The following is a 72,089-nucleotide window of genomic DNA, read 5'->3' as shown; positions in this document are numbered from 1 at the left end:
TAATTTTAAAACCAACCTGTGCAGCTAATATGAAAACATGTCCATCATTCTTAAACACTTCCCAATCTGGAGTAACGCTCTGAGGAGTCAAAGAGTTACGTTTCCCAGTCTCCTACTTCAAAAGGTGGTAACATACACAGAGATGGGATGGCTTGACATTTGAAAGTGACCTTAAAAACAGCTTTATCTCATGGCAGGCTAAGGTGAAAGAAATAAAAGTGCTTATTTGCTACACACAAAGCAGAAAACACCATTTGCAAAATACAAAGCTACAGAAATTAAAATAAACGAGCACTTATTTGTAAGTTATCCCATACCTGAGTAAGGAATTTAGCAAGTTATCTAATGATGATGTTTTCCACGACAACAGCTCTTCACACTGTGCTGTGAATAGCTCAAACTTCAGGCAAAAATGAACTAATACATTATATATTATATTTAAATAAAAAGTGCATCAACTATCATACTATATATATTTGTGTGCATGTGTGCGTGTGCGTGTGCCTGCACATGTATTTTTTACATGTGATCTGCCGCTTTGGATGGAGAGCAGATAGGACAGTAACCAACCACTTTGGAACAACATTTGGGGTGAGCTGTCCCTGATCTCTGTCTTTGAGTGACAAGGGGACAGTCCCCAGTTCTCTTCCCTTTCCCTCCCTTCTGCTTCATTCTTTTCTCAGTATCACTATCTTCAGAGAAATCCACCATCCATCTCACTTCATCAAGTAGGCTGCCTGTTGCCAGCTGCCTCTCATCCTCAGGGAGTAGCTGATGGTACCATTCCCAGAAGGAAGGAAAAAGCTCTAGAATTAAAAACTCTCCAGTTAAGTGTAGAAAACACATCTTCTGTGATATACTTAGTATCTCACAACATTCAAAAAGGCTAACATCCTGCACTATAAATGGAAAGCCAGGAACTCTATTCTAAGAAGCTGGGATCTCTTTTCAGATTCAGTAGAGAGGAGATGATTGGGAAAGACTGTAAGAAGGAAGATGGAAGTAGACAAAGGTGATCACATCATTTCTCAGCAGAGATTTGTGTACAATGTGGCAGGACAGAAGTGACGGTTTGATCCATGTTTTCCTCAAGTGGATCTCTTTACTCTTTGTAACATCACAGCAGAATTGAGTCTTGTGGATAATGTAAAGCCGATGTCCTGTTTTCATTAAAAGCAGTAGGAATCTTCCTGATGATCTCCATAGACTTGGGCTGAAGTTTAATCATTCTGGCTCTGTCTCACCATTTCCGTTAGGTTTAAACCTGGCAGGCAGAGGCTAGCCAAGGAGGAAGTAAAACAGTTCACTGATGTCTCAGTAACCTCACATCCTGGTATATTAACTTAAATTGCCACCCATTTCTGTTGAAGGCAACACCGAGGCTATGATCTGCAGCGGCTGTAGTTCAGGGCTGCCGCCCATCCTACCACCTGTGCTGCAAGGAGATCAACTCTTGCAGAGCAGTGGCATGAAGAGATGGGCAAAAGAGCTTCCTCAGCTGCAACAGCTCAACTGCCATAAAAAAAAAAAAATCAGTGGGCATCGAGAATGAGAGGCCAGGAAGGTGTAGCCCTGTGTGAGCCTGGCATACAGAAGCGGCATCGGAGGAAGGGCAGACAGTGGTAAGTGAAGCAGACAAATGAGCATCATTACGGAACTGTACATAAAAAGAAGCCAGATGAAAGGGATGAGGGAAACAGTGACATAAATCTTCACCCCCTTTGTGTATCATATTAATTTGCATGGTTGTTATTTTCATGAGGAGATATTTTTTTCCTCGAGGAGCAATCTGTCAGCTTCCATTAGCCCCTGGACCAGCAAACCTCAGCCAGCAATGATGACCTTCAGTTCTCCTCTCCAAAAGGTGCCATTCCCACACTTCAGGTTTTACGCAGCATGTTTTGTTGTTTACACTGTCTCATAGACCAGATTGGCTGCACTTAACACAAAATAAGGGACTTGAGCCTCAAGCAGTATACCTATGACTCTGGTGACTTCAAGTGGTGTTTCACTGATTTATAACAACTTGGCATCAGGCATTGTATTGCATTAAAAACTAATGGCAAAGATTTTACTGTGCTCATTAAAAATCCTCTGTTAAAGGCTTAAAGTACAATTAAATGTAATTAAAACTATCCACTACATCAATGCATTTTGTTCTGTACAGTGTGTAAATACCTCTTGTTGTTCCCTCATCTTTCATCTCTTGTTTTAAAGACATTGATTTATTAGTTTACAGCTTCAGTAAACTGAGAAAGCCTGATGCTCAGACATCTTACATGTGACTTCTAAGCCTCATTTCTCAAATGTACTGCATGGTTATTTTGACAGTTTTGCTAGATTTAATCAGGAATCACTGTTTCCAACAGTTCAAATAATGCAACACTATTTTGTTAGTGTTTCCCGTTTCTATGCTGAGTTCAACATAGACTGAACTACAGCTTTGAACTTTGTTTTGGTACATGTAAGGCAGTGTGACAGCTTTGACTTTATTCTCAATAAAAAACAATTAATACACATTAGTAAGAAAATTCTTAGAAAAACAAAGTCTTTTTGAATTATAATCCTTCCCCCCAATAAAGTCTTCCTTGTTCCCTAATTCATTTAATTTTCCTTTTTTACAGAGACCTGTAAAGCTACTTGTAAAATATTTCATGATGATCATATAAACATAAAGGCAAAAAAAGCTGTAATGACCTTACTATAATTGGATTTCAAACAAATAACACAAAAGGAAGTTTTTTAGAAACAAAATTGCAAATGTGTGTAGAATTAACTGCTAATCTCTTTAGTAGTATCTTTAAAATGTGAGTCATAAATGTATTCCATGCTCTTTGTCCATTCCTGTACTTCCAAAACAAAATGCTTTCATAAACAATGGTTGGTTCTAGCACTATAGATCTTTCTGAGTAGTCTTTGTTATATGTTGCTTTTTGGAAGCATTAAAGTATCAGTTCTACCTGCACTTACAGGCCATTCAGCTCTGATTTTTATGTAAGTGATGAAAATGAAGCATGTAATAGTGTTTTGTCAAATGCATGAAAAATGGCTTTAGGACCTTCTAGTTATAGGAGAAATGAGAATGAATAGAATCTAAGTTAAAGGAGGTTAAGAACATGTTCAGTGATTTCATTCTTCCAGTGCACAAAAAAAATTATGCCTTGTCTACCTCCAAGCCTGAATGGATATGCTAACCTTAACTTCTTGCAGATAAGATTACTTCCTAGATTACCCCCAAAATAAACATATTAACAACTATATGGACGATATCTAGAATAGGTCATGTGCATTTGCTGATAGTTGTGGGCAAAACACAAAGCACTTAAACATCACTATATTAACCAAAATGTATCCCCAAACACAGAGGTTTTATGTTATATCCATTCCTTTTTCATGCAGCACATTTACAAAAGATGCAGCTACTAAACCCTAAGGTTGAAACTCATAATTCATAAGGTTTCAGAAGTTCAATACAGGTTGGACCATAAACACTGAGAAAAACTCAGAGTGCAAGGAAGACTGTGTATAGTCAAAGAAGTAGGACCTGAGGTAATAAAAAGGTTAAAAGGCTCACTGCCTGGAATATCTGGCTTCCTTACAAGCAAAACTAACAAAATCAAACTCTTAGGTCCTGGAAATAGAAGACAGTCCTCCCGAGTAGTTCATGATAAAACCGTATTTTCTTCCATTTAATTTCATTTCATGTCAGACTTGCTTTACAGTGCCAGTAATCCAGCTTTCTCAAAGATGATTCAGTTTTGTATGACAAGTAAAATTTACTTTTTGACCAAGCCATTTCTCCACTCTTCAGGAGGTCCTCCAGCAAACTGGTGGTGTTTTCTGTCTAGCACAAGGGAGTAAACTGGCTGAAAAACAGGTGCATGACAAAACTGTTTTCCTTCACTTAGTATGGAAACCAAGGTTGTAGAAACATGAAAGGTGTCTGAATGTGGCAGTCTTCAGACTAACAGTCAGATCCAGGATTCTCAAGGCATCTTCCATCTGCTGCATACCAATCACCAAGTAAATGGGCAGAGTGATGGTTTGGGAGCTGAGCTTTAGAGAACCAAGGAATGGTCTGTTGATCCAAGACAGCACATACTGAAAGCTATCAGATGTGGAGTAGTATTACAGGCTCTTAATTAATTTGATCTGCAAGATGAATTTTGTAGCACAATGAATAATGAATATTGAAATGTACCTGGACCATCTTGACAGGTTCTCTGTGGATCTCTTGCAGACCCCATACATCATGAGTACAGCAAAAATTCTTAGAGTTAATCTGCATTAAGCTACAGAGGACAGAATATGCTGGGTTCTTTCTTCCTTCTGGCTGATGACCTTTTCATTAATTATTCAAATAGGCAGTTAGCCAACTGGCCATCTGCATATATAACTACATGTAAATACACTTGTACATCCAATCGCTTAACTGGGTAAAAAACTGTCTGGATGGCCGGGCCCAAAGAGTTGTGGTGAACGGAGTTAAATCCAGTTGGCGGCCGGTCACGAGTGGTGTCCCCCAGGGCTCGGTTTTGGGGCCACTCCTGTTTAACATCTTTATTGATGATCTAGACGAGGGGATCGAGTGCATCCTCAGTCAGTTTGCAGATGACACCCAGTTGGGTGGGAGTGTTGATCTGCTCGAGGGTAGGGAGGCTCTGCAGAGAGACCTGGACAGGCTGGAGCCATGGGCTGAGGCCAACTGGGGGAGTTTCCATAAGGGCAAATGCCGGGGGCTGCCCTTGGGCCACAACAACCCCCAGCAGCGCTACAGGCTTGGGGAGGAGTGGCTGGAGAGCTGCCAGTCAGAGAGGGACCTGGGAGGGTGATTGACAGCAGGCTGAACAGGAGCCAGCAGTGTGCCCAGGTGGCCAAGAAGGCCAATGGCATCCTGGCTTGTGTCAGCAATAGCGTGGCCAGCAGGGACAGGGAAGGGACCTTGCCCCTGGACTCGGCACTGGTGAGGCCGCCCCTCGATTCCTGTGTTCAGTTTTGGGCCCCTCACTACAAAAAGGACATTGAATGACTCGAGCGTGTCCAGAGAAGGGCAACGAAGCTGGTGCAGGGTCTGGAGCACAGGTCGTACGAGGAGCGGCTGAGGGAACTGGGAGTGTTTAGTCTGGAGAAGAGGAGGCTGAGGGGAGACCTCATCGCCCTCTACAGCTACCTGAAAGGAGGGTGCAAAGAGCTGGGGATGAGTCTCTTTAACCAAGTAATAAGTGATAGGACAAGAGGTAATGGCCTCAACTTGTACCAGGGAAGGTTTAGACTGGATATTAGGAAGCATTTCTTTCCAGAAGGGGTTGTTAGGCGTTGGAATGGGCTGCCCAGGGAGGTGGTGGACTTCCCATCCCTGGAGGTGTTTAAGAGTCGGGTCGACATAGCGCTGAGGGATATGGTGTAGTTGGGAACTGTCAGTGCTAGGTTAACGTTTGGACTGGATGATCTTCAAGGTCCTTTCCAACCTAGATGATTCTGTGATTCTGTAAAAGTAGCTGCATAGGCATTTGGAGTGGTGCATGGATCAAGACCTAGTGTGTCAATTTGGGTTAAAGGTTTAAAAATAAAGGTAAAATATAAGTCTTCAAACCCCAATTTGCTTTTCTCTTGAGACTGAAAGTGAATTATTGTTTTCCTAAAGGTTTCATTTTAGCTATATTTTGAAGAATACACTTACATATTGACTAACAGATGTCAAGAAATCCTTTTTGCCTGTAACTGGTCTACATTCTGTCACATCATGCACCAATACATACCCTCCTGTGCTGTCTTCTGAAGAGGCATTGTATCACCTCTTCATTAGCCAGGAAAATGTGTTTCTGGGTACAGAAGCAGCCCTTTATGTGAAAATCTACTTACTCCTAGGATTTCTGTGTCCATGTGTAAGTAAAAAAGGGGAAGAAAAGCAAGCACACAGTATTTCTCCACTAGGCTTCACCATACCTGTCAAAACCAAAATGCAGCTACTTGACTGTTTTAAAACTTTCCATTCAAGTTCTACTGCCATAAACTTGAGGGAGAAGGCAGCAGCTGAAGGAAGGTACAAGATGCTGCATCAAGGCTTGACTGCCTTGGGATCGACTCCAGTCTTCTACAGATTGGAGGACAACCTCTCCATAGCATGTAACGGGAAGAACCTTGCTTAGAAATTAGTTGTAATGCTATCAGAATTAGGGTAGGCAGTCTGATTCAAAACATGGAAGCTCTTTTATTCTTGAATCTCTGTAACAAGGCACTTGGTCCAATATGGCTGTACTGTGAAGCCTCCAAATAAAGTGACATGCTGGAAATTTGCATTCCTTGTCCTTTAATTGATAAATAACTTTAAATATCGGCAGTGTATGTGCCTGCTTTTACAGTGAAGGATGGGTTAGGAAAATGTATTGACTTGTTTTCCACATCAGTAAAAACACTTTCCATGCAATCTGTAGATAACAGTGAGCAAAGAGTCTGGCAATGCTGCTTAACAAACCCACTTACTTTAAGTGCACTTATCTGTAAATACTTTATTCCTGTTAAAGTATACTGTCTACATAGATGTATCACTGTGCTTCAATTTTTGAAACTGGAAGGCAGATGAGCTACTCTCCTTAGGGACCATTTTGTAAAATTATGTGCAGTAGGTGCAATCTGGTCCACTCAGTCAAAAAACAAAAGCATTTTCTAAATGCCTGTCTGTGAGCCCCAGGGATGACTTGACTCTGGCAACAAGGATTAGGTATTCAGAGATGACAGAGAAATCACCTCTCTCTTCAACTCAAGAGTGTGGAGCTTTGACTCCATCACAGGATGTGCTGGACCCCGTGGCACAGCCCATGAAAAGCAGAATCATGCAGAGCAGCAGTTCTCAAATGAAGGCTTAGATGCCCAAAGAAATATTTTAATTGCTGCAAGGTCTCATACCCTGTCTATGCTATCATGGCCTTGGAGAGCCACTGAGAAAATCTATGTAGAGGCAGTTAACCCTTCTGATTTTTTCAATGCAAATTATAACGCTGACACAGCTGCGTCTGGAGGGGCAAGGGCACAGACCACAACCAACAGCAGCAAGGAAAAGCCTGTAACACTGGATGCCACAGGACTGTTTGTACACCCCTTTAAAATCAGTGGTTCTGCAAAATCTCTCAGACACAAGCAGTGGTCCCAGACCTTTCCTTCACCAGCTTGAGCATGCTCCCATGCCAGCAACAGGCACATGCAAGATTACTAAACCATGCTATGAAGAGCCTGGTACCCGTCTCATCCCAGGGGAGACTATCTATTAGGACAATAGCCTTATTCATCCTGCTTCCTCTTTCCCTCCCAAGTGAAGACCAGAGACCCACAGATGGCTGCCGTGAGCTCCGCATCTCCTGACCTTTTGCTTCTTCAACCCAGCAGGCCTGCAAGTCTCAGCAAGCCTTGAGCCTTGAAGGGCCAGCTGGCCCCAGTCCTCTTAGCTGCCATATGGCTGTGGTGCCCTCAGCCTCCTTCCCTTTCCCACTGACCAGCAGAGACCTGCTCATCAGCCACAACTGGAAAGTCAAGAGAGGCAGCATTTGCCAGAGCAAGTCAGCACAGAAGACACAATCACACAGGTGAAGAAAAGACTAAGAAAAGTGGTGGGTTTGGACACTGTATGCAGCACACAGGAGCTGCTATTGCCTGCTGCTTGGCTTTGCCCCAGCTCTCAGTCTGTTCTTCCCACCCTCCTCCCACTGTTCTCCTCCAGGCCAAAGTTGCTGACACGCTGGGCACTGGCTACGAAGACCATGACCATGAACAACCCCCAAGAAGTGCTTCATTTCCAGTCCAGTTTCAGACCACATCAGAAACAGAGGGCAGAACGGTTTAGGTCATCAGTGGATTGCTTTATGTCCCTTTTAGAGGAACTCAAGGGATGGGAACCAGCATAAGGCACCAAAAACATTCTGCCTGCTGCTTTGCACCTCCCTCCCACCTAGCTTATCCTCAGGCTGAGTTATGAGAGTCTTCCTCCACAGAAAGTCCACTTTCTAAGAAACATTTGGCTACTCAGCCTGAAAATGCTCATACTGCATGAATAGCTCTTAGAATGCATCTTCTTGTTCAACTGATCATGCTGACCAAGACAAAGGAGACAAAGAAATGCTCTGTATTCAGGCTGAGAGCATCTATAATCATCAGTTCATGCCATGGGTCAGCTGTGTTTCTCTTGCTTATCCATTCTGAGATTGATGTGACAAAATAGTGCTACTAAAACAGATCTGTCACTTGCCCAATCTTCACATTCTTCCATGGTAGATATATCTGCAAAATGCTCATGTAATGACCTTTCCAGCATAATGCTCACAATCTGGAAGAGAGCAAAATCGCTGCAAGCCACATCATGAAGTATATCACTAGTCTTCACAGAACTGAGGGCCTTAAAGAAGTGAGACATGACTTCTTTCAAGAAGACATTAGCACTGAGAAGACTCTGTGAACTATGCTTATTTTGCCAGGAAATAGTTATGTGCACAGAGAATGAGAACAACAGAACAGACTGTTCATTTTGTGCAAAATCTACACCAAAATAAGTCCAAGACCTTGCCAGACCTACCTTGGAATTGACTAAGTCTGAATCTGGCTCTCACACAAACCAAGCCATGTGAAATGTGCTAGATCCCGCTAGTGTTGCAAACAGCTCCTGAACAAGGCTTAAAGTCAGAATGGACAAGTATGAGGTCACTTGCCTGAGTTGCAAGAGAAGATGGCTGTCTTGGCAGGGGGCTAATCAAGCAAGGGAGAGCTCAGTATTTTTGAGGGTAACACCATTGCCAGTAGGTCACAAGTAATCTGGAAAGGCTTCTGTTGAAAGCTGAGCACAGGACAGCACCCAGTCTGTCCAGATTTGACACAGAGAAGCTCCATCTCTCATGGAGACTTTGTGTCTGTGCTGAGGAAGCAGTGCACAACTCCTCACAGATGTCCCCTTTCAGTGTCTTCCACAGTGGAGGAAGAAAGTTTTTATACCCTGTCCCATGACCTGATGGCTTTTAGATGACCAAAGCTTCCAAGAATCTGAAATACTGTTTTCTTCTTTACCAATGACAGTCAGTCTATGCATCTAGCCTGACTGCATGATGACGGGAATCATTTGATTTGGACCATAATGCAACACCACCTCTTGTCAGGGACAAAATTTGATCATATCGCATTTGATGACACATGATGTTGTTCTCATTCATTGCCTCACAGATCTTAAAACCATCCTTCCCCATTAGTAAGGAGGATGTAAAGACATCTCTCCTCATACTTCTTTACTTTCAACAGCCTGTCGTGCAACACTCCATGCCCATGACCTCTGGCTCTAGGCCAGGTTTGCAGGCACACCCTGTAAGAGAGTGTGTCAGTGTCTCAGGTCCCAAGCACAAAAATATAATGGAGAGATACCATGTCTTCTGTCAGTGCACCCCAGGATCTTTGAAGGGAAAAGTATAAATGTGTCCTGCTCTTTTGAAGGCATTAGACAAATTCAAAGGAAGAAGTGCTGCACAGATATACAGTATAGACTGACACGTATTTACTCCAAGGCATGGACTGGTCTGGAAACCATGATGCAGAAAACTAACAGCCAAAAGACAGCCCTTCACCTACATCCCGCTTCTCTTACATGCTTTTAATCCACTACTTTATGGCCTGAGCTAGGCAGAGTTTGTTAGGCAGGCCCTTGCAGGATCACAGTGTGCATGCTACAAAACAGACTGGGTCATCAAGAGGTAGATGAACCTTGCTGGAGATGCCAGCCAAAGGTACAGTCTGTTCTGTTTCACAAGCTTTAAAATTTTGGAGTCACTATACGCAATTCTTGTATATGTTCCATCAGTCTGCTCAAAAGTCCTGTGACAGATGGTATGTACACCCTGTCCTAAAGCACAGAACAGAGACATTCCATTTAGTATGCTGCACAGCTGACTGAAGTACCAGCATTTTACAAAATAGCTTATTCAGGAAAAAATTATGTATGTGTCACTGCTCTCTGCAATAAATGTAGAAAGTTTTATAGTGCATTTGATAAAAAACTTGACTTTGATTTGGGTTCTTTTATATCATTTAACTAAAATCTTATGTTCATGATTGCTTTCTACAATACACAATGCAAATGGAAAAAAAAATGGGGAAAATTAAATTGCTAGCAGAAAAAAAATTTAATAAATAAATTACGCTAGAAGTAAAACAGATGGTTGGCACCTGGTGGTTCTGTATAGCCTTGGGTGACAGCTAAGCTGTTCCTATGCTTGGAGAAGGAAAAAAGGGAAGGGAAACATACTTGTATCACTGTTGCACTCATGCTATTTTATGCCTCTTGATGTTGGAGGGTCTGGGGTAACAAGCTGTGCCTAAACTGAAGGTTAGTCCTAGAGTTTTAGTTCCTCAACTGTCCACGTGCCCCAACACTGCTGTCTTCCCGTAGCCTGGAGGATGTCGTGCATACAGGCCAGATTACCACCACCACAGGTCCCTAGGGATCAGGCGGCTGAGCACACCATGGCACTTGCCACCTCCCAGCAAAGCCAAAGCACAACAGCAGCCTTCGCTGCTCTGTCCTGCAGTCAGCTTCTCAGAGAAGAAAAAATCAATCACAGTGTGGTCACTCCACTTATCTCCATGCCCTCCCTGCTTCTGAAACACATCTAATGTGGATCCATGCAAGGCACTGCATTATATATTGCTTTCTGAGCAAGGGGATGGTCCCTGCACAAGAGGCTCCTCTGCAGATAAAATCTGTGTCCTCTCCAAATAACGCTGTCTCCAGAGGACGAGGCTTCTGTAACACTTATGGCCATATGGAGTCTCAGAATAGGATGTCGGAGTTGTCAGTCAGCTACAATTCATCTTTTCCACAAAGCTATTGAGTGTGACAGTAAACACTCATCTTCAGCTAAGTCTGTTTTGAAAAATTACTTGAAGGCAAGATGTTGAAAAACAGGCTGTTTCAAATGAGAACAGTGAGGCCAATGCCTGTGCTGATTTGCCTTAGGTTCGGATACAAGGTCACATAGTAGAAGAAATGAGGAGAAAAATCTGAATATGCTGTATAATGGAATAATTTTAATAACAAAATTTCTCATTCTCATCTCTTACATAGATTCTTTCAGCCAACCTAAAACCTAACCTCCTCCCTCCACAGGTTATCTTTAGCTTGCATTGGCAGTTGGTGGTGTGTATACTACATATATGAAGTTAACTTTTTTGGTTGTCTCCCAGTCAGCCTGCAAAGAGGCTGCATCCACTCCCACAAACTGCCTGCAGCAAAGGTGCAGGAGAGGTCCAGGTTAGGAGTGATGCAGTAAGATTTGATATGGAGCTCCTATGTCAGAAGCATGACCTTACATGCCATGATAGTAGGTTGGAAGGATGAGGCCCTACTGTCAAAAAGAACAACTGCAGGAAGGACATGGAGACCACTGGTACAGAAGTGGCTCCTCTCTTGTGTTGTATGCATAATGACTGCAATTCCAGTGCCTTTTACAATGGCTTTACTACTTCAGAAGTCCATGAGCAAGAACAGTGTTCAAAATTCGCCACCTCAGCCATCTAATGCTGTTTTTTCCGCATTAAAAAAATGTCACTAGATGGATTAAGTGTCAGAGTCTGGAAGAACATTTCCAACATTCCAATTCAGGAACATCCACTATTTACTTATTTACTGAGCACTCACCACTTAACACAGTCAAATTATTTTGATGTAACCACAGAAAAATTAGCCCCTCTAGCTTGACTTCTGTAGGTAATACTGGAAACATTTATGAATAAGTGCTATAACCTGAGACTATCTATCATCCCTGTAGTAGCATTCCTGTGACACTTGAGATAGATTTTATTGTGTCTGTTCAGCATGTTTTAAGCAGCTTACCAGAGCCACTAGCCGAAAAGCATCCTCAGACAGAGTTGACAAAAAATGTTATCTTTATAGTTCACATACTTAGTTGCTATAACTGCATAAACTATTTCTAACTTTCTTAATACTATAGCAATCAGTTCATTTACCATAGTTTTAGACCAGCATCCCAGAACATCTCCCTCCTGGATCTGCAAACATCCTTGAAACACCTGGCCACTAAGCATCTATTCTGTATAAGTTTTAAGTCTATCTACTACTTCTTGACATGACCTTTTGATATTTAATAGAATTTTCAAACTCACAGAAGAATTCCCATCAGAATGTTTCTAAGTAAAGTACTTAGAAGCAGCTATCTGTAAGATGTTAGCAATGCATCAAAATTTAAAAAGTGAATTGCTTCTTTAATCTGTTTCAAAAGAATTAATCCTACTTCAGAGTTCAGCTATCTTAGGCGGTACACTCAAAAATTCTGAAGGCTCAGGAACGGAAGTAGTCCAGAAGCACCATGAAAATTATTTCATTCACAAAAATACTTAGGAAATCCATGAATTTTGGAGGTAATAATGTCAGAAAGGATGCACATGCTCTCACCTGCTCTCTCTTTATTTCCCTCTGTTTAAGAGAGAAAAACATCCACTACAATTCCAGACTTTTTCCACTCCCAACAGAGAGGATAGGATTGTCTAGAATTTGTTTTATTTTTGAATTCCCAAAGAATATTCATATAAATCATTTACATAAGTGACTAGAAACACTAGGTAACTACAGATACGTGACTTTGGAAACAACTTCTCACCAATCAGAGTATTTGAAAGTGTTGTGGTAAACAGCATTTTGTTCAAGTAAGATGCTTTTATAATTATGGTTTTAATTGATTATTGATAATTAACTATTGGTGTTTACAGGGAAAACATTCTGTATGAAAAATTATGATCCATTAAAAAAAACCAGTCATATCTGTTTCCACTGTGCAGTTTATTCAATTTCAAATTAGAAAAAAAACCTACTAAGTAATTGACAATTCACATGCATAAACTCAAACATTTCAGCCCGAAAAAGTACTGATTTCTTTCAGTCTTGTATTAAGGCGTTCAGGAGTTCCACCTAGGCAGACAAGTATCTGGATTTTTAAAAAAAGAACCAAGATCAAGGGACAAGCTATAACTTAGTTTTACTTCTGTTAACAAACACAATCAAAGTGAGTCCTGGTAGTATGCTGCTGCATTCTTTATCTTTTCACTTGTGTATAGCTGATAGGAGTCAAAGTGATTGGGAAAGAGTTATCTTCAGAAAAAGTTTTCTTCAACAGTGTCTTGATTTGGAGTGCTGAATAAGCCATTGTAATGTTATGTCTGCCAGGATAGATAAAACAAAATTAAAAACTCAACACGCTATTTGCAGAGTGTAAAGGGACAACAGAACACCAGCAGGTTAATACAAATAAAAACCCTCAAACCAACACAACCCAGAAACTGCAGGTTCTCACACCTAATTAAAAATTCAGTACTTGAGACTCCAAGCGAGCTTTTTTTCCTGTTGTTTTTTGTTTGTTTTTAAATTATGTGCATTTTGTATTCTTGAAATATAATAACTGACATCAAATTCTCTAAGCCACAGATGAAGAACTGTTGGAAGATCAATGATTTAAGATGACCATAAAATGACCTATAAAATCCAGACTGGAATGAAATGCAGCAATGTGAGAATAAAGGCAGAAATACACAACCAGAAAGAAAAAGAATGACAAACATCTGACAAAGCATTAAGAAGCCGTTTAGTTAGGTTATAGAGAGTCCAAGGGCTCTGAAAGACATGCAACACTAGACTAAAATTTGGTAGCTGCAATTGGTACCCCTCCTGATACAATCTAATGCATTGGGCTGAAAACTGCAGCACTTCACAAACTGATTCATGAGCAGATTAAATGTTTTTGCCTCAAACCAGTAACATCTGTCAGGGAGGTAGGAAGTTTGTCAGGGGGCAGAAATAGCTCTAGCCCTCAAATTTAAGTTTGTTGTCACATCTATCCTAAATTCAAGACGGCACTTCGATGCGTATCTTGGCAGACCAGCTTTGGGCACTGAGACAAAACTATGATGCAGACAAAAGCATCCCACGGCATCTAAAACAAAGCTAATAACTATATGCTAATCTTCCACAGTTTCTCAAGACACAGAAACTGGCAGCCTTACACCACACCTCCTGGCAAGACCAGTTAGCTGGGCTGCAGTTTGCACTGAAAAATGACTATCATTTCATTCAACTGCATTGACATCAATCAAAAATGCAGAGGAAGAAGACAGCTCCCATTCTTCCCCTTAACAGCCTAGTAGTTTCATCACTTTAATAAGCTGAATATATTTTCATTATAGCTTTTTATTATAAATTATATTTTCCAGTCCTTTGATCTCCCTAGGTTCTTGCCCAATCTCTTTGTTTCTCAAGGTCCTCCTCAAAATATGACACACAGTGCTCTACTAATGCCCGCACAGTGTCAAACACGTGATATACACAGTCTGCTCCCATTTGTTATTTCTTTGGGCAAACATTCAGGAACCAGGTTACCCTTCCTAGGCACAATGTTACACTGGAAGATACTTGACTGATTCTCAAGTCAGGATTTGAGTATTTTTCATCACTACTCCCAGGACTTCTACGAGGCCAGTGATCTACATGGTTCTGCATTAGTGATCATTCTTTTCATTATTTTCCCATTTGCAAATTTTATCATGCTTTTTCTGCATGTTTTTTCCTTCAGGCCATCCATACAAATGAACCAGGATCAAAACCTACTTTCTACAGGATCCTTTCAGAAATTAAGCTGGTTTTGCCAGTTTCTAGCCATAACACCACTTTTGAGGTCCTCCACTGCCAATCTGATGAGGACCAAGCACTGCATTTCTAAAACCTCAATCACCTTCATTCCCCTTCACCTACACAGAATACTGACTATGTTGTCTTCCTCAGTCCTTATACCCCAGTCTGATCTTCCCCAGTATTTCCCTCACTCAGAAATAATTGCTGCACTCCAAGCTGCAGCAAACCTAGGTCTGGCCTCCTTCAAAGCAACATACCCAAATGCTGTACACCATTCTTAAGAGAAGCCCTCACTGCCTAACACATCCCTGCACACAGCTGACATCTCCTCCAGCCTCCTGAAACCCAGGTGTAATGGTATAGTCTCCTCACCACCTCCACTACCTGGTCCTCTGCCTGGGATGGAAATTTCCCCTGCTGCTCGGAGAAACTGGCTTTTTCCTCCCATCCCCTCACACTGTCTCTCATTCAGCTGAGCCCTACAGAGCTGTCTAGCTCTTCTAGTGAGTCTGGCTTCCTCAAGAAGCAGCTATAAATATCTAGCCAGGCTGTACCTCTCATAAATATCTAGCCAGGCTGTACCTCTCCTATCCAGCATCCCTTGTCTTAGCAGCCTGCAGGGAAGAAGGGTGGCACAGAGGCAGCATGCATGCCCCCAGGCAACTGCTGCTGCTGGCTCAGTCTGTGCATTACCCCTCTCTCCCCTGTGAAGGGAAGGGGAGAACATGTTAAGAGGAAAGGGACAGGAAAGTGAAAGAAAGAGGGGACAGAGAGGAAAGGGCAAAAAGCAAAGACAGATGGCAGACAATTCCACAGGTCCTCACTGACTTCAGGATACACTCTGTGTATCTCCAGCAAAACACTTAGCAAAATTTTTTAAGTATCACCTCATAATTGGAAGGCCTTCCTATTCAGTTCCTACTTTTTTCAGAAGTAACACAATTTTTGTGAGGGATTCATTTATTTGGGGTTTTAAATATGCTTTTCCAAGGCCCCATCAAATTAATTACTTCTCATTGAACTAAATAATTCTACAAGTGACTTTTAAATTACCTATAATTCTATATTAAAACAAATATTATTGCATGTAATATTTGCAACAAAAACTTTCAACGTAAACTGAGATTTCTATGTTAGAGTTAGATATTCAAATCTCATTGAAATTTTTAACATCTGATGTAAAGTATGAAGTATACATTGATGATGCTGTAAGAAAAAGCTTACCGATGTTATCCTTCTCTTTACAAGAAATAGAATAGCAACAGATTTCTCTGTCTTGAATAGCCGCAAGGTTTCTACAGAAAAAAACCAAACCAAAACAAAACAAAAAAGTAGTGTTACAAGTCCACAAAAACTGACAACAGAAATTTCCATTAAATTACATCTTTTCTGCTTTTTACTCGGTGGGTTCAATTCTATCCTCAGATATTGAATTTTTAAAATATGCTTACTACTGCACACACAAAAAGCCCTGATGTTTCTTAAACTATAAGGATTAAAAGGTTATAAAGCCATTTCACAAAAATTAAAATTTCTCATTAAGTCATAATAATGTGTAATAGTGAATAATAAGACCAAAGAAATCCATGAGCTGAAAACAACATTTTGTAGTGGCAAACAAGTAACATTACCATGTCTTAGCATTTGCCTTTTACTCTTTTCCACTTAGAATTCACTTGGAATTCTTATAATCAAATAACAGTATTCAAATGATCACACCATTAATCTTCAGGATTTTTATTATATCACACAAATATACCAGATCTTATTCCTACTGAAAGGACACCCCTACATTTAGGAAGAAACTGATTCTTAATTAACTTCTGTTTCTGGGTATTTCCCTATCCCCCTCAGAGATTCTAAGCACTTTGTTTTTTCATTTATTCATCCTCACACAAGTGACATGCTGAGACAGATTATGTTCCTGGAGCAGATGGGGAGTGGAAGGAAAGAGTCCTGAGGTCACACAAGAGACTCTCATATAAAGAAGGGAACTGCATAGTGACCTTCCTGGACTTGAGGAGAGCAGACTTGGCCCCTTCAGGGATCTGTTTGGGAGAGTACCATGGCATAAGGCTCTGTAGCGAAGAAGGGTCCAAGAAAGCTAGTTAACAATCGAAGATCATCTCCAAGCTCAAGAGCAGCCCATCCTAATGAATCTGGAAAAAAAGCCAGGAGGCATGAGTGGATGAATGACAAGCTCCTGGTAAAACCCAGTCAGAAAAAGGAAGCATACAGAAGATAGAAGCAGGGACAGGTAACCTGGGAGTAGTACAGAAACACTGTCCAAGCATGCAGAGACACAGGTAGGACAGCCAAAGCCCAAGTAAAATTGGATCTCTTGAGGGATGTCAAAGGCAACAAGAAGGGCTTCTATAAATACCTAAGTGACAAATGGAAGACAAGGGAAAATGGGAGCCCATTGTTCAATGAAATGGAGGACCTAGTCACAGAGGACATTTCCTTACACATGGAAGAGGCAGATGTACTGAATGCTGCCTTTGCCTCCATCCTCACTAGCAAGGTTAGCCTTCAGGAATCCCAGGCCCCAGAGACCACGGGGAAAGTCTCAAGCAAGGAAGTGGAACCTTTGATAGAAGAGGATCAGGTCAGGGATACATAAGCAAACTGGACATAAAGAATTTCATGGGTCCTGATGGGATGCACCTACAAGTGATGAGGGAGCTGGCTGATGTCATTGTGAGGCCACTCTCGATAATCTTTGAACGATCATGGCGACTGGGAGAACAATCATGGCCTGAAGAGTGCAGGAAAGCAAACATCACTCCTATCTTCAGAAAGAACAGGGATAAGAACCCAGGGAACTACACGATGGTCAGCCTCACCCTGGTCCCTGGGAAGGTGACAGAGCAACCAATCTGGAAACCATTTCTACGCATGTGATGGACAAGAAGGTGATCAGTAGTCACCATGGATTCACAAAGAGGAAATCACGCTTGACCAACTCAGTAACCTTCTACAATGAAATCTACAGCTTGGTAGATGAGAGGAGAGCAGTGGATATTGTGTACCTTGACTTCAGTAAGGTTTCTGACACTGTCTCCCATAATATCCTCATAGATAAGTTGAGGAAGTATGTGTTGGATGAGCAATGATGTGGATTGAAAACTGGTTGAACAGTCAGTCCCAGAAGGTGGCGATCAGTGGCACCAAGGTCAGTTGGAAGCCAGTAACTAGCAGTGTATCCCAGGGATCAATACTGGGCCCAATTCTGTTCAACATCTTCATGATGAATGAAGACCATTATAAAGGTATTTATAATGAATATATCAGTATCTTCATAATGATTGGCTGATGGGGCAAACCGTACCCTCAGCATGTTTGCTGATGACATAAAACTGGGAGGAGTGGCTGATAGACCACAGGCTGCGCTGCAATCCAGAGGGACCTCCACAGGCTGTAGAAATGGGTTGACAGGAACCTCATGCAGTTCAACACAGGGAAATCCAAAGGCCTGCCCCTGGGGTGGAACATCAGTACATGCTGGGGACTGACTGTTTGTGAAAGCAGCTTTGCAGAAAAGGACCTGGGGGTACTCGTGGACACCAAGTTGAACATGATCTAGCAGTGTGGCAAAAAAGGCTAATGGTATCCTGGGCTGCATTAGAAGGAGTGTTGCCAGCCAGCTGAGGGAGGTGATCCTTCCCCTCTACTCAGCCCTGCTGAGACCATACCTGGAGGGCTGTGTCCACTTCCAGGCTCCCAGTACAAGAGGTATGTGGAGCTACTGGAGAGAGTCCCACTAAAATGATTAGGGGACTGGAATATCTCACATATTAGGAAAGGCTGAGAGCACTGGGACTGTTTAGCCTAGAAAAGAAAAGGCTCAGGGGCGATGTGATTAACGTGTACAAGTATCTGAAGGGAGGCTGTAAAGAAGATGGGGCCCAGTGACAGGACAAGACTCACAAACTGAAACCCAGGAGGCCCCCTCTGAACATAAAGAAACACCTTTTACCCCTGAGGGTGACTGAGCACTAGCACAGGTTGCCCAGAGTGGTTGCAGAGTCTCCATCCTAGGAGATACTCAAAAGTCGTCTGGACATGGTCCAGGATAATCAGCTCTAGGTGGTTCTGCTTGAGCAGGTGGGTGACAAAATGACCTCCACAGGTCCCTTCCAACTTCAGCCATTCTGCATTTCTGTGTTTCCTAGGTCCCAGCTTAAATGCTTAGCCTTTGGAACATCCTTCTATACTGAAACCTCACTTTAATGAAACCTCACTTCACTTCACTTGCACCTCCTATGAGTAAAATTATGTGATTTGAGACAAAGAATCCTATTCTGCAAAATTATTGCTATACTGGCCATTTTTACAAAATTGTGTATTTTCTTTACAATCACCCTCACAATGCATCAACGTAAGTTAGTTTCAGTAACCTATAAATATATGCTTTGGATATATACCAAAAATATTTGAATTGCTTAAATTTACAGACAGTAGTTTGAAATGGTTCTGTTCTAATATCTTGTGAGCATTTAACTGCCACTACAATGTACTCTGAAATATGTAAGTGAGCCTACTGCTGTCTATAGTAGTTGGATCTTCATTGATGGGAAAACAGAATTATCTGAAACAACTTTATACAGCTGAAATAATAATCAAGAGAAATTCAAATCTACTGCAGTCAGTTATCAGCCTAGATTACTATTTCAACTGTCAGAGTAGCTCAAAGTGGAGTATCTGAGAATGTAAAACAGAATCTGTTACAGCTGGTTATTGCCATAGGCTACCAAAGATTTTCTCTTACATATCGATTTTCACAGTGTTTCAGCTTTTTACACAGGCCAGCTAACTTACAATTTCTCAATTAACTGCTTTTCATCCAGTGCACCTGGGAGGTCTCTTTTATTTCCAAGGACTAACACCTGAAAGAAATCATTCATATTCATGTTAAATCCAGGAGCAATATAAGTTTATTTTTGTCTTTAACCATTTGTTTGCATTATTTTGGATCTTGCAAACAAGTATTCAGAATGCAATAGCAGACATATTCAAAATGACCAATGAAGAAATTCCTCTCCTATCCAGGGTCAGACGCTTGATGCACACCCTCTGAAAACTGGATCAAATTATTTCTGAGTGTATCAGTACCAGAAGTCTCCTCTGGAAGTGAATCTCTCCATTCCAGATGGCATTATGGGATGGTGTCAAGACTGCACTAAATGAATTCATTTTCCATGCAACTAAACCTGGAGGACAGCATGCATCAGGTGCCCTAAAGCCACAACAGACATTCAATCCATAGGACCAGACTAATGTTAATCAAAAGTAGGCCCCAGAAGTAGAGGCTCAGTCCTCAAGATCCAGACATGCTTCTCTCTACAGTTTTGCTTCCCTGCTCCTTAACGTTGACATACTAAACAGCTAGGCATTCAAAACATATACCACCCAACCACCAGCCAAATGCTGATTCCTGTCCCTCGTCTTTGAGCATACATGGTAGAAATCAGAAGGGCAGCCATTAGGAATTAAGTCTGAGAAATGCAGAAAATTTAATGAATAGATGCTGGAACTTAAGAGCTCCTACACAATACTTAGGGCTTAAAGTGTAAATTAAGATCAGATGAATGGGTTGAGTGCATTCTAACATAAAGTAAGCAATGGAAAATTTTTCTAATTATGACTGCATTATTGTTTTCCAGATGCACTACAATTCCGAGTCAAGATTGTCCCATTATTTCCCATGGATCTGGAACACATTAAACTCATTACTTGCAGTATCAGATTAATAAAGCTACCTTAAAATCTACAATGCCAAAGCCTGAGTACAATAAATTGAAGGAAGATCAATAGTAGTTACTACCTATGAAATAAAAGTAAGTAAAAAATACATTACTGCATCTTGGAAATTACTCTGCTGGTCAAGCTGAGCAATTGGAATGTGATACTATAACATGGAAAGGAACTCAATTAAATACTTCTGAAGATATGAGCAACGTATCATTTCAGGAAGGAAAAGTGCAAAGTAAAACAGGATGTGAAAATAGTACAAAGGACAGACAATATCACTTGCCATGAACAGTGTGACTGTAGATTTCCATAGGTTTTATTCAACATGTACGTAACAAAAAAAATACAACAGTAACAGCAAACCTTATAAAAAGGAGAGTCACTTGAGAAATCTTTTCCTTCGAGAATGGATCTGTGAGAACTTTATTCTCACAATGATTTCATGTTGGCTGTCTGTCTACAAATCCTCAGATGACTTCGATCATTTCCACTGGCCAAATGTCCAAATATCTGCTTACAAAAAAGGGGCCAAGCAAAAGCCATCGTTGTAACTTCTTCCTAGTTTGTATGTATCATTGTTTTCTTTCTTATGATCAAAGATACACACTCTTGCTTGGTGATCTCAGAATCAAAGATCAATGCTAACCTGATTGATTCCTGCTAGCTCTAAATTGGCAGATTACATTTAGTTAAGCAACATTAGTCTCCTACTCCATAATTCTGCACTAGATTTTCAGCAGAATATACTGTTCTTTGACACTTCCTACTGGAGAACAGATGTGTATTTATGTTTTTTCCATAGTTTAGTTGGAAAAAACAAAAAAGTCAAGAAAAAGTCAGGACATAGAAAATGCAAGCTCCTCCCATAATCTCTGGAAGGAGAAGACACTACTTGATGTTAGTGTTCTTTCTGACAGCTTTCCGAAAGACAAATCTCACATGCCTTAAGATACTGACAGAAATATATCTAGGTCACTGGTTCAAACCCAGTCAACAAGGGGACTGACTGGAAGTAACTACTGTCCGATAATGCCACATGTGAAAATTATTTTTTTCCAAATCTATTCTGACATTTAGACTACAAAACATACAAAGACACTGAAGCACTAATAAGATGTTGAGTACCCTGAAAAAAAGTCACAATAATTTTTGCAAGAGAGCTCAATGTATCAAGGCTGCATCATATTTAAACTAGTATTTTGAAGAGCCCAGAGGAACAAATTCATGAGGATTTAGGCTACACTGTCTACATTCAGGTAAGAATAATAATCAGAATACTTACTGGAATTCCATGCAATTGTGGCTTATCTATCAAACTGTGTAGCTCATTCTTTGAAGCTTCAACTTTCTCTAAGTCTGCTGCATCCACCATGTAACTGCAATGGGAATATAGTTATTTATGGTATTGTCTATTACTTGCAGAAAGTTGCATTAAAACATCTGAAATGTGAAAAATGTGTTCAGATTGATAACAGCATTAAAACAGTCCTGAGTTGTATAAGCCCTGCATTTATTAATACAGGAAGATAAACAATTAAATACAGGCAGTGGGGAAAAAGTGGCCTGGAACATGCAATTACTTAGATACTGAGTTGCTGGATGTGTAAAACACACTACTTTTATTGTGTTGCATCTTCTTATGTGATGCAGATGGACAGAAAGAAAAGCATATCTATAATAATAATACATATTTTAAAATACATTTTCTGTGGGCATACATGAGAAAACTTACACAACTGCATTGACTCCTCTGCAATAACGCTCCCACATGCTTCGAAACCTTGGCTGCCCTCCAATGTCCCATACCTGGAAAAGGTAAGAACACCCCAACCCCAAAACATTTTTGAACTACACAGTACTAACAGAAGAGAAGAACTCTTACAAGCAGCATGCAGGTTGTGTTGACAATGCCTAAATGTAGGTAGCTTTTAAAGAGACCTTCCTCAAAAGACTGGTCTTCCCGGCCCCTTCCAGTCAATGAAGGTGGAAAGGCATGTTCACAGGGCAAGTCAGTCCTGTGACCTTAGCAGCTCCAAATGTCCATCTGGAGAACTACACCCTTTCCCACTCACTGCAAGAAAACCTCCTACTCAGATATCAAAGCGAATTCTGCAAAAACACAGTCTAAAACTCAGAAAGAATAGCATCATTGTATGAAAACAGTTATGAAGCTGCATTTTTTATAGGGCTAGGGAGACTTGAGTTAAGAATGCATCAAGGCCTTCAGCTGGATAAAGATGGCTATTAAGTAAACAAAGAGTTGGTCGGAGAGAAGACTGAGTCCACGTAAAGAACTATATACTCTAGGAAGCTCCAATACCTCCACAGCTCTCCTATCTGCTCATCAAATGTGCTTTAAAAGACACATGGATTAAATGATCAGAACCAGAAAGAAAACAGTAGTGTAGGGTAGGTCTGAAGTGATTAATCAGTGAATCTTAAGGAAAGGAAGCTCAAATTCTGCTTGGGATTTTATAAAGCTCCAATCCTGCAACTAATTATGCATGCTATTAGTGTCCGGCAATTTCACTGAACTCCTTATTAAAAGGCAGACACATTATTTCTCTGTAGAGGAGTTACTTGCTCTGCTTTGCTTGCAAAAATTCAGTATTTTTGGTGGATGACAATAATCTTGTTTCAAAACTGTTTCCAAGATCAAAATACCAAGGAAAGGATCTAAAATATGCAGGCAAGGGCCATGTGATGATGTAGCTGTTGCAGCTACATCCCAAGACAGTTGTGTTACAAGTTACACACCTATTAAAATAGTGATGAACATGGAAAATAGAAGGAATTGATTTGTTCTTATGTCAAAGACAAAGAGAAGTAATTATTTCTTATTTTAATCACATTTAGTTGTCAAAACAATAGGTACTGTATACCAAGATCTAGGAGGTATATCCATTACAGCACAAACTAAATTTGGAATTAACATATATAGAAGCAAAATTTTCTTGTTTTCATTTTTGTAAATCCAAATATAATAAACCAGCTGTGGCAACAAAGACTTGCACAAAAGAGCAAGACTCACAGACCCTTGGGATAAGGCCTTTTTCAACTAATGTGGACTATATTTTTAATTCCACAATCCATAAATCATACATACGTATCAATTTCTCTATCATTTTCAACACCTTTTGTTAATATTGTAGAAATAAATATTTCCCAACTCAACATTAAAATCATGTTCTGATTAATATCTTACTGTTCCTTCTAGCATAAAATTAGTATATCATCTAAATGAAGACTGCTTTTGATCCCCTTTAGAAGACCAAGAATTTTACACATTAAAGACAGCTGAGTGAACTACTGACCATGAACTGGGTATCAATTATTATCTGCACTGACATTTGAAGCACTGTTTCAAAAGTCTTAATAAAATAAACCTTTTGTTTTAAAAGCTTGAAAGAGATGAGTACATAGTTCAGCATTATAGTTAGATGACAAGCCTCACACCAACACTAATTATTCCAGTAACTCATCAGGACCTTGAAACTATCAGTAACCATCTGGTGCACATCTGTGTGTCTGGAAAAAGAAACCAAATTATTTTCTCCGTAGATCAGAGAAGAAAGAAAGGGAAAGAAGACAGGGAAGGCCAATAGTAATGTTACATTTTTGGAAACTAACAACAATTATTCCTGGTAGCCAGAAAAATCTACAAGATGATGTAGCCTGGGCTAATCACAAAATAAGTAATACAAGATAAAGAAATACTGGTTTTGTCCTTGATTGATGATATGCTATATCTATACTATATTAAATTGCACTGCAGAACAAGTATTATTCTCATTAGCAGGAAGAATCACCTTGAAACAATGGAAAGATAAGTCATTTCCAGTCAGTTTCCCTAATAAGGCTTACAGCTATTCATTAAAGTACAGCACGAAGGACACAAGATAGACTAGGTGTTTTTAATAGTGCTTGGGACCCCAGTTTACATCAATATATTTAGTTATAATTATCTGAAACAGGGAAAGAAAAAAATGCATTAAATAAAAAAATCTTCACCTCTGCATACGAAATTAAAATGATGCTAGTAGTAACTTTCTAATACTCTTTATTATATTGAAAAGGCAATGACACAGTTAACTACTTTATTCAGAACATAAATCTCTGCCCCAATCCATTTGCACTGTAAATGACTGAACAGACAGAACTGTGAGAATACAGAGGCACCCAGGAAGGAAAGCGGAGAGGTGTTAGCATTAAGGAAGTTTTCTTGCCCTCCATGTTTTGTACATCACCTATTTTTGTACCTCAGTATTTAATACACAGGTAAACAGTATATTCTGGGTGTGAACTGCGAGAGGCAGCAGACTAAACCTTAACAGCAGAATATACAGCTAGCTATAAAAAGATTGTTTTGTCTGGGTAATTTTTAAAAAGAGACTGGACTTCAAATTGCTCTCATGGCTTTTGTTGCTCCCTCAGGAATAAAATTTTTGTAGTATTTAAGTGGTAATTTTATCTCTAGAAGACCAGCTGATTTTAAGAATCTCAAAATGCATACAGAATGACCAAACCAGAGAAAGTTTCTTTGATGCACAGTACCATTGCCTCAGAGATTAAAATCTCAAGGAGCTGCTGTTTAGGCTCAAAGGCATGCATCTTATTCCTACTGCAATTTATAAATCACTGTTTTCTTTGTTCCTCTCTAGTCCTGTAGAGTAGTAATTCTCATGCTTGCCCATCCACACTCTCATAAAACAATGCAATGTTTTAATCTGTAAACTAGATTAATCACTATACTTTGGAATCATCATTTATCATACCTGTTAAATCAAATTCTTCTAAAACAGGAATCTCTCTGGATATGTCTCTTGTTCAATTTTCATACTTCATGTGGCTCTAAAGCTCCTTCTTTAGACTGCAGCTATCAGCTATGTTTAAGGAGCAAATCTTTTTCTTTTGCACAAAGGTATCATGACAGTTGAGCAAAAATGCAGCTGAGGAATATGTTCAAAGGTCTTCAAAAGCTTTCAGTTACAGGAAGGCTCATTAACACTCTAGTTGCATTTCTTTTAATTAGCTTATATTGTGGTAGGGCTTGACAGTAAGAAAGCTGCAGGAAGGGAAAAGCAGTATTTGCTAGATGTCAGTTTTACATATGGTTTTTTTCAGACATGCTGGGTAGGATATTTCTTGTGGACAGAGATGTGTACAATGACACATTTTTATCTCAATGTCAATTCATGGGCCCAGTACCTAAGATCTCATCATAGTCAGTGAAACCTAGACAGCTATTCAGCTGACCAGATATAACGTCTTCTTTAGGATGACAGAATTATCCTCTAGGCTTGATGGTACGGACTAGAGCTCCTCTGACTGTTATTAAAGAAGTTTAACCCTCACTGCAGACATACAGCTGTTTACATTTAAGCATCTTAACTTGCAGGCAGAATCCAACACTACAAATACCTGGACTCAGAAATATATCTTTCTGGTTAGAAGTGTTCAGAAGCTACCAACCATAAAAACTAACCTGAACAAACAGGTGAGGAAATTCTAAACACAGAAAAATATTTAGGCAGAATAAGGCAGCACCAGCAATGTCCAACACCATGTTCTACACAGACAAGTCCACATACCCTGAAATATGACTAACGAGCTCATGCATACACAGCAAGCACAGTCATAGCATTCACAGCCAACTTAATCTGTAATGACAGGAAGTAACTGGAAAGCATGGGATTTATTTCCCTCAACTTCCGCCATCTAAAATGCAGACATCTGATCCAAGTGATTAAAATTTATCTGTGGCTACTGAAGAGCTCAGAGGGCACCCACAACAGGAAATAATTCCATCTGTTTTACCCACCTTGTCTACCAGGTGAACCATTCTTGCAAAGCACACACTGCTCTCCACTGAATTCAGACAACTGGCTCAGGCTGGCTTCCTCCTTTTCACCTTGCTAAGCTCAGGAGAGACAAATCCTAAGTAGTCACCTATTCTAGACTGGAATCTTCAACAACTAATGTTCAGCTTCCCTATCTAATAAACTGGAATAATAAAAAGAGCTAAATCCAATAACCTTAAATTTTTTAATAAACTGCCCTGTGGATACAAAACTATAGAGCCTTACTTGTAGTACCAGTCATGTAACCTAGTATGGAAATCAGAAAACCTTACTACCTTAGAATATTTACTACCTATCTATTATCCTATATTTTGGAAATGGCTTTACAGTTGCTCTTAAAGCTGAAAAAAATATGCCATATGGCTACATTTTCTGCAGGCAATACTTCCCAGATCACTGTGTTCTTTGAAATCAGTCTTTGTCCTTTAAAGAACCCTGTGGTTACTCTTTACTGATGATAAAGTCCAACTTTTAAACACTTTTGCAACTAGGTATGTTTTTTTAGACATGACAGAAAAAAAAAAACAAAAAACAAACACTATATACACACTTCAAAGTTTATTAAATAATCATAGCACTTTCACTGAAGAACAGGAAATGGACATAGATGGGCAACAAAAAATGGCTGAGAATGTTTATCTCCCCAAAAAAAGTCCAGAGGCTTTTTAATGGGAGATGTTATTTCTCAATGACCACGGTATACCTGTCATTTTGTCAGAGACACAAGGTACAATGTTGAAAGGATCAACAGGTGGATTTTAAACATGACACAAAAGCAATGTCTGCTCTCAGAAACCGTTTTCTGAGCCTCATGTTGCTTACCTCCACATTGTGTTCTAAGGCAGAAGAGTACCAGGAAACCCATCCTTAGAGATAAGACTGTAATCCTCTCAGTTGAGACATAACACACCTCCAAACAGACAAAGCCCATCTACCCTAGCCTCAATATTGTGTCCTCCCCAAAGTAGAATGCTCTGATTCTTCACGAGCATGTGCAATCCTTTGTACTCTCTTTTCATATGATCATGAATCAGTCTCTAGACGTCAAAATCCAAGAGATTCTGGTGAAAGCAGGCACATAGAAGTTGTAGGCAGAACCTGCATTTGGAAGACTGAAGTCAAAGAGACAGAGCCAAGGACACTGATAGTTCAAAACAGACAATCAATAACTACTGTACTGATTACTAATTTTGCTTGTCCTTGAAGAACATACAACCTTGAAAGCAAAAATTAGTATTTGCTCAATAGCAGAGAAAAGCCAGGAGGATGTGCAACAGGGTGTATGCTGGGGAAAAAAAAAAAAAAAAAAAATCTAATACTGGTAGATTAGACAAGAAAAGGACATTCTCCCATGACAGGTTTAACCCCACAGAGCAGCTCCCTGGCACTCTTCCCATGTGTCCCCCTTGGTCTCTGCCTCTCAAATCTGAGCAATCCTGACAGATTCCCAGTATGTATCAATGAGGCAATGCTGATGAGGACAGAGCTAACCAGGGGCTGCATTTATGGTTCCCAGGTGGCCCAACAGGATATTGGAATAGAACATATGTTTATATAAGCTGCAGATAACTTCAAACTAGAAGTGGATAAAAAGAAAAGATCGGAATCCTAAAGTATCTAGACCAACTAGAGGGATGGTCTGAAATAAGGCAGCTGAAATCTAGCACACCCCAAGTTCAGAATGCTATATTTGGATAGAGGGAGCCAAATGCATTAGCGCAAAATGGATAATAACCAGGAGGAGGTGCAGGACAAAAAGAAGTTTGAGACAAAAAAGCAAGTGAGCAGTTCACAGACTAAATATGTGTTTCAACGGTGCTGCATATCTCAGTATGTAGTAGCAGAAGCATCTTATGTACTATTCTGGAAGTGTTGTACTGCCCTGTCCTCAATGTCAGGGAGGCTCCTACATCGGTTTTGAGCATTACTCTATAGAGAACAGACACAGGCAAATCTGAAAAAGTCCAGATGATAAAAGAGAGGGTGAGATGTTTAAAATATAACCTATAAAGAGGGAAGAGGGGAGCAAAACCATGTTTCCCAGGAAATGGCTGCCAGATACAGAAGAGAAAGAAAAAGCATCTTAATTTGTGATGACAGCAACTCATGTCAGGTATTAGGAAAAAAGCTTTCTAACACTTAAGGGTGAAAGAACAATGTACAAAACAAGGGATATTGTAAAACCTTCTTCATGGAAAAACAAATATTAAGAAACGATTACCCAAGATATTTGGGTAAATATCTGATTCACCTCAGAGCACAAGTTTGGTTTAGACGACTCCTTGAGATCAACTCCTGGGCCTCATTTTTAGGAGTCCCAAGAGTTACTCTGAATGACCAGTGAGACATTCAGCATTGACTGTTCTGACTGAGGACACTGGCTTCCGGCCCCATGTTTTTGGCCTGACCACTGTAGAGGTTCCTATCTAATGCATGATCCTTACACTGCAGCACACAACTCCCAGCACAGATACAGTCTCCAAGGCTTCTCTTCCCAAGCTATCAGATGGGAGAGTGCTTTCATACTTTCCCTTATTAGTTGATCATTGGTAATTCTGAGTATGCTCCATACTTACCCTCTGAGCCACTTTGTAACCCCAATTTAACTCCTTTTCACAGAATCACAGAACACTGAGGCTAGCAGGGGCCTTTGGAGTTGCATAGTCCAACTTACCCTGGTCAAAGCAGGGTCACCTAAAGCAGACTGTGCCCAGGATGGAGACTCCAGAACCTGCCTGGTCAGTCTGCTCCAATGTTCAATCACCCTCACAATAAAAACACTTTTTCTTATGGTTTAAATAGAACTTCTCATATTTCAGTTTGTGCCCACTGCCACTTGTCCTGTCACTGAGCACCAGTTAGAAAAGTTTGGCTACATCTTCAGGCTACATTGATGAGCTCCCTGAGCCTTCTTTTCTCTCAGCTAAACAGTCTCAGATATCTCAGCATCTCCTTGTATCAGAGAAGCTCCAATACCTTAATCACCTTCATGGCCCTTCACTGGACTCCTTCCAGTTGCTCTACACCCCTCTTGTACTGGGGAGACTAGAACTGGACACAGTACTCCAGGTATGGCCCTACTAGTGCTGAGTAAAAGGGAGGGATCACCTCCCTTGACTTGGTGTCAGAGCTCTTCATAATACAGCCCAGGACACCATTGGTCTCTCTGCTGCACAGGTACACTGCTCACCAACAGTCAACTTGGTGTCCATGAGGACCCCCGGGGTCCTTTTCTGCAAAGCTGCCTTCCAGCCAGTCAGCCTGTGGTGGAGCCTGGGGTTGATTCTTCTCAGGTGTGGGACTTTGTACTTACCTTTCTTTAACTTTATATGGGTCCTGTCAGCCCGTTTCTCCAGTCTGTCAAGGTCCCTCTGGATGGCAGCATAATCCCCTGCTGTATCACAGCCACTCCTCCCAGTTTTGTATTATCAGCAAACTTGTTGAGGGTACACCCTGTCTCATCATCCAGGTCACTAACGAGGATGCTAAACAATCCCTGGGGTATATCATTAGTAACCAGACTACCTGCTGTGGATCACAGCCCTTTTGAATCCAGCGGTACAGCTTTTCCTTACAGACAACTATCATAAATTACTTGGACATCCCACAAAAATTCTTCTTTATAGAAATAATCACTTTGACTTGAAATCAGCCCAGATACAGCACAGCCTTTTCAGAGTGACCAAGCCATATGGACTAGTCAGTACTTGCCAAAACACTGCTGGAGCTATAAAGGCCGTACAGAGAGAGGCTTGTATTGCTGCATGACACATGAGATGATGTCATGACAGGTAGGATGTTTCTTTAATTGCTGCTGAATAGCAGGATGAAGCATTACAAAGCAGGAGGATTCTGATTCTATGCCGATGTTTGGAGACGGAAACTTTACGGTCCAGAGGAGGGAGGAGTGCTGCAACGAAGGAAGCTGGCTGAGGAACGCAAGAGCCGGGATCCTCCTCCTCGCTCTCTGCCACATCAGAGCAAATAGCAATTAGCTCGGCTTCACCCCCCGGCAGACTGGCCTGCGCTGGCCGGGCGGCAGCTCCCGTGGAGGGACGCTGGCCTCTAGTGGTGACAGCCGGGGTGACCGCAGTCCGACCTCGGCAGCTCCCGCCCCGCAGCTGCTCCCTCCGGACTGCCGTATCCAGGGAGGTGCACAAACTGTCAGGCGGGGCTATTTTAAGAAAACGAAGTGCAAGAGCAACGAAAACAGAGCTGCTGCATATGCATGTCTTGTGTTGCTGTTACTTTTTTATACCTGAGACTATCCTAAAACCATCCCTGCAAGTATCAAAGGTTGATTAGTTGGAGCTTCACAATCATTTAAAGTAACAGTGATTCAGGTCTTCTGAGGCTCTCAAAGTTTGGTGTGTTAAATAGAAATTTTTTAGCGACTGTCTAGCTTTCCTAACAGTAAAACAAGACAACTACCAATACTGAGCTGATACAAAAATACGAGACATTCCATCAAAATCAAATCACTCAGCAAACAACAAAACTTGCTTGGAATTAAACCCCCAAATTAATTCAGTCAGAGATTTTTTTTGCCAGAAAAAAAGTGATAGCCATCAGTTTTGTTATGAGCTTCATCAAAATAGTTTTAACAGATCCCTAAATTGTAGTACATTAGGTATTTTGATGCTGGAAATCATACTGTAATTTAATACCTCAACCACAACCTCTAAATCCATAGAAGTTCCTGTTTAGATTTCAAATACTGCCTGGTAAAATCTTTCCTCTTTGCCTCCTCTTTTTTTTTGGAAATAACAGGTGACAGGTTTTATTAAATACATTGACAAGCCAAATTTGACAATTCATGGTTAAAGCTTTACATTTCTGATCATGCTCAACTTCAATTAAAGAGCATGTGAAATCATCATATTCCTACAAAATGTTTTGGCTTCCATAAATCAGTGTTTTTCTTTCAGAGTGGTTCAGATAAATACTCATACACATAGGCATGCCAGTAACCATACTTTTACACACTAGGATTAGAGACTAAACATGAGAATAAATCCATCGGCTTCTGGAAATGACTGCCAAAATTGGAAGAAAGTAAAGAAGACTGTGGGATCCTCAGTTCTTGTTGCCTTCTCAAATTGTATGGAATCTAGAGATAGAACTGTAGTAAAGAGACCAGGTGGTGACGTTGCACTAGCATAGTACTTTCTTCTCAGCGGCCTACTCCAAAATACAGGAAAAAAACAGATAAAGGACTAGTATCACCTACTTCCTGTTGCAACTTACTATGCCTAAGGTCATCAGTCTTATACTCCCAGAATTCTATTTTCTCACTTGAGGACTTTTTGATCCAGATGGTTTCTCAGCCTCACTCTTCTAATAAGTTTAATCAGTTCTGTTTCACAGTGTCCTCTGAGACCTTTGAAAAAGGTCAGACACAAGACCTATCTGCTTAATATGAAGATCATTTCTGCTATGTTTGAAGGACTTCACAGGTTCAGTAATGTAACACTTTATCCAGGAATTTTAATAATAGCTGACAGTTGGATATCATATATTTCTATGATAAAGGTAACCCGCTTTATTGAATAGAAAGGTTAAAGAAAATTTCTCTCTGAATCCTTGTTGACTAGGCTGCAAATAGCTCATCAAAGGATTCTAGCAAGAGGCATCCGCTTCACCACTCTTCAGTCATCAATGTATCAACAAATGATGTCATTCTTCCCACAGTAAAATAATTTTGGAAACTTTATCTAGAAATTAGGCTGTAAGATTTTAACAGCTTACCTACAGGAATAGTGACATACAAGTATTTCATCTTGACAAGCTTTGAAGGAAATAAGCATCTATACATAAGAGCCACATCCCCCTACATCTCTTACTTTCAGTGTATGCTGTTGTAGCAAGAGATCATGAGAACCGGTTAAGATAAATTATCTTCCTGTGCAGACTAGCTTCCAAACCAAGTATCATTTTTGAAACTAATAAACATATTAATAATGTTAGCATTATCCTCTTATTCTTAACAATTCTGTTGTAACAACTAGAGTATAACATGACTTTTGAGATCAAAGCGTAAAATAAGGCACAGTTCCACAGAAACTCACACACCTCCTCCCTGCATGAACTTGATCTTGCAGTACCATTTGTGCAGACAACTCCAGTACAAACTTATCAGTAATTTCCCTCACTTACTTGAACTATCCTGGCTCAAAAATTACTTTTGAAGACTCTTTCAACAGCTTTCTCATTTTCTTCCACGTCTGAAAATTCTGGAGCAACATCAGTATAGCACTCCAACTATCCTTATGCCTTCTATATATATAGTCTAAATCATGGCCTCATTGTTTCTATGCAAAAGACAGAAAACAAGGGAACTGAAAGGTAGTTCCTATTCCTGTGGATTATTTATGAACTGTGGTTAAATGTAGTAAGTTTTTTATTGACTGTGGCGTTGTCCTGGGTTTGGCTGGGATAGAGTTTATTTTCACAAGAAGTTGGGAGGAAGCACAGCCAGGGCAGCTGCCCCAACTACCCTAAGGGATATTCGGTACCATATGACATCGTGCTCAGTATGTAACTGGGGAAGCTGGCCAGGGATTGTGGCTTGGGAACAACAGGCTAGGCACTGGGTTCCAGGTGGCGAGCAATTGCATCATGTATCACTCACCTGATATATTCTTTCATTAGTATTATTATTTATTCACACCTTGTGTTGTCCTATTAAACTTATCTCAACTCATGAGTTTTTTTGGTTTTTTTTTCCTTCTGATTCTCGTCCCCAGCCCACCAGGGCAGGGAGGACTGAGAGAGCAGGCTGCAAGGTGCTTAGTTGCCCGCTGGGCTTACACCACGACAGGCATCTATGGAACTCTTTGACCAGTAGTAAACTAAGGCAGATGCAATGAAAAGTGAAGTTTAGGAGTAACTACAATAGAGTCCTCTCCTAGATAAATTAGGAAACATTGCTAAAGCTCAAGTGGAAGGTACTGCTTCAGTACAAACACACTCTTGTGAAAGAGAAGGGAAGGCTCAGGCAGGAGGACATGGAACACCTACATGCTGAAATAACAAGCTAAAATACCCCTTTACATAAGTGAAAACTTATGACAGTTTGACTATTTAAACTGAAACATACAGCTTTTGCTTGTGAGTCTGCATTTGCTGCTTCATAACACAATGCTAATCATAATTTTGTCACTGATCCTGTTCTACACACCTACCATTGAAGTATCAGAGGTCAAGAAAGCATGGCATAGCCTTGCTACTTGCAAGGCAGTACCTCTGATGTCCTTGTTATAAATAAACTATTTGATTTGCTGTCACAGCTAGTGTACATGTTAATTTCAGTATAATAAAGAGAATCTTGGGGGAGAAAATCTATACAATTAGCACATCAATCAGACTGTTCAATATCAATGCCTATTGACTTCTCCACAAATTCTCTTTCATAACTAATATCAATCATGAATTAATCATAAGGGCTAGAAGATTTAACACCATCCAAAGTTCATAAATCCTAATAATATAGCATTAAACACTTATTGTTTTTAAATAATGTCACTGGTCCATCCGCATCTAAAAGCAGCCTATGTGTGCATACTGAACACGTAATTCTGGAAGCCCTCTAGCAACAGGCAAGGGTAGTCGTGCTGAAAAGTTTGCAGCTACCGGAGTGGAAGGATGAAGGAAATGTTTTTTTCATCAAATAGAGACTGCTTTCTTCCTGGTCCGATTCTGTTCCCTAAATACAGTGTTTTGTAGCTAAGTCAGTCTACCCAGGCTTCCCCCAAAATGCATAATTTTGCCTGTGTCTGTATCCTGCTTTCCCACACTATGGTGGCACCTGCAATCACACAGCTGTTTGGGGAGCACACTGCTTAGGTAATCTGACTGAGGAGAAACTGGCATGGGGGCAGCTTTGGTTTGGTTGGTTGCTGGGGTTTTTTTAGAGGATGCTTTCATCCAGATCAGCTGGCTGATCTGACTACCACTTTGCATTGGATCACTGGTGCTGATGGAAAAGGTGTGCACGGGTGCACAGCCAGGCTTAAAGTAGACTGTAAAACCTCACACCATGATCTACTTAAGCTGATTGTAAAAGCTGACCTTTAATCTCTGCCACCATCACTAGGATGACCTGATTCCCTCTCAGGTCTCCAGAAGTTAAGTCTACTTTGTCCCTAGCATGAGGAACATCATATTGAGGTTTAGAAGTGCTACCATGGGCAGTTTCTTGTTGGTTTTTTAAGAGGGGCTTTTATTTCCCTTTACAGGAAAGATTCTGTTTGGAAAGCAGAATTTGGACCCCAAATTAAAAAAAAAAATATTCACAAATTCTGATTTTGATTAAAAAGGCACTCTTTTGGGAGAAGATGAATAGGAATGTACCAAGCTACTGCCAGGGTGAAGTATGTCCTTTCTACAGCAAAATTCAGCTCCTTGCTCAGCCACACATGGATGGTTGTTGAGACACATTCAACAGAGGGACCCAAGACTAGAGTTTCGTTTGTTTTTTTTTTTTTTCCCTCATTCACTAACAAACTTGCTCCTGGACTAAGCAAGGACATTTGTTGCTTCCTCTTTAATGGACAGGAGTGGGTACTTTGAGGAATGAGGTGTTCAAGGCTTGGCCTTTGTGTGTATATGCAAATGGAAGAGGCACAAAGAAATCTCAAAGTGGAAGAGGGGAACGTTTGATGAGGAGAGCTATGGGCGTAAGGAGAGTTGGAAGGAAACTCTATAACAAGGAAAGAGAGGAAATACCTTTCTGCTCATCAGTATACCTTCTTGTTATGCAGCATGAATACTGCCCTATGGCAATCAAAGCAGATGTTCTTGTAAGTTCAGATTTCCCCTAACCAGCCTTACCTTATATGCAGTGTACACACTACTACAAGCAGAGCTGGCCACAGAGAAATGAACCAGCAGAGATGAGGGAGAGCTTGGATGATCTTGTATATATTGAGAAGAGAGGTGAAGAGGGGCCACAACCAGAAGTGAAACTTCATCATCAATGAAACTGTGTTTTTTCACCAGTTTCAAACATTGCATTCATAAGAACTAACAGAAAGCATCATGAAATAACAGTCTCCATTTACAAGAAAAAGCTGCATAACTGTTACTCGGCAGAATGTGTACCTTGTGCGCTACTTTGGTCTCCTGAAAGACCATTAGAGTTACCTTTCACCCTTCCTGATTCCTGGGTCTCCAAAATAAACTGAGCATACAGGGTTGGCTGAAAGAATTAGTGCTGAGAGGCTTTTGATTCTGGTTACCTACATTTTTCCCGGATAAAGTCCAACTGATGCAAGCTTACTCATACTGCCATATAAATTCCTCTGTGTTTTCAGAAAGCTGCCCACTGTGTAAAGCAATGCTAGTCTTGACTTTTTACTTCAAAGAAGAGTTTGGACATGTTGCATTGAGTATTGCAGTGTTCATCATGTGACAGTTTGATTTTTTTTAAACTCACAAACACACACACACACACCTTTTACACTGACAAATTTAGGCTTCTATCAACCAACTACCTTTCAGGAAATGTGTGAATTAAAACCACGGTATGATGTTACTTTGCCTTCTTGCTCACCTGCTCTGTGATAAGAGATCAGATTCTCTCCCAAAGTAGGCTCTAATCACGTACATGATCATTTACAAAGTCACAAAGCTGAGGTTACCAGGGAAAGATAATTCTCCTCCACTTCTACTCCATTTTACATTTAACTGCATTTTCCTTTTAATCCTTTTACAGTCTTTACCATGAACCTAATTTTAAGATACTCACCATCATTTATTTTTGGCAATGTGCCAAAATTTCCTGGGAGACTAAAATCAGACCAAATCATGGGTAATGTTAAGAGAGATTTTTTTCAGCCAAACCTGACATGAATTTCAAGAGGGTATACAGGAAGGAGGGTTGGAGTGATGAGAGGAAATAGTTGGGTAACATTAGACTTTCCATTTCAATAGATTTCAAAAGACTGGCTTATTAGGCGCTGAAACATATAAGTAGTTGTAGAGGAACCTACTGATTATTCTGCAAGTTTAGAACACAGAAGTAGATACACAGGTGAAACATACAGCTGAAGGCCCTACAGTCATGTGAGATTTTGAGAAAGTATAGGAAGATACTAAGACCAGAAACAGACAGGCAGTCATAGTATTTATACCACTATGGTCGTTTTAGGGTTTTTCAGTCCAGCTTTAACATCTCCCAACCAACAGAAGTCAAGTACCCCTTTTACCACGCCTTATCTGCTCACTATTTCGAGAGACAGTTTAGGTAGACAGTTAATGACTGCTTATATTCACATTACAGGTAATTTCAGATAATCCTCCCTAGGTTTAAGAGTCACACCAAACCAGAGGAAAAAAATATCTTTAGAACTAAGGCAGAAAGGAGAGAAAATTAAGGAAAAGGAGGGAAAAGTCAAGATAAAGGCAAAAACCTATATTCCCTTTATGTAATTTTAGATAAAATTATGTATTCAATTTAGACTAATCAACCAGGCTCCCTTCATAATCAAACAACAGAGAGTCCCTTAACAGTGCTGGAGTGAATTATCTCTATTTTGATGACTATGGCAAGAATCACAACCAAACTGGCATCATCTATATTTCTCTACAGGCCTAAGAGACAGTTCCCCAACTACTGATTTACATTAGCTGTTCTATTTCCATATAGCTAACATTATGCCAGCTAAACCACATTCTCTGCTGAGATAAGTAAGTTAGTAGTGAAGTTACTTCAGATTTCACTTACAGTTGTGAGAGGGAGAGAGAGATAGAAGAGAGGCACTCCAGAAGTCAACACAGCTCCCTTAATACCTCAGAATTTTATAACCTTTCTAACCCAAAAAAGTGCAACAAAGCTTCTGCTTGGTTTGGATCTAATGAAATCAAATAGTTTAATTTAACAGAGAAATACATGACTATATGCTTTAAAAAAGTTATTTTTGAACTAGAAAAACAGATAAATGATCCTATCATCTTAAAAGAAATTTCCTATGCTTTTACAATCACTTTGTCTACTCTGTATTAATTCAAACATGCATACCTACCTTTATGGTAACGTTTCCTTTTGTTATTTTTCTCATATTGAAGCCTACTGTAGGAATCATATCTTCTGTGAACTGCCCTGACTGGAATACAAAAATATATATATATATATTTATTATAAAATAGTTGATAAACAGCAGATAAGTTTCTCATTTGCAATCTAAAATTTTTATTTTACAACACTAAAATATCTCATTAATTTCCTGCAAGAGCACTGGCCAGCACTTCAATTAAGGAAGACCATTTCAGTCCCTTTAAACAATCTTTTATTCTCCTCAGTGACAAAGATCACCCCAGAAAACATGAGACTTTGAACAATTCTTCATCTGAACCTTCAGCAAATCAGAAAGCAGCAATCAAAATACAGAATCATAAATGGTTTGGGTTGGAAGGGACTTTTAAAGGTCATCTAGTCCAACCCCCAATATGACTATACCAGAATTTTTCACTGTAGTTTCTCACTATCATTATCAATGGTTTAACTACAAATATAATAAACAGTGAAGGAGTACTCATGTAGAGAGTATTACATGCAGACCCTTTCCTTCTGAGTAGGTGACAGCACAGAAGTCTCACTGTGGAAGCTCAGAGAATACCATTAAGACAGAAAAATACAAGGTACTAACTCAGCATACCATAAACCCAAAACATAAAACCAAAATGCTGACTCCTCCCCTAGTTCACAGAAATATTTTTACAAGACAGACACTTGTCATCAGGCCAATGGGAACCTTACACACATCTACCCACTACAGAAGTCAGCTTTTGAGGAAGAAGGTGAAACTCAGATCCAAGTAGATAACTCATTATTCATTCTTCCTTTTCAAAATGTATTATTTATAAGGAAATGTGTCTCCTAGATGTGGTGCATTAAGACAGGCAGGTGGTTACTTAACAGTTATGTCTACACAGAGGCCCAGGCACTCTCTGGCAACATACACAGTAGTCCTGGTTTTCCAGTCATTCAGAAAGGGGAGCAGGACCTTCTGGACTTGCCACCACCCTTCTGCATCTATCTGCCCATATTCCCTTCACCTACCTCATCATCCCATGTGCCCTGTGGGGTTTTTTGGAAGAAAATATGGGGGTGCGGACAAGGAGGGAAGCAGGCATGCTCCAACAGGTCCCTCCCATCTGACAAGGGGATGATCAGAGCTACAGGGTGCACTGAAGCAGCTATGTGCCTCACAGTGCACACACTGCCACAAGCTATCCCTAGTGCTATCGTTTGTCTCTGTTCATTTTCTGCAACTTTTCTCTTCACTGTTCATGACAGAGTGAGAATATACTATGCCTCCAGTTTGTGTTCACAAACTAAGATTAATTATTTTTAATCTGGGACTTTAAAAGCTGTATAATCTTTGACATTTACTATATCCTATCACAGGATTTGGGGGTTTGGAATTAGTTCCTTCAGGCAAGAAACATCTTCCATCAATTACCTGTTCAACTTTACCTATGGGAACCTACTCACTAAATTCTGTACTATACAATTTCCCCATCTTTTGTTTCTGAAAGTCTTTTTTTTTTCCCTCTTCTTTCCTTGCTTCAGTGACTTGTCAACAGCAGTAGGAAAAAACAGTGAAGACAAATGCACCTGCAGTCTCACAGATACATGTACCCAGCAGTGACAGAAGTTTTTAATTTGATGGAGTAAGACAAAGCCAATCTGTAATGATCTCCTGTAGCAGGTCCTGGCCTAATTTGTTAAAATATATAGTACATTTATTTGTGAAGGACAGACATATAAACACATATGAACACATAAATCTTGAGAATCCAGCATCATTACTCAAGCACGTGAATGTCTGGAAAATCAGCCAGACAACTCAGGAGGCTAAACAAACTCACAGAAAGTCGGGATTCCACTTTTGCCAGCCAAGTATATACTATATGCAATATGCTCAACTGGAAGACATAAATAAAAAAACCCAAAACCATAATTGCTCTGGTATTGGGGATAGAACACAAACAATCAGCACTCCTTTTATTCGTCTTCAGTCATTTCCTCTAAAAATTTTCCATTCTGGTTGAATGGAATCAGCTACAAAGAAAGCATTATGTTTACAGCTCTATTTTCCTACACAATGAAGAAAAGAAAGTAATATTGTGAATCTTTTGCCCACATTCATCCAAAAGCTCTGATTACTCTAAGTGCTGTAAGCACCATAAAGTAAAAAATCTGTTCGATTTTGCTTGCTAAAGAAGTTTATATGACAAATTGCCTATTTTTGTGAATATACAAGATGTACAAGTTTATTGTTGCATCTCAGTAAAAAAGAGATTACATCCTGACACAGATGAAAATAACTGATGCAAAGGAGTCTGTAATGCCCTCTTTAAATGATGCTGAATATTGAGATGACAATGAATACTGCCATTACCCCCTACCATATCAACAACCATGGGCCAGATTCTATTTTATTACATCAGTGCACATCCATAGTAAAAGGCCATTATCTAAGGTTTCCACTGTGAACAGAGGACTAAATATGGCTTGAACTCTTCAAGGAAGAGACTGTCTCAAAGGGTGTTTAATCAGTGTTAGCATGATAGGATCTCTGAATACTACTGCAAAGTGGAAAAAAATAGTTAATTTCCTACCATTTGTTTTTATGATCCATTACAGTTTGCATTTTAAGTAGCCACTATTTTGCAACATTTATTTTCATCTTGTTACAGTCTAGCTACATACACACAAATGCACCTAGAGTTCCCAATCTATTTGCCAGCCTGGTACCAACTGTATTCAAGAGTAAAATATTATCCATTGCCTTACCCTACAGTGTTTACTTCCAAATTTTCCAACAACCCTTCTTTGGTAATTATCATGGTATGTCATCTCCAGCCTGAAAGATCCAAAAGCTACAAATGCAATCTGTGCCATTCCCCAAGTCAGAAAACATGGATGCCTTGCAGAATATTCTTAAGCAACACGTTTGCTGGTAAAATCAAACCTGCAATAACAGTAGCGCTCTGGTATTCAAGATATTAGCAATGGAGACAATCACATATGATGCCATTCCACTAGTGGTGTAGTGTAAGTGAGTGGACGAACAGTTACAGGGAGAAAGTCTAATACCACATGCTACTGTTACTGAGGCCACACCGCCTTTTCCCCCTTCCTCAGCAAAGCTCGCCTGTGGGAGAGGAATGCTTCCAATGGGCCTGAGGAGTGCTGAGGCCCATGTTACCAAGACCATCCGAGTGCCTAACGAACTAAAATACCAGTTCCAGATATTTTCTGTTTATTGATTACTGATGTCCCCCAAAACATACTTTCATTGTGCACTTTCCCTATCCCATTCCTTTTACTCCTGCTCTCTCTCCACTTCTTCACTCACAATAATTCACAATCTCCTATTTTCCCCTTAATCCACAATTGTATGTGAAAGCAAGTAATGAATACTATGTATTCATGTCATCATTGCCTCAATCTATCTGACTTTAGGCCGTATGCCTCTCAGTCTGGTTTTGATAGGCGATATAGTTAACTTCAGGACAAGGACTGAAGAACATCAGGAAACCTTTATCTTGTGGCACGTGAAGCTGCAATACATCTCACAACAGTGCTCACCTTACACAAAAGGGTATGCACTAAGCTTTATGATTAGTAGCAACCATATTTACAACACATTTTTTTTCATCTTCGGATGGGAAGTAAATCTTTGGGATCCACCCAAATGCAGAAGGCATAGCAAACAAGGATGAGGAACATATTTCAGCATGATGACAAAATGGAAAACGCCATGGTAAGTGTTAGCATCAGAGAGGTACAAGGCTGCAAGGCCATCACCCCAGTGGGAAGGGAATGCCAAAATCAGCCTTGAATGCTGGAAAAGAACTACCAAGGCATTGTGGGGAGGCATTGATATTGATGCACCTGATGGGAGGGCAGAATTCAGCGACAGGAGAGCTGTGGCCTTGGAGGATGGACAATCTACTCCGAGTTATTTTGGGATATGCTGGCCGTGAAAAGCAAACTGTGAATCACGGGCAAGAGCCCGTGCCCAGGAATCTGCTTCGAGATGGGCACACTCTGCAGTCTGACACGGGAGACATTTTCCTTCTCTCTCTTCAGTTTCACACCCACCTGAGCCTGCTGTGAAATTCTCGAGGTTGCAAAAAGACAACAAGAGCTGCCACATGCCCCCGCCCGCCCGCCCGCCCCCCTCCCTCCCTGACTCCGCAGCGCACCGCCGCGCCGCGGGACCTCAAGACAGGAGGCGGCCTCGCCGCAGGCCCCGCAGGCAGAGCCCGCACTTGTTGCCGGGGGAGCGGCCGCCAGCCCCGCCAGACTGCCGGGCCGCCGCCCGCCGCCTCACCGCCCGCCGCGACCCCCCCGCCGGCGGGCCGTCGCCCTGGGCGCCCCCCGCCCGGCCCGGCCCTGCCCTGCCCCTGGCCCTGGCCGGCGGCAGCGTACCGCCAGCACGGTGAGCAGCGTGGTCTTGCCCGAGTACTGCAGCCCCACCAGGGTGAGCTCCATCTCCTCCTTCCAGAACAGCGAGCGCAGCCACTCCAGCAGCCGCGCCACCAGCGCCAGCATCCCGGCCAGCGCCCCCGACCTGCGGCAGGCGCCCAGCCCCAGCGGCACCGCCTCGCTGCTGGGCATGGGAGCGCGGGGCGCGGCGCGGCGAGGCGGCGGCGGGGATCGGGCCGGGGCCGGGGCCGGCAGTGGCGAGGCTGCGCGGGGAGCCGAGCGCCAGGCAGGGCCCTCACGTGACGGCGCCGCCGCCGCCCTTCTGCCGCCGCCACTTGCTGCAGACAGGGGAGGGGTTTGGGCTGGCTTGGCGCGGCCCGGGGCGGGGGAGCGGCGGAGGCCCCCGGCGCGGGTCGGGGCGGGCGGGGAGGCGTCCGCCCGGGGAGGGGACGGAGCCGCGTCCGCAGCGGGGGGCGGGCGGGGCGGCTCCCACATGAAATGGCGGGCGGGGCCGGGCTCCGTCCCGGTCCCGGGGCGGCAGGCGGGGGGCGGCAGGCGGGGGGCGGCCCCCCAGTCCCGGGGGCCTGAGGCGGTCGCTCGGAAGCACCGCACGTCCCGGGGAGCAGCAGGGCGGCTCCGGGCACCGGGACGGACAGGGCGGGGATCGCCTGAGGACAGCCGCTGGTCCCTGCGGAGTGTGGCGGGAGGGGGCGGCCCGGCCGCTCTGGGCTGGCTGCCCAGCACCCCGCACCCAGCCAGGGCTGGCCCAGGGCCGCGTTTGCGGCGCTGGCTTGTGAGAGTTGGTGGACTCAAGTCTTCTTGACAGGATCGATTTTGTATGTCCTCCACCTCCGGTGATGGCGGTTCTCATGCCCCTAGAACCTCCACTCGTCCCTTCTTGAATTGTTCATCTGTTGGTTTTTTTTTTCAGATCCAGCGCTTACCGTGGTTTTATTTGGGTTCTTCTTTGGCAGTTTTTGGAGAGTATCCCTTGGCATGCTTCCTTGCCTCAACAGGAGATGCTTGTGACAGTGGTTCTGTATGGTGAGCGATGACAGGACATGCCGCTTCACCAGGAATCTTCCTCTGTCTGCACTGGATAAGCAACATTTAACATACAGTCTTGCCACACAGCATTAGAGAAAGGCTTGCTTTCCCCATAAATACAGAGCTAACGCTTAACCTGGATCCATCTACCAGTCTCTGAAGTTGTCACTGAAATTATACATGATGCTCTAGAAGATTGCAGTGTTGGTGATACTGATTGATGCAGGACTTTCACACAGATATAAACAAGACACTTCAAAAATTTAGCATGGAAACTTCTACTACCAAAACATAACAAATTCATCAAAACATTTTGAAATTTGTTTTTCATGCTCTTTTTAGAAACGCAATTCAGCATTTTAGAGAATGCAGTTTGTGACAAACATCACTGGTTATGTCAGTCAGACCACAAAAACTGGAAGCTCTTGTGAGTTTGCTGTCAAGAGCAATTGGTTCTGGGCTAGCTGTAGTGAAAAAGTGTATGCTTTTTCATGTCCTGGTTGTAGATACAGTCAAAATGACTCATAGCGTAATTATAAGATTTTTTTTTACAGATACTCATTTATTTGCTCATGTAAATTTAATTGAACATTTCCAGAAGGAAATTGAATGCTGTAGCTGGCCCTGCTACACAATGGTAATATTAGGTAATTATTTTTCATTGCTTCTCTTAAGATAAAATCTGGAGGAAAGAGTCAAATTTAAGTGGTGAGTTCCAAACAAACAGGCACACCCACACCCCACCCCACTCCCGGTAGCATAAGGTGCTTCCCCTTGATACAGGTAGTCCCCTTGTCTAATGCTGTTCCCTAGCGTTGATATTTTGGGTTAGAATCAGAATTTTGGATGCCACTCTGAGGCAGTGATGGTGTCTTCAGCAGTTTCAGAGCATGGTACAGCTCTTGAAGTTTCTTGAAAATTGGTGGCACAGTGAAAGAGAGGAACTTAATGAGATCCTGCATTGACAGAGAGTGTACCAGAACTCTGCTGTTTCTATTTGCCTCTTAGTAGCAGCCAGATGGCCATTCAGTACATACGTAAAGCCTTGACTCAGCCATCAGTCACAAATTTACCAGCCAGTTACCATTTACGCTAAACAACTAGTGGAATCACTAGAGAGATGGGTAAAGTAGAAATTGAAGAACTGGGTTATTTGGATTGAATGGGTCACAGAATCAACTAGGTTGGAAAAGACCTTGAAGATCATCTAGTCCAACCCTTAACCTAAACACTGACAGTTCCCAACTACACCAGATCCCTCAGCGCTATGTCGACCCGACTCTTAAACACCTCCAGGGATGCGGAGTCCACCACTGCCCTGGGCAGCCCATTCCAACGCCTAACAACCCGTTCTGGAAAGAAATACTTCCTAATATCCAGTCTAAACCTTCCCTGGTGCAACTCGAGGCTGTTCCCTCTTGTCCTATCACTTATTACTTGGTTAAAGAGACTCATCCCCAGCTCTCTGCACCCTCCTTTCAGGTAGCTGTAGAGGGCGATGAGGTCTCCCCTCAGCCTCCTCTTCTCCAGACTAAACACCCCCAGTTCCCTCAGCCGCTCCCCGTACGACCTGTGCTCCAGACCCTGCACCAGCTTCGTTGCCCTTCTCTGGACACGCTCGAGTCATTCAATGTCCTTTTTGTAGTGAGGGGCCCAAAACTGAACACAGGAATCGAGGGGCGGCCTCACCAGTGCCGAGTACAGGGGTCAGATCCCTTCCCTGTACCCTGCTGGCCACGCTATTGCTGACACAAGCCAGGATGCCATTGGCCTTCTTGGCCACCTGGGCACACTGCTGCCTCCTGATTCATATTCATAGGACCAGGAAATAATTCACAGGCAAAACACTATTCTTTATTTTTCTGCTATGTATCTTGTTATTTTTAAAAACTGGTTTAAGCCAAAGCAGTTACCAAATTTTGAGTCAATAGGTGAAATGTTTCTGGCTGAAGCTGAAAAATGTAAGAATTTCTCCTGTTACCACATATCACCTAGCTGGCGACATGTGGAATAAAGACAGCCCATTTGTGAGAGTGGTTTGTGGAAATAAAGTGGTTCTGATTACTGCATGGGAAAATTCACATAAAATTGAGCAGTCTCTATTTTTGCAAGAATTTTTGCAAGAATTTTTAAATTCTGCAGTTGCGCTTAAGGCTCATAGTGTTAGAAGCTTAAAGAAACAGTGCATTGCAGATACAGTAACTTATTCTGAAAAAATACATTTCAGTCATATCCTCATAAAAGGCCAGCAGGTATGTTCTAAAACATTAGTTTAGCTGTATGCTGACTGAAGTATTTTACAGTCTAGGGGGGTAAAATACAGTGTATGAAAAAGTCTTGGAGGGTTTGTCCAAGTTCAACGATCTGTTGCATTGTTCTAAAATGTTATATATATGTTTTGCACAACTGTATGATTATGAAAGCCAATTCCTTATTTTGCAGACAGTTTGCTAATAGAATATTGTATGTAAAAGTATTGCTACCTTGCTACAGTTAGCAGCTCAGAGGACATTTGTTCTTGCAGCTAAAAGCCTGAGTTGCTGCACAGAAGGCCACAATTCATTATCCTGTGTGACTGTAGACAAGCCACTTAATTTTTCTGGGAAATATTTAACCACTGATAAAGTATTTCACTTTTCTGTCTTGTCTATTGAGATTTACACACTTCAGGACCAGTTTAGCATTTAGCAGTATTATGGTGCCATGCAGCACGTAGCACATTGAGTCTCTGAAGTGGCAATAAAGAGCTTAATCCATTGCAGAGACTTATTTGTGGTATAAAAATTTATAACAGTGGATCTTAAGTTTGAGATTATGATGGTCGTGATACTATAAATGGTCAGCAAAACTTGACCTGAACTAATACTGCATATCCAGATATTTCCACATTTGGGAAGAAACAAGCTGCTTGGGACCCACAGCTCTAGTCCAGACTACTACCAAAGAGATCAGATCACATTATCTGTAGTTTAAGCATGGATTTTAGTGACTGCTGAAGATCTTAATGAGAAGAAACCTTCAGCTGAGTGAAGTCTCCAGAGGAGAGCATGAAAATAAGTGATGTCTCACTCTGGTATTTTCAGATTTGTCCTGATATACCAGATGTTTGGAAAAAAATCCCTGTAGAATAAGCCGTACATCTCTTCTAATGAGGCACTGCATTAGTGAGAGACTGTAGGCCAGAGTTAAGCAGCTGCTTTGCTAAAGCGAATAGAAAGCCTGTATTGAACTTTTCAGTGAAAGCGTTGTAATGTACCCACCAGTGTCTGTGTGTGTCATCCGTGCCCTCTGCTGGCTGGCGCATCAAAGACTCTTTAGTATGTAGCTTAAATTTTTGTCACACTCCAGTGAGAGAAGAGGTGAAAAAAGGATTTTTGTAAGGATTGTTCCACTGGCAGAGTGGGGCAGACTAAGAACTCTGCGCTTTGGATACCTACATTTGGTATATGCAGCATGTACTGCAACATTGCAGAGGATTTACAGACAGCCCAAGTCTATTATTAGTCCTGTGCCCTTAATTACTAGCTGTCCCAGCAGTAAGGTACTTCGTGCTTTGTTGTGACATTAATGATATTATTGTTATGGGACTGCAGGGTGCCCTTAGCCTCCCTTTAAATGGCTGGTTGTTAGGTCGATGCCTCAGGAAATCATCACTCGACACTGTCAAGCTATCATCTTGTCTCAACCTGCTAGTAGCCTGAGGGAGCAGTGCGCACCAGAAGGAGACTGTTAACATATGGTATATTTCTTCTGCAGGATCTTGAAGTTCCGCTGAATAAATATATTTTCTGAGATGAAAACAAAGGCAGAGAAGGGAAACTGCATATTGTCTGATGTCTACATATATATGCTGCTGAACACGACACTTTGGGATTGTGTGCACAGAAACAAAACGTTGGCTAAATGTATAAAGTAGTGGTTCACATTAATTTTCATACTGTCTGTTTGTGTCAATTACTAATCAGTAAATACCTTATCAGTTATAAACTAACAGTTATACAAGCATACACTGAAAAATATCATCTGATTACTACTGGTCACAGAGAACTATAACCAGTATATCATGATGGTGGTAACACATTAGTGAACATAATGGAATCCAAAGTTTTTCCCTTAAGGATGCTAATATTGATAGGCACCCTTTACTTCTTTGCTCTTTACTTTCTCAGATGTAGGGACAACAAACACAGGCAAATTTTGCAGTCCTGAGTACTACTGATAGGAAAAATAACTGAAAGGCTCAGAACACCTACACAAAAGAATGTTCTCTAAAGACCATGATCCTTGACTGGCATACACAAACACTTAGGATTGATCCTGAATACTGCATGTTTACATGACTGTCAGCATAAAGAAAAATACCATGATTCTGGATGAAATTTCCATGGAGTCTTTGCAGGAAAACAGACAGAAGGGTCTGGAATAGCCACACATTGGGAAACATCTAGAAGTGTTAAGTGATGAAGTTAGACTAAGAAGCTTTTTGAATCTGTTTCCAGCCACCTATACAATGGTTTTCAGTGGGAAAGGAAAAAAAAACCTGCCAAGAAAGAACAACAAAAAATAAATTTATTTAAGAAACATGGAATTGTTAAATAAGGCTGTAATTACTTTTTTTAAAAACCATGAAATAAACATTGTTTTATATCGATGTTATTCTTTAGAATTAAACTCATGACTGTCTTGAAATCCCAGACCCTAATTTTGCAGGCTGTTTTGCTTTGGCAGAATGGGTACCTGCCAATGCCAAGGGGCTTGCACAAGCACACTGCGAAAACACTTTCAAGTTTTAAGTGTGTATTCTTGAAGGATGGAATTTATTTGCCTTCTTAAAAAGGTCGTCAATGCTTCATAACTGAATATGTTTTAAAATTATGTAACTGTCTTTGTTGTCTTGTTGTTTGTATTGAAAAGTGATGGATAGGTACATGTACAAATCCAATCTGTGTCTGGGAGTTGTCTGGTGCATATTGCACAGGTATGAAATCTTCCACACAATTCCTTGTTGATATATATACAACAGGGTGTCCCAGTGTGATGCAGGGATTAAAGGACTCCTTGGGATTCTAGTCACATCCTAGGCTGTCTACAAAGTGGTCTTGTTGTCCTGCCTCTCAAAATCTCTCTCCATGTTGTCATATTTAATACAGAGAAGCAAGAAACTGCAAGGCAAGGGCTAGACTATGATTTCACTTCTGTTCAGATTCTGTAAGTACCAAAAGGTATCTCCCTTTAAAGTGCCAGTATCTTTGGGTGTCCCAGAAGAAACAACTCAATAAATCAGGTCCAGATTGTTCATATAGAGAAGCAGAATTTCAATTAGCAAACTTTCTAGACATTGAAGGAGGCCACTCAAAGGTAGTTAAACAACTTTCATTTAGATCATTTCATCACACCCATTTTAGCATTTCCCAGGCCCTGAGTATTGCCAGCCTGAATTCTGCCTAGAAGGGAGAAGTACAAAATAATGAATGACAAAGCGAAATGAACATTCCTCTACTTTTTAATCTTTTGGGAAAATTACAACATAAGAAACTGAAACTGTAAGGCTACTGAGACAACTAAAGTTTATAGGAAATGAAGTGAATGCAAGGTGATTGGGGGGGGACGGGACAGGGGGGATCTGCTCTAGGAGAATATAGCTTTGGCTTTGAACATAAGATAGTCACTAGCAATGCAAGGCATAGAACCCCTTTTCCTTCTTTTTTCTTACTCCATGACTGACTCCATGGTGACTCTTTAGCATAGAATATAGATTAGACAAATACAATAGAGAGCAAAAAAATATATTTGGAAAATACTGTAATTTTACACAACACGTAGCTGGCCTGAATCTCACTCTGGTAAGAAGTTTGTAGGATTTAAAGTATGGATTCCAGATACGTGCAGGTAACATAAATATCTCAAATGAGCACTCAAAAGGTGGTTGGTAAAGCATTGTGCATCAGAGCACAAGATAAATAGTTATTCAGGTGTGCAGCTGAGGAAGACACATTTCTGTGGACAGTTTATTGCAAGAGTCTGCTTTCCTCTCACCTTCCTTTTACTTTTCTGATCCCGGCTGCTCTGAAGAAAAAAAGAGATTGGATCAGATGGATAGGTCTAATCTAACATATCAGTTACTGTGTTCCTTTATCTTTACAGTGGGCCTCAGGGAAGGGTTCTTGGTATTAAATGCCAGGTAGATAAAAACTGTTGAATGGGAAGAGACTGGTCTGTCCACATTCCCCACTGCTTTGCACTTCCTCTGCATCCACTGGGAGGTCCTGGGTGTTCTGTCTCAACACTTCTGTGATTTTAAATGTCTCATTCCTCCTTTTCTGGTGATTCCATGCTTTCCCCATCACAAGTGCTCTGCCTGCTTGGCTGATAGTCAAAAACATTTATGGCAAGCCTTCTAGACTTTGTGAACCTGTGAGCTCTCTTATCACAAAGTGCTACAGATCCAGTGTCTGAATTTCAGAACACTAGATACAAACAAGCCAAACCTCTGGAAACTTTGCCAAACATTTAACAAAGCAGTGCAGCCTTTGAACTGGAACTCTGTGTGCCAATGTAACATTTTAGCCATGTTAAAACGTTCTGCTGAAAAAATAAAACTTCATGTAAATCATACAACATATGCTAAGGCATTACCAGCAATGTTTCCAGTTTTTAGAAACCCTTTGACAGTTGTCACAGCTGCAGTGTGAAAGATTCCTGGTACAGGAATTATGATATCATGGCTTTTGCTTACACGAGATCAAATAACCAATATCAAAGCTGCAGTTAAAAAAACATCTTTTTTACAGAGGTGATCAAAACCAGCTGGATTCTTCTGTGCCGGCCAGTCTGCTACATACTTATTTTTTATTCATGATTCTACTTGGAACATTAACGGCAGAAATAGCTTTGACTTATGGACTCAACACTGTAACTGCAAGGAGAAGATTGTCACTTCCTCTTGATAACTTGCTTTCCAAGAGCCATAAAACATTATTTCACCATGTTATGTCTAAAGGTTTCATCTATTTTTCTGCATGTCTGTTATGACTGACAACCTGAAAATTCAAAGGCAATGGATATAATGTGTTTTCTGCTAGATTAAGACAATAACTTTTCATAAATAAAGGGCTACTGTATTGAAATCCCCGGTATTTCCATTAGTGAGGCAGGTTGTATATGTGGGAGGTAGTGATTTATGTAGATCATGTCTAGCTCTAGGGAGGCTTTTTTTTAATGTGTCCATGCCAGCAACCACTCTTCACCCATCAGAAGCTCAACCATCTATTAAGCATCTAACATAATAATTTCAAAAGGTTATTTTATCAAATAAACTGCAGTTAATTGCTCCTAAATGCTTAAACTGACTATATGTAAATCATAGCTAGAATCCTGATATGATACTGGGAGTGGTTTTGTTCTGGGTTATCTCTTGCTACTTTCACATTGCTTTTGTCAATGGAATAATATTAAGCAAATAGTGTTAGTTTTATGAGCAGACTGGATCAAAAAGGTGGTCCTGAGATTGGGGATCACAGGCACTGTAAGCGAAGAAAGGGAGTCCCAGGTCCCCAGTGCCGTTCATTTGCAGCCTTCACTGCTGGGTCCTCCTAAGGAACAAACTGGTTTCCACCAAAGAGATTGCTCAGGAAATAGTCAGGCATAGTGAAAGTCCCATGCTCACAGGCTTTTGTCCAAATGGCACAGTCAGCCCTATATAGGGCTAGCTGGCTCGAGAAACTAGCACTGGTGACCAGTGCCAGTAGGGAGTGCAGAGGCAGATTAGATGAGTATTGTCCAGACAAAACAACTGAACGCCAAGAAGGGGACATCTGAAATAAGGGGGAGAACTTGGGAGAAGTAGGAAAGAAGGATAAACCACTGCAGCTCAAATTTTAAGTAATGAAGCTGTAATATTTGAAGTCAACATTTACATTAAAGTTAAAACCTTCTGAATAGTTGTGAATATATTTAATTAAAAGAAAAAACAGAGTGTCCCTGAAAATATTGTGGAAATAGAGAAACATTACATTAATCAGAAAGATGTTATGCTGTGAAGTCCCACAGATCGAAAGTTAAGCCAAATAATTTTAAGAGCTAATTTTCATACGGAATCAAATTAATTTCTGCATAGAGCATCAAACCTGTTGAGTGCTGAGACTCGATGAAATCCAGGTTGAGATGTATTTAACTGGCTTAACTTGAAGAATACAAAATGGTATTATCAACATTTTTTTTTCCCTAATATAACTGTTAAAAAAGTAAACTGTAAAAAAATGTTTCTCATTCTGAACTATCCTTTTGTATGATATAACCAGTATATACAGACCAGTATATCTTTGGCACAAATAGTTTATAGAACTAAACTGAAGAAATACATTGAAGCTGAAGTGTCACCTATGGAATAGAAAAGGTTACCTGATATAGATAAGGCCACATGCCTTTCAGGAATGATTTTTCTGTGTAAATAAAATCTTTAGAATATCAAACAAAGCCAGGGAAAAGAATATTCTCACTTTCATGGGTCACTTGTATTAAGGTTCTCAAAATTATAATTAAACAAAACAGATTAAACATCCTTATTGTATAGGATGAAGAACAACTGAAAGTACGAGTATCATTTGCTTCTAAGTCATATCTAGTGGCAGCTGTGTCAGTGTTATATTCTGCAGTTGTTACGTTGAGTTTATTATTTCCAAAGGTAGATGGGAAGTCTTCTATTTCAGTATGTGCAGGTGTCACCTTACTCTGAGAAGTAAATGAAAATACAGTTCTGTTAGACAGGATCTTTTCTTCAGAGGCTTTTATATTAGAAAGTGAATTTGAGGATATCTGAATGCAAATATCTTCTGAAATGCAAGCATGGAGGTAATGGATGTCATTTATATCAGCTCTAGGTTCACAACTGTGCCCTGCATAACAGTGGCAATCAAATTTTTCTATGAAAGTTTGCAGATCCTGAAATGCTGGCTGCCCGTGTAGAGTGTATTTTCCATCCTTTGTCATTTGAATGACAATATTCTCAGGATTCAAGTGAAGATAGTCACTGGAATTCCATTTTTTTCGTGCGCAAGCACCAGAGTCTTGGCATAACACTTGGCTACAGATTCTGGCTGCCATTGTGACATTGATGAGGTATGGGGTCAGAGTCCTCCGAAGGTAGTTGTCCAGATCTCTACAGGTGTTCTGTGAAAAGAACATCATACCTGCATAATTTAGTTTTTAATTAGTAACTAGTTTTAATTTTAATTTACATTTTGTTTTTGTTTTTTTTTTTTTAATTTTAAAATGCTGTCATTCTAATAACAGTACCGTAGTGGGTATCTATGAATGTTTCTCCTATGGTTTTGATAATAATTATAGCTGGTGGAAGCAAGTTTACCTGAGAAGTTGCTATGTAGTTCAAGGATCACAGAAAATTTATGTTGGGTAGTTGCTGGAGTTGTTATGAAAAGCACTTGTATCAGAAAGCAGACAACTTTCAGCTTTCATTTTATCTGTATATTTCATGCAGCATTTTGAATCGGATGCATCTAAACAAGTTACATGAAGGACTGAAGTTCCTTTTTGTCTTGAATCGTTTGGAGGGATCTTGGAAAAAACCCTCACTTCTTCAGCTTGAACAAAGAATTTTTCTATCAAATCATCTGTGTGAGACTCTTCGATTTTCCCCTGACCTAAATAGCTAGGCTGCAGGCATAGGGAACTTCCACGGCATTTTTGAATGGAAAACCATTTTGGGGAGGATGATCAAATTGAAAATATATTAAGAGAATTGACCATTCTAATTGATCATGAAGTTGGCATATATTGTGTGTGTGCTTGGTGCAGTTTAATAACCAGAGGCTTTGGGAACTCTTTCTTTGCTTCTGATGCTATGTTTCCTTAGGGCATTTGCCTAATATCGCGTGTAGATACAGCTAATATTTACACCCATGGAGATCACTTTGGTGAATCTGAGGTATATGTTTTTCTTTTACATATATATAAAAACCCTGCCTAGAAATTTTGGTTGATGCAATTCTCACAGAAGTGAGGGTCACAGTAATATTTCATTGCTGAAAGGCTACTGACTGATAGCTGTAAAAAACAAAAGGTGCAATTAATGCACAAATACATAGTCTGACTGGGCTGTGAAAACTTCTATGTGCTCACACAAATCTCAAAATTCAAGCAGTGAAAGTTTTTGCTCATCTATGTTCTGGTATTGGGGTAATGGGCAAAAAAGCTTCATGTGCAATTTATATCCTTTCTCAAAGGCAGGCACATACAAAAAGTGGGATGCTTTTGGGAATTTGACCCTTACAGAGCTGTGAAGATTTATTTAGCCATGCTTTCTATGAAAGCAGGCCCAGCAGTGCTGAAGAGCTTCAGTTCTTTGCTCTTAGAAGACTTCAGAAGGGTCTTCCCATACAGTAGTTTATTATATCTAGTTTGCCTGGGTATGAATGAGCTAGTTTGAAAGATTTATTTGAACATCCTTGTATCAATGTTTCTCAAGCTATGTATTTGACCTTCCTAAAACAAATTGGATTTTTTTTCCCTCTTCTGACTCAGATCTTTCTTAAAATGAAACTAATCAAATTAGTACTTATAACACACAGAACACGCTAGAGCTGAAATCACAGACTGACTCCTCCTAGTGATTTAAATATTATTGCTAAGTGCACCACTTTAAAAAGCAGAAAGGCCTTTTAAAAATTTTTCTGGACAAGCACAAGTAATTTTTTTTGTAGCTCATGACTGGAATGTAAGGAAGATACAGGAATTCTTTCCTTAATTTAACTAAACAAGTGCTAACTTGCCTACCGTTATCATGGTAGCTTGTCCAGTTACTCAGAGCCAACACTGATACTTTGAAAGATTGAACTCCTATTCTGTGTAGTCAATTACAATCTTCATAAGCCTCAAATGTGCTTGTTTTTTGACTGGAGAAGGCTGCTGGCAATATGGAGTCATCCTTTTAAAAATGGAAGATATAAGTAATCATAATGCTTTATATCCTTTTCATTTTAAAAATGTCATGTAATAATTAATCTGGCATACCTTATTTTGTGTTAAATTCATATCACCCCAGATCACAATTCCAGAAGCACCCAGTGCAGCAGATTCCCCAATGGTATTTACCAGATCATCCTGAGGGGAAATGGGCAAAGAATCATACTAATGTAAGTAATCTATAACATAAGGGCAAAATGTATAATGCATATAATAAATTACATATCCAAAATAACTACTTTGAAGACAGCAAGCAATTATACACATTGAAAACATTCTGGTCTCAATTACACTTTTATTCTGGGATTGGGTTGCACAGGTGATGCCAGAAAATGTTGCCAACTATATCCAATTTATATGTCATCCGGTTAGAAAAACAAGGCTGTAAAACTGAGCCAGTGATTAGGCATATGACATACAGTCCTCCAACTATTTTCAGTTTGAATTTGCTGCACTGCCCCCTGGCTGCTCAGAGTTGGTAGTAACTGGTTTCAGTAACTGCCTGAAGCAGAGGAGCAGAGGCTGGAAAGCACAGCTTTTTTTTTTTTTTGCTTTTTTTTGCCTTTTTTTTTTTTTTAAATTTAATTTCAGTTACCAGAAAGTGCTAAAGCAGAAAAGTAGCAAGAGAAAGAGATTTCACCAACAGGAATCTCTTTTCTCCAGAGAATGGCTCTGGCCTTTTACAGAGATTGGTTTGGGAAATTTGTTTCTGTTCAGTTCTCCTTTTAGGGTCAGCTATTAGCCCAGCCCTAACAAAATCTTAATGCCTATCTGGAATGGGAGAGGACAATGGGTAGAAAAAGAACAAGGGAAAAACAATTTACTGCAGGGCAGAACACATGGAAAGGAAGAATGTAAGGATTACAGGATTTAAATTATTACCTAGAAACCCAACAGGGACCCTGACAGCACCCTTTGCTCTCTGAAGGTATCCACGGAGCTGGGAGCAATGCCTGGTGGTGCTCTATCCAGAATGTGAGAAGTCACCAGGCACAATGCAGTCACCAGGAGCACAACCTGTAACTTCCTCTTTCTCATGTCCTACATGACCAGGAAAAGATTCCCCAGATTGGTGGTATCTCTGATAGGGTAGATGTATATAAAACTGTGAAGGGAAAAGTGTATCCACAACTGCAATAAAATGATAATCTATATTGATGATCTTGATTAGGATATAGAGTGTATCATCAGTAAGTTCACAGATGACACCAAGTTAAGTGGGAGTGTCAATCTGCATGGAGGTAGGGAGGCACTACAGAGAGACTTGGATAGATTGAATCTTTGGGCCAGTGTTAACTGGGTGAGCTTCAACAAGGCCAAGTGCCAGGTCCTGCACTTGGGCCACAACAACCCCCTGCATGGCTACAGGCTGGGGGAGGTGTGGCTGGAGCTGTCTGGAAGAGAAGGATCTGGGGGTTCTCATTGACAAGCAGCTGAACATGAGCCAGCAGTGTGCCCAGGTGGCCAAGAAAGCCAGCGGCATCCTGGCTTGTATTGGAAATAGTGTGACCAGCAGAAGTAGGGAGGTGACAGTCCCCCTGTGCTCTGCACTGGTGAGGCCACACCTGGAGTATTGTGTCCAGTTTTGGGCACCTCAATACGAGAGAGATCTTGAGGTGCTGGAGCAAGTGCAGAGGAGGGCAACGAAGCTGGTGAAGGGCCTGGAGAGTAAATCCTATGAGGAGCGATTGAAGGAGCTGGGACTGTTCAGTTTGAGGAGGAGAAGGCTGAGGGGAGACCTCATCACTCTCTACAGCTACCTGAAAGGACATTGTAGAGAGGTTGGTGCTGGTCTCTTCTCACAGGTGATTACTGACAGAACAAGGGGGAATGGCTTTAAACTGGAACAGGGGAGGTTTAGACTGGACATTAGGAAAAAATTTTTCACAGAAAGAGTGGTCAGACAGTGGAATAGGCTGCCCAGGGAGGTGGTGGAGTCACCATCCCTGGATGTGTTTAAGGGTCGTTTGGATGAGTTGTTGGGGTAGTAGTGGTATGGTGTAGGGGAGAACTTTGTAGAGTAGGGCTGATGGTTTTACTCGATGATCCCAAGGGTCTTTTCCAACCTGAATGATTCTGTGATTCTGTGAACCCATGAGATGCTGAAATACCATTTCGAAAGCTACTTGAGTACAACTAATTTTTTCACTAGCTCTTAAACCCTTTTTTAAGGAAAACAAAGACTTCCTTTTATTGTTTTTCCTTAACCTAAAAAGCAGACATTAAGCCAGCCTAGTTTTACTAAATTTCTTTGGAAGAAGTTACTCATACTTCTTTCGTCTGACCTGGTGTACTAAATATGCTTTCTAGCTTTGTGATATTTTGCTACATGTGAGGACTACTCAGAGAATAACACACTACTTGATAAATGTCATGAGGAAGGTTTGACAGTGGACCTCTTTGTGTTCTGTTTGGTGAAATTTCTTAGGTGGATTAATTTAATATTTTATACAAAATCTACACACTTTTTTTCTGATAAAAGTTAGCCTATTTGCTAAATAAGTGTCACCTTGTAATCTCTTTCCACTTAAATGTGAAATATTTAAGGTCTAGCTCCACTCACCTGGGAGAGATACTCCTCATAGACATCTGTGAATACTGGACGTGTATATACAAAAACTGGAAGGGGATGAGTAGAGTTAGAGACATACGAAATTCTAATGGCTTCTTGAACTCTGTTGCGAACAAAGAGCTGGGCATTTCTGGAAGATCTTAAGGCTGTCTCTAGATAGACAGATGGATAAAGTGCTGTGCTTTTCTCCCACAACCAGTTAAGCTCATTATTTCTTTCTATTTCAATATCTAAACAGGTTCCTGTATAATTATGTGGGTTTTGTTTGTAATCATAGTTATAACAGTCTGGATAAAGGTAATATCCCCACAGACGATTTGGCTTCATTTCTATGCCCAGCTTTAAAGATTCCAACATAATTGATTTTGCTGCAGCTTCAAATTCCTTTTTAGCTATAGTCCTGGCTTCGGCTTCTGATAGACTGAGGTCTCTCTGCTGAACTAGTTCAATGGATTCCTGTCTATAAATGTCTTTTGATCCCCAATTCCTTATCCACACAGGTCTCCAGTTTTCCCAGTCAATGACAGCTAATCCAAACTGTTCATCTGAAGGAATATAGAACTGGATGTCCTCTTTGGCTTTTTTTAAATGATTCTCCAGCAGTGAAAGTTGAGGGAGTCCTCCATTGAATGCCTCTCCTGTGACTTCATTTTTGTAAGGATAGTAGCCAAGCCTGTCTGGATAGAAAAGAGTGATGTTTTGCCCAATGGATGTCTTCAATGTGCTTCCAATGAGAGAAAAAACTTTCATGTCCAGCCGCACTCCAGTCCTTTCAGTACAAAGTTCTGTAGGAGCATTCCAGATAGAAAGGAAAGGTGAATTAGAAACAAGTGGACGAGCTCTTATGTTCAGAGATGAGCAGCAAGAAACTAAGAGAGTGGCAAACACCATACTGGATGCTATAGGATATGTATGGGTAACACACATACCAAAACTTTGTATTTGTCTTAGAGTTTTCATTGTAGCATGTGTGGTGACATTAGGTGCTTCTGATCAGACAAAAATTGAATAATCTCTGGGTGTTCAGAATGTTGGTAGTCTGTCAAAAGCTTTACCATACAATATATTTCTTCAGATTAATACCTATTAAGCAATATTCCTTAGGTGTAAAATAGGGATGTCCTTTATATGGGGTTCTCTGTCATTTCAGGCTGCAGGAAACCTTTCCAAAACTTCTGAGACCTAATACAGAAAAAGAGGCAAATGTAGATAAAGTAAGAGATTATTTCATTTCTAACCATGAAACAAATTCCATCTGTGATTTTGAATATATTGTAATCTTTGAATAAAATTCTCCTTTGAAGGAAAAACACAATGTACAATCATAAAAAAAAAAAAAAACAAAAAAAAACCCCACAAAACAAACCTGTATATAAAATTGTATATATATAAAAGTTAGATAAGAAACTGATAGCAGAATGGTATCCAGTGACTGATGGATCAGAATGAGCATGCCTGGTAGTAGTCCTAATTGTGCCAGTGACTGATGTCTGCAAACATGATCAGTCTCGCAATGTTTTCTCTTAATCAATAGTAATCTATAAGTAATATTTCTCACCTATCTTAAAATAAAGTTCTAGGTCTTAGTTCATTACTTTTGTAGAGCACTTAAGGGAAGATACAAGATACCACAAAACTGGAACCCAGACTGTTGTATACACACAAGAAAACAACCCATGTACACTCATTTAACTCAGTGAAGTATCTGAAATATTATAGGTACTCTATCTTCTGTCCAGAGCTCTTTTAAACAGCCTCAGAAGCTGATCTTGGTATATAGCTATCTGTATGTTGCTGGAGGCCATTTGAGACAGGTTAAATGATCCCAAGTCCAAGTCTACCCAGGTGTGTAATTCTTTAGGAAAGCTGAGGTCCATACACCTTCAGTGAGCAGTCACATATTTTTTTTCCAAGAACTTCATGGTAGTGGTGGTAGTCATGGTGTGGTCATCAGCTTTTACATAGTAGCGCAGTAGCTAAAGCATTCCTCTGTGCAGTAACTCACCTGAATCCACTTTCCTCCAGATTTTGAAAGGGTTCAAACCTGGATCTGTCACTTTTCATAGAGGCGTCAGGGTATCTAATGAGTATATAAGAGTGTGCATGAAAATACAAGAGTCACCATGAAGTGTGCCACAGGGTGGCTGGTAATGTAAAATCTCTAAGCACAGATCAAAAAACCAAACAGATTTTGCGTTGCATTTACTGAATTCAGCTAGGACTGGAAACTGCAAATGTCTGGTCCCTACCCTTGAACTATCTCTCTCCCTCTGTTGTCTTTTCCATGACTACTTAGTGTAAAATTTATTAGCTGTATGGGCACAGAATCATAGATCTCTTTTTCCTAGCAGTTCATACAGACAACAGGTTGCAGTTATTACACTTTTTTTTTTTTTTTTTATCATCCCTCTGGCTGCAGGATTATATTTTTAATTTGTTTCAATAAAATGGTGAAACACCTCCATCCATCAAATTGTTGCATACCCAGAAAATAATGAGAGGTTGATGGAGACTTCAACCTTCCTAAATCCAGCCTCAAACCAGATTCACAGCAGAGACTGTTGTAGTAGTAGTACAATGAGATTCCCTGTGTATATTCACTGAGTTTTATCACTTCTGAATCTACTGAAATCTCTAGATTTGCTATGACTGTGTGAGAAAACCATGTGTGAAAGGAACTGTCACGAGCAAGAGACAGAACGGTGTGACTGAAATCTAGACCTTTGGGGGATCAAAACAATGAAGGAAACTATGTCAACAAATGGACTAGACCCTGCCCTTGGTTACAGACATCACAGTCTCTAGAGGTGATTTTGGAATTCTTCACTTAAACGTGACAGAGGGTAATTTGCCTCTTCTGAGGACTAGGAGGAAGTAAAGGACAAATGCAAAAGTTGTACTGAAGGAGGAGATCTTTAGGACTTGAGTTTCCCAGAGGAGGGGTTTTGCATTACAGGGATCTTCAAGAAATGCCAGCACCTAAACATTTAGGTTCCCAGATTGGCAAGTCTATTTTGCAGACCCCACTTTGCTTCTTCTGCATCCATCATTTCTGATGCCAACAGGCAGCAGGGATATTTTCCCTTTTATTCTTTTCCTCCCTGGGCATGCTGTCAGCTCTTGGTCATTGTGTCAGTGGAAAAGCATAGAGCTGCTAGCCATTCATTTTGCCGCGCGCCCAACCTACCTGAGAAGGGAACAAGAGCCAGTTCAGTTTTCTTTACTTAGAGATGACAGCACATGTGAAGAAAACCAGCTACTCAAAGACACAAGCATGCACAGCTGAAAGACTGGCAAACGAGCACCAATAGCAAGGACTCCCCAAAGAGGGTTTGGCTGTACAGGAGGAATTTTTTTTCCAAAACAGAAGCTTATGCTCCTGGAGTAGGAAGTGCAAGTAGAAGGGGCAGAAAGTACACCCATGCAATATCAGACATCCCTTCAGAACTCATCTGCAGGTGTATGAAAGACAGGTAAGGAAGGGAAGTAAAATGTAGAATAGGCGGTGAGGTGCAATGTACAGCAGAGCTACAACTGCAACAGCTTCCTCCCACTACCCATGACAGCACCTCTGTATTCTCACTGGCACTGCCCCCAAGTCTCTAGAGCCCAGTTTCTGACTATAAGTTAAGGGACTTAAAGCATGTTCTACATTCTTTACCAGGAATGTCATCAGCACCTTTCTTCAACAGACCAGCACAAATTTTCAGCTGGGATTTTGGCCCTGTCATCTGCTTTCCCTCAACATAATGCAAATGGGTTTTGCACCACACTGAGTGTCCACAGTGCTATGCACATACCCTGCAAAGAGATCTCCATGTCCTTTCACAAATAGCTGAGCTCTGCTAAGATGTAGTTCTGCACTTTTTCTTTAGTTTAACCATTTATTTTTTTTTCTCCTTTACAGGAAAGCTTTTAATTCTTTCTTCAATGGACAAGTTTTCATCAGCATTTTGGAAAAAATGGAAACCAATGGTTTGAAGGCTAAACTACCAGTCAAAAAGTGAAAACACAGATAGCTGAGATCCTAGAATCAAAAGGTATATATGATGACTGCTTATTGCTTTCATATTAAGTTAAAAAAAAAAATGTTGTTTTTTCTTTCATGATCAAGCTTTTTGGTTTTCTTGGGATGATGAACAAGCAGCAGTAGACAGAAGTTCTAACAGTTCTGGTTTGGATTCCCTCAGCTAGTCTTCAATTGTCCATTTCACTTTTATCTTACAAAAGCCTTATCAATCACAGAAGGCAAACAAGTTCTTAGTATAGAAGCAGCAGATAGACTGAAGTCTAAACATCTATACAGATATTTCATCATTTCACAGCTGCTGATGTGATAACTAAAACTCTGCCAAGAAGCAGTTTCATAAGCTAGACTTAGATCATAGATCCAATCACCAGGAAAAAAAAGGTATGGCTCTGTTCATTTAAAATGCACCAAGAGCAGTACCTCATTTGCATGGCGTCTGCTTGATGGGACATGTAGAAAACAGGGCTTCATGCACTTGCTCAACTGCCTAGAGATGACAGCAGGAAAAAGCCATATCTCTTCTGAGCTAAACAATCTCAGTTCTCTCAGGCTCTCCTTATATGACAAATGCTATAATCCCTTATCTTTGTAGCAATTTGCTGGACTTGCTCCAGTATGTCCATTTCTTTCTTGAACTGGGAAGCCCAGGGGTGGAAACAGCACTCCAGGTGTGGCATCTCCAGTGCTAAGTAGAGGGGAATAAACACATTCCTTGATCTGTTGGTGACAGAAACTCTTGTTAATGCCACCCAGGAGGCTGTTGGTCTTCATTGCTGCAAAGATCCATTGCTCACTCTGGTCAACTTGGGAGTCCACCATATCTTCTAGAGCCTTTTTGCAACTCCTTTCCAGCCAGTTGGCTCAAAAGCCCATACTGTTGCATGGGGTTATTTCTTTCCAGGTGTGGGACTTTGCATTTGCTTTTGTTGAACTTCATAAGGCTCCTGTCAGCCTGTTTTTCCAGCCTGTGGAGGCTCCTCTAAAGGCTTATGATTCTCTGGCATATCAGCCACTCCTCCCAAGTCTGCATTGTTTGCAAACTTGCCAAGGGAACACTCTGTCCTATTGTTCGGGTAATCAATCAAGATGTTAAATAGTATTGGACCCAGTATGAACCCTTAGTGTACATCACTAGAAACAGGCTTCCAGCTGGATTTGATTGGCCTCCAGCTGGACTTCCTGGCACGGATCACAACCCTTCGAGCATGGCAGTTCAACCACTTTTCAGTTTCACTGTCCATTTATCTAGCTTGTACTTAATCAGTGAGACTATTACGGGAGCCAGTGTTGAAAGCCTCACTAAAATCAAGATCAACAATATTCACTGCTCTCCCATTGTCCACCAAGCCAGTCATCTCTTTGTAGAGAACTGTCAGATTGGACAGGCATGATTTCCTCTTTGTTAATCCATGTGGACTACTTCCAATCACATTCTTGTCCTTAAAGTTTGGAAATGTTTTCCAGAATTATTTGCTTTGTCAGTGTCCCAGGGACTGAGGTGTGGCTGTGCTGACTAGCCTATAGATCCTTGGATCTTCTTTTTTTTCCTTTTATAAGACAGAAGTGATTTTTGCTTTCTTCTAGTCCTCAGAATCCTCCCCCAGTCACCATGATCTTTCAAAGATTATCAAGAGTGACCTTACAATGACATCAGCCAGCTTCTTTAGGGTGTACATTGTGCCCCATAGACTTTTGTATGTCCAGTTTCTTTCAATGCTCCCTAACCTGATTCTCCTCCACTGAAGGTAAGTCTTCCTTCTTCCAGTCTTTCCCATGGGTCTTAGGAGCCCGGGATCCCAAAAGGTCAGTCTTTCCAATAAAGACTGAGGTGGAAGAGTGATTGAGTACTTCTGTCTTTTCCATATTCTTTGCCACTGGATCTCTTGCCTGCATCATGCAGCACTGGGCCCAAATTTTCCCTCATCTTCTACTGCTAATAGACCTGTAGCTCTTCATGTTGCCCTTCACATTTCTTGACAGATTCAACCCCAAGTGTGCTTTGGCTTTTTCAACTCCATCCTTACATCTCAGACAGTGTCTCTGTATTCCTCCCAGTTCACTTGTCCCTGCTTCCACTTCATGTGCTTCTTTTTTATGCCTGGGTTTTGTCAGGAGCTCCTTCTGCCTTTTTTTGATTTCCTGCATATGGAGATAGACCATTTCTGAGCTTGAAAAAGGTGATTCTTGAAAATCAACCAGCTCCTGGATCCATCTTCTCTCCAGGGCTGTCTTCCATGGGATTCTTTCAGGCTGATGCCTGAAGATGCCAGCGTGTGCTCTCCTGAAGTCAGTGGTTGTGATCCTGCCATTTGCCTTGTTCCCTGTTTTCAGGATCCTGAACCCCACCATCTCATAGTCACTGCAGCCAGCACTGCCCCCAGCCTTCACCCTCCCTGTTTGGAACTATGAGGTCCAACAGAGCATCTCCCCCTCCTGGCTCCTATATTATCCAAAGTGACATTTCCTAAAATGGTACAGACTGAGACTTCTAGGACAAACTAAAAGAATTCCATACAGAAATGCTGGGGGAAAATATTTTCCACTTATGCAAATACAGCTTATTAAAATTAAATAAAATTATCATACATAAAGAGATGAGATGCACTGGCATTTGCCAGGACAGTGATCCTTTATGTAATTGATTTTGTAATAACAAAGTGAGATCACCTCAGAAATGAGCTGTAGTAGTAGTTCAGCTTTTACTATGCCTTTGGCTCTGGTTATGAAAGATTGCTTGCCCCCAAAGTCAGAAAACTACAGGACACAAATTTTATTCTTTGTTCCTGTAAGCTCTTTTCGTAAGTGGATTTCAGTAATAAGCTGATTTGACATAGAGGAAAAGAGGAAAGCAGTGTTTTGAATACTACATTTACTGGTTTAGCATGAACTCATTTATTATTGGCTAATCTTTCAAGGTTTGATTTAACTGATTGTTGGGAAATGGTTCTCCAAATTTTGCTGTAATGTACTTTGCTGGGTATAAGTTAATAGATTATTTTATGTAATAGTTTCCAGTTAAAACAATCGCTTTTGGCCCAGCCTAACGATGACAGCTCTGATAAATGTTACTCTTTTCAGTCTCCTTGAATGTAAGTCTAAGTGAGCTGAGTCATAAAGCTGCCCTTGTCTTTGTCAAAAAGTCAATATCTTTACAATATATTAAAGCTAATTGCTCCAGGACTACCTGACTAGAAGTACATACTGATAGTTCTAAATGCCCTTAGTCTAAGGAAATAACTTCTGCTTTAGATTTTCCCAAATTTGGTATTTGTAAAGGATAAATATTAGAGGAAATTATAAGAATCTTCTTAGTTTAATTATTTCATCTTTTTTTCACAGCATACACTGGACTGCAGAAACACACATGTTTGAAAATGCAAGTGTGTTCCTGTATTTTGGTAGCTACATGGTCATAGATCTGGGCCATGTCATGTGACCCTGAAAAAAAAAATGCCCCAATGCCCCACTTGGCCAAAGACAGTTAGAAAATAAAAGGGAGAGGAGTACTGTACGTACCCTTGAACTTCACACATATGTTATGCACCATGGCCAGATGATGTGTCCCATCAAAAATCATCTATTATGCCCTTTGGCTTATATTCAAGAAATGCCACTAAATGTTAGAAGAATTAATCTTGGGATTTTTGTGAAAATTAGAAATGAGAGTCCACACAGCCTTGAAATAATTAGACATCGCTTAGGCAAATCAGATCTGCTAACATTAAAAATAAACTTAAGCCAATACGCACAAGCAGTATCTGCCATTCTTATGTTAAGTCTTAAACACACTTCTCAAATTTCAAGCAGAAGTTCATAACATCTCACACTTGCCCTGTTTTAGTTTGAACACTGAGAAAGCAGGGGTACTCTCATGATTTCTAAGGGAGAAGATGAGTGTTACTAAGCTGTAGTATCTGGTTAAAACACTTCCAAACCTGAGATCATCAATATAATTACCATTTTAGATCATAGACAACATAGGTTTCAAGTGTTTATTACCTGTTTTGTGCATTGCAAACAGTGTGTATTACTGCCTATTATTTAATGTCATAATAAGAGAAAATACTGATGTGAAAATCAGTTGATCTTTTCCCTGTGCTGACGAAAATATGGATACAGAAATTTGCACGTGGAACTGCTTTTTTTTGATGCGGCAGAAGAATCTAACTCTTTATATATTCAAGTCTTTAAATCCTTGTAAAGCTGTGGTGTAAGATACATGGTCAAATAGCAGTTGAGACCAGAATATTGCGTATTTAGTCCCTGTTCTTTCATTTTCATATAAACACTAGCTATGTTAGTGTAAAAATAACTCCCAACATTGCAGAAAAAATATGGTACTAGACAGTGTAACTTTATAAGTTCTTGACATGAGTTGCTTTGCATCTTCCTTTATCTGAAGGCTATGAAAATACAAAGTTGTGAAAGATGTCTAAAGACTCAACTCCAGCATCTGTGAAGAGATCAGCAATGATTCATTTCTAAGGGGAAATAGAATAGACCCCTAAGGAGCAGAGGAACAGACTAAGGATATGCTTAATTAAGTGTTAACGTATTTAAACTTGGAACCTGTAGCAGAATCCAAAGGCTTTTTTAAAAAAGGTATCAGCAATACTGATACAGTCCATAGACTTAGTTTCTCTGAATAGGATTAAAGCAGCCCACACTGCTAGGAGAGAGCTGTCTGAGGTCAACATTTATATTTTTCACGAGTCAGTGGAAAATACTTAATGTGTCTGACATCCCCCTGCCCTGTCCTTGAGGCCCTCGGTGGTGCTGTTGTGAGAAATGGCCCCATTCTCTTCCATTCCATTCTGGAGGGGTCCTTCTTCTGAATGAAGGAAAGAGCGTTGCTGCTGGAACTTCAATTAAGAGAAGATTTAAACCCTCCAGTTCTTTTTAGAGAGGTATGTCCTGGGCTAGAGGCTATTTGTTCATTATAAACAGGTGTCAGAGTCATGAAACAGCCACAGAAGGAAGGGAAGAATAACCTTGTACTTATAGTGCATTCCCCCTTGGGTCATTTTTGCATTTCTAAAAGAGAAGGCAAAGATACTCAATTAACACAAACACACGTGGGTGTTGTGAGGATAACATTAACACTTGTGAGGAATAGGAAGCTCCTCAGAAAGAAGGTCCACCTCTGGAAGTATGGACCATCTGTGCTGCACAGCTCATGGCAAGTTTAACCTGACCAGACATCAAGTGTGAAGGATGGTCTTTGCATAGTAGGATGTAGCCTCATTGTTATGAATGTGTTAAACTGCACTTGCCTGTAAAGTCAGAATTTGGTGAGAACTAATTTTGACAGGGTTTTCTAAAACTCCACCCTTACTTGAGTATAATCTTCTCAATTGGGCTAGGGCAAGTGTTTATGAGGCCACATAATGAGTTGTTCAGGTTAAAAATACCTCAGCCAAAAGAAAAGAGAGGACGGGGTTTTTTCTGACTAAGTACGTGAACCAGAGAAACTGGCTAGTTTAGCCAGCATGTCTGACTTAAGAAATGCTTGTCAAACAACACCCCAGTGCTGTGGCTGTTCTTATCATCAAGAACTGCCAAACCATCTCTTTCATCATTGCTTACTCTCATTCTTGAGTTCTCTTTCTGAGGACAGGGCAATGAGTGCATGAGGACCTGAAGCCTGAGAAAAACTCCAAACAAATTTCTGTGCTATCGTTCCTGACTATTGCCTGTGGAGGAAATAAAATTATGCCAGTGATGGTCAGGAACTCAGCATCCAGGTTGTAGACAGCCCCCCTTAAAAAGATGTATACAAAAGATTTAGTCAAACTACTGTGCAGTTATTTAAATGTGAGTCCACTATATGTTTTTACTACTGTCCCAATTATTTTTTTATAGTCTTATGATGACTACTGCAATGTTCCAATGTTCCGTGACTAATTTCAAATGTTAGAAAAACCTCTATCCTCTTCATTCTCATTTTTTTCTCTTGCAAGTTCTAATTCTCAATTTTATAAAAATTCTTAATATCCTAACAGCCTTTTTATTGATATTCTATTTTGGTTTTTAGCAAGTTAACCAAATAAACTGTCTGAACACATTTCCAAGAGTATTTGGAAAATTTCCTTTGCTGTATTGTGTATAATTAGGCTTGGCAGAACTCAGATTCCATAATGACAATTTCCACTGCAGAGGAATCAGGGACAAGATAAAGAGCCCATCACATGTCACTTTGCAGAGTATTCCATCTTGCTAAGATTTTTCTGCAGAATGTTCACTGTCTGCTGAATCTCTAGTGCTTTATGGCAAACCAAGTCCAAACATTCTCTATAGCAAGAAATATGCATTACTATTCAATATAATATTAGAAAAATATAATCCTATATCTACCACTAATATTGATTAATGTACAGCTAGTTAAATCACATCCCAACTCGTGAGTATATTTGGATCACATTTCTGTACTACACTACAACTGCCCTAATGTAGAGTAATTGGGCAAATCACAGCCCAAAAGCAACTAATTGTTTTCTTTGGTTTGTTCTTAGTTATTTTTCACTGTGTTATACTGAGCCCTCTTGAATGATTTTAATTAGAAGCCTTAAAAAAAAAAAAAAAACAAACAAAACAAAACCAAACCCAATTTTCTTTTGTTCAGCCTGTATATTCAACCTGTTCTTTCTTCTGACTAATTGACAAAGTTGTAGATAAAATTTTCATAGAATGGGTTGGGTTGGGAAGGATCTTTAAAGGTCATTTAGTCTAAATCCCACTGGGGACATCAAGAGATTAAATAATCACCCCAAATTATCTTTGAATAATTTCATCAAGGTAATGTTTTGAAATTCCACCTAAAATGCCCAACGTCAGCTTTTTTGCAACAGTATCTTGTACTCCAGTTACATTTTAAACTCTTTTGGATGGCAGTTTTTACAAAGAACTGTAGTGCAGATCACTGTGCACTTGGAGTTGCAGTACAAGACCAGGCTTCCTAAGCAGTTTACTAGATCTCCTCAGTGAGCTCTTCCATACAAGATATTGTTATACCTACAAGTGTATAGACAGTATCAAAGGAAGCCCATAAAATTATTATAATATGCTATTAATAAACAAGTATGATCATCATCTCCCATAGGAATATTATTTTGAAAACCAGAAGTTTGAAGTCAGCATAAAAATATACAATATTCTTTCTTTCTAAACCTTCATGCAGCACCGAAATAACTGCAATACATTTTTGGACAAAGCAAATGGCATTTGTCATCTGTGTTAAAAAATACGTTTTTCCCCCAGCAAATCATTACCCTAGTCTAGGGATTAATATGAATAAGTGATCTACACTGTACAAAAGTAGCTGTGCCTTTGGAAAAGGTGAGATTGCTCTGGAGAACATCTGCAGAAGAGACAGAACACACTTTTGCTTAAGCCTTGGAAGTAATGCAGTGTTAAAATTAACACAGCAACCAATTCTGAACATGAAACATTTCAGTCACAAAATTATATCCTCTTTTTTTGAACAAAATAGGATCTTTCAAGAAAGATGATTGTGGCATCCCTTTTAAAAGTAGGGGAGCAGGTATACCCCAGGAGTAAACCCAACATGCATGGATGAAATTATTCCTGGATTTTCAGTACCAATGCTTCATAGCTAGAGCAACAGGGGGGTGGGGGTGTCGTCAAAGGCAATTATCCGTGGAAATAAATATGTATTATAACCTCAGTACCAGATTATATATTAACATCTGTCTTCACAGTATGAGGTTTCAAGTTCTCTTGTGCTATACCTGAATGCTCTTTGAAACTTCCTCCCCTGGGACTGTAATTCATTCTGTATTCCTTTCTCCCACATGATTGTATAAAAATAAATACAATCTGAGGAAAATATGAAACTGCATAAAGAAATGAACCTTCCCTCAAGAATAACTTCTCTTTCCTGCCGTGCCCCTTTTCACCTGCTGTTTCTTCACAATCCTCATAGTCTTTTGTTATTTTGCTAAACCTACTAATACCGAGGAGTCGGGGTAATTGCCACCCATCCCTGGAGATAAGTGAGAGAGATGGGTAAGCAGATGTCAAAGTCTCAAAACAAAGGTGAATACAAAGCTATGCAGAACACTGGTGATTTATAGAGGAGACATTAGCATTATCAAGCACTGTTTTGGGAAACAGTTATGCAAAGAATCAACAGTTTCAACTGAAAAGAAGAAAGGAGCTCAGCTGGACCTTCCTGAGCAAGCATATTAGCATAACCCTTTGAGTAAGCCTAAGGAAAAGGATTTACAGTAAGGGAGCTGAAAGCAGAGGCTTGCAGCTCTGAGCAAACAGCAATTTCTGTTTGGATGTGCCACTGCTAGGGAGGCAAAGCTGGTGCAGTCCTTGCGAACAAACAGCCAGAATACCTGACCTCATCACATGTCTTCTAACTGAAATAACCTGCAAACCCTCACAAATTTTGACTAAACAGCAAAGCTGAGAGACACAACGAAGTCATCAATTTTTAAGGATAAAAGACCTTAACATCTAGCATGTTGAGAGAGTGAGTTTGGACCACCTGCCATGGGAGCTGGGACTCAGATAGCATGTGCCATTCAGGCCTGGCTCTCACTGCCCACACCCTCACCTTCTCTCAGATTTCTCCTCCTTGGAGGATTCAGTAGAGACCCATGCCAACCCACACCTGTGCAGTAACTGCCCAGCATGCACTCGATTGTTTATAAGTAACTCTGACTCAAACCTCCTGCCTCAGATATTTTGTGGATTGCCTTGCCCGTCTGTGGCTTCATATAAAAAATAACTATTACACTGCAACATATTGTTTACCTGAGCTGAAAGGTTGAAACCAATCAGGTGTCTTTTCTTTCATCCTGACTAAAAGCATTCACTAGGTACAAATAAGTTATTAAACTTCCCCAAGCATAAGTTTATTCCAATAGACTCCTAAAGAAACAAAAATCCCTATTAGCCTACTCTTACCTGTAAATGCAGACTGTTCCCACCTCCCTAGAAGAGTTGCCTAGATTAACAACTTAACCTAAAAAGCTTGAAACTAGTCTTATTTAAAGTGAGATTGGTTTAGCAATTTTGTTGGTATGGAGACACAGATTTTACTCAATACCTGTGACTGCTGTGTATTTGCAGTTTATAAGTAATCTTTTGTGTGTGTAATAGTTCAGTGAATCACTTGCATTTGAAAAAAAAAACCATGCTGGGAGAGAAGCGTGATAGTATCACACATGGATTATACCAGTGGTTGTTACACCTCATGATTCCTGACAATCTTTCTGGAAAGTCCTACCAAAACTTACCTTCCCTCTCTGAGATTTAAATTTCAAAATAGTAAAAATTTTAAATTTCAAAATAATAAAAATTTAAGCAACATAAAAATAAGCAGTAAATACTTACCTACATGAATCCACAGGTCAGGGCTTGCTGGAGTGAATGAACGGGTGAGTGGACAAAATAATTATCCTTGTCTGGAAAGGCAGGGCTCTGGCCCGGCCAATGGGGATTTGTCATTTGGTTAAAACCTTAGCATAATTATAGGGTAGTTGACGAAAGGTGTCTCCTGTCACAGCTGATTGCAGTAAGTAGTATAACAACACATTACTTGTCAGACGTCTTACACCATGTTTTACAGTCTACTGAAAAAATGCTTTGAAAGAGTTTTTTTCTTAAGAAATATTTTATAGTTTGACTCAATTTTGCTTTTTGATGCAGCAGTGGTTTGACCAATGAAGATAAAAGTTATTTTCATGGCTATGCAGAAATGGAGTAGGGGGAAGCAAAACTGCGTTCTGCGTTGCCAGGGCGTAGAGTACTCCCAGGCGGTGCATCCATGCTGGGTGGGAAACAAGGCCACAGGAGGAGCTACATCCTCCACTGGCGAGCAGATGCTGAGGTTGTTGTGCATGTGGATCACTGAACTAAGCACCACATTTGACCCTCTGACTGCTCTCACGGAGACTTGGGCAGGACCGCTGGAGCATCCCTAGTGGATGCTGATGTAGGGTATGTTAACACCCACATAAAGATAATTAAGCAATCTTCCACTGTCATTAAACTCCTAGCTCTAATTATGCTCGCACAGCACTGAGGGCTTTCCACAGTAGTGGGACAGCAGGCAGTGCCACAGTTTAGAGCCGCTGGGAGCTGTGCACACCCTGTTATACTTGCAATGTGGCAATTTAAAAATTGTTTCTTTTCTCCCTGAGCATAAAACCAATTTTGTCTTTGGAATCAATTTCAGTTTCAAGACTTTCATTTCAATATTGAAACATTTTTATCATTTTAAATGTCATACATCGTGTTTTCTTTGTGTAATATTTTCACTAAGTTTTTGGTATTCCGTGACTTGTCCTTCTTAAATGTGTACAGTGATAAATCCCCAAAATGACAAAATAGTCAAAATATTATCCCATTTTTTAAGGTCAGCCGTAGAACAATGATTTTAAATTATTTAGAATAAAAAATTAGAAAAAAAATTGTTTAACAAATAATAGTTTATAAAACTATTCTAAAATTATGAGAAAAGTATGCTCTAATGCAGTTTGCTATGATGAAAAAGATGTAATAGAATTTTTCAAAACATGTATTTTCATATTATCATTCCTCAGTAGTACACTGCTGTATGTTACTCTTTTTATATAAGAATTTTAATACAATATTGATTGGTAAAAGTCTAGAAAAAATTAAAATAAAGCTTTGGAGTTCTCAATGTTAATGCTAAAATTTGTTTAGTCTGGACTGCATTGTTCCACCTACTATTTTTGTAAAAGAAAATCCTGTCCTTCACGGAAAATATGGAGCCAGCTCTCTGTGTCAGAAGAATAGGAAAATCAGATGAACAATAATGAGACTACGTAGGTCAAATTACTGTTGAGAGACTTATGGTAGCAAAGGCCATTGCTGTTTCAGCCCCAGCTAGACTACAAGGCTTTTCCATTTCACCTGTAGTGGCGGTTTTCTCTCCTGTAATGTTGCATCTTTATGGTGCAGGATCCACTCCACAGGACTCCTGGAGACAGAATCCTACCTGACATCTTTACCACTCAGTTTGTGGTCTAGCATTCACTTCCCTAGTCAAATAGGAATTTCCTTCCAGAATAAGCCAATTCTTGCTGGCTGCAGTATTAAATAAGTGAAATAATTCTCAACGTTTGAAGGAAGCATTACTGTGCTTGGTGGAAGTGAAGGCATGGAATAGAATAAAATCAAGGAGCCTGAGGACATATGAAAATGAGTCTGCAGAGGTATAGGAAATAAAAGAAAAAGAAGAGGTGCAGAGAACGATGACCAAACCATTCTTCACACCTCATTAACCTACTAAGTTGTCTCAGACATACAGCAACATCCTCTCTGGCTTCTATCATCAAACTATTTTTTCAAAACAAGACTTGTAGTCACTGGTACAGAAGGTTCCTATCCCCAGAACAACCCCAACAGGGGGGGTGGTCTGCAAATTATTCACTCCAGTACTCTTGAGCATCTCTATGGGCACTGCTCAGCGTTAAGAACAGGCTCACTGCCTGCTGAATGTGTCCCCTGCTGAGACTGCCAGAAAAAGCCTTAATTTTGTTTGTATTTTTAGGATGTGGACATCTGTCCATTAGCAACTGGAGAACAGCCACCAGTGTCACACCCCACAGCTGCCAGCCCATCAGCAGACACAATTTCCAGTTGCTACTGAATGAGATGGATTCAACCCAATAACCTGGTGCTAAATGTTTCTATGCTCCTCCAAACCTTAACGGTATGGCTGTTGAGTGGGTCCTGAT

At 40.5% G+C, this 72,089-nt stretch overlaps 2 protein-coding genes across 3 annotated transcripts; both read right to left on the bottom strand.

The window, feature by feature from the left end:
- Window positions 1-12,804: 12,804 nt before the first annotated feature.
- On the bottom strand, window positions 12,805-42,152 carry LOC141958705 (ADP-ribosylation factor-like protein 8B). 2 transcript variants are annotated; one of them, XM_074901583.1, is made up of 7 exons: window positions 41,726-42,147; window positions 37,305-37,385; window positions 22,152-22,225; window positions 21,702-21,795; window positions 19,487-19,554; window positions 15,890-15,960; window positions 12,805-13,200 (listed from the first exon to the last, which is right to left on the bottom strand). In XM_074901583.1, the coding sequence occupies exons 1-7, from the start codon at window positions 41,912-41,914 to the stop codon at window positions 13,151-13,153; spliced, it is 627 nt and encodes a 208-aa protein (XP_074757684.1). In that variant the 5' UTR covers window positions 41,915-42,147; the 3' UTR covers window positions 12,805-13,150. The 2 variants fall into 2 exon arrangements, with proteins under 2 accessions (XP_074757684.1, XP_074757685.1); XM_074901584.1 differs by lacking the exon at window positions 15,890-15,960 and having other exon boundaries at window positions 41,726-42,152.
- Window positions 42,153-51,235: 9,083 nt separating this feature from the next.
- LOC141958704 (hyaluronidase PH-20-like) lies at window positions 51,236-57,281 on the bottom strand. Its single transcript, XM_074901582.1, has 3 exons — window positions 56,313-57,281; window positions 53,798-53,887; window positions 51,236-51,937 (listed from the first exon to the last, which is right to left on the bottom strand). The coding sequence occupies exons 1-3, from the start codon at window positions 57,279-57,281 to the stop codon at window positions 51,236-51,238; spliced, it is 1,761 nt and encodes a 586-aa protein (XP_074757683.1).
- Between the last annotated feature and the right edge of the window lie 14,808 nt (window positions 57,282-72,089).

Source organism: Athene noctua, chromosome 3 (genome assembly GCF_965140245.1).
Source record: "Athene noctua chromosome 3, bAthNoc1.hap1.1, whole genome shotgun sequence".
NCBI classification, from domain to species: Eukaryota; Metazoa; Chordata; class Aves; order Strigiformes; family Strigidae; genus Athene; species Athene noctua.
Note: the sequence above shows the minus strand (reverse complement) of the source record. Positions and strands in the feature narration are given on the sequence as shown.

What these genes read in the sequence shown, in the direction of transcription:
- LOC141958704 (XM_074901582.1), bottom strand. Translation starts at nt 57,281, where the DNA reads ATGAAAACTCTAAGACAAATACAAAGTTTTGGTATGTGTGTTACCCAT. An exon ending in ATGAGGAGTATCTCTCCCAG is followed by an intron (nt 53,888 to 56,312) that starts GTGAGTGGAGCT and finishes ATTTCCCCTCAG; the next exon opens with GATGATCTGGTAAATACCAT. An exon ending in TGAATTTAACACAAAATAAG is followed by an intron (nt 51,938 to 53,797) that starts GTATGCCAGATT and finishes TTCTTTTCACAG; the next exon opens with AACACCTGTAGAGATCTGGA.
- LOC141958705 (XM_074901584.1), bottom strand. Translation starts at nt 41,914, where the DNA reads ATGCCCAGCAGCGAGGCGGTGCCGCTGGGGCTGGGCGCCTGCCGCAGG. An exon ending in CGCTGCTCACCGTGCTGGCG is followed by an intron (nt 37,386 to 41,725) that starts GTACGCTGCCGC and finishes TTTGTATTCCAG; the next exon opens with TCAGGGCAGTTCACAGAAGA. An exon ending in AGAGGAGTCAATGCAGTTGT is followed by an intron (nt 21,796 to 22,151) that starts GTAAGTTTTCTC and finishes TTCCCATTGCAG; the next exon opens with TTACATGGTGGATGCAGCAG.